This window comes from Catharus ustulatus, chromosome 10 (genome assembly GCF_009819885.2).
Source record: "Catharus ustulatus isolate bCatUst1 chromosome 10, bCatUst1.pri.v2, whole genome shotgun sequence".
Taxonomy (NCBI): Eukaryota; Metazoa; Chordata; class Aves; order Passeriformes; family Turdidae; genus Catharus; species Catharus ustulatus.
The window spans coordinates 1556638-1627660 of NC_046230.1; the positions used below are offsets into that span (position 1 = coordinate 1556638).

At 44.0% G+C, this 71023-nt stretch overlaps 3 protein-coding genes across 4 annotated transcripts; 1 reads left to right on the top strand and 2 right to left on the bottom strand.

Annotated features, from left to right (window-relative positions):
- The first annotated feature begins 2051 nt into the window (after positions 1–2051).
- ADIPOQ (adiponectin, C1Q and collagen domain containing) lies at positions 2052–8017 on the top strand. The gene is given in 4 exon segments (XM_033068952.1): positions 2052–2082; positions 2085–2167; positions 5667–5886; positions 6304–8017. Coding segments are annotated over 4 exon segments (861 nt in total). The 3' UTR covers positions 6831–8017.
- A 7029-nt stretch (positions 8018–15046) lies between these two features.
- On the bottom strand, positions 15047–16898 carry COPS9 (COP9 signalosome subunit 9). The gene is made up of 3 exons (XM_033069261.2): positions 16792–16898; positions 16649–16721; positions 15047–15346 (listed from the first exon to the last, which is right to left on the bottom strand). Exons 1-3 carry the CDS (start codon positions 16852–16854, stop codon positions 15309–15311), a joined length of 174 nt encoding a protein of 57 aa, XP_032925152.1. The 5' UTR covers positions 16855–16898; the 3' UTR covers positions 15047–15308.
- A 390-nt stretch (positions 16899–17288) lies between these two features.
- Positions 17289–42078, bottom strand: OTOS (otospiralin). Of its 2 annotated transcripts, none has more exons than XM_033068822.1 (4): positions 41739–42078; positions 20642–20732; positions 20267–20293; positions 17289–17693 (listed from the first exon to the last, which is right to left on the bottom strand). In XM_033068822.1, the coding sequence occupies exons 1-4, from the start codon at positions 41826–41828 to the stop codon at positions 17509–17511; spliced, it is 393 nt and encodes a 130-aa protein (XP_032924713.1). In that variant the 5' UTR covers positions 41829–42078; the 3' UTR covers positions 17289–17508. The 2 variants fall into 2 exon arrangements, with proteins under 2 accessions (XP_032924713.1, XP_032924714.1); XM_033068823.1 differs by lacking the exon at positions 41739–42078 and adding an exon at positions 21036–21067.
- Between the last annotated feature and the right edge of the window lie 28945 nt (positions 42079–71023).

Genomic DNA, 71023 nt, shown 5'->3' on the forward strand with positions numbered 1-71023 from the left:
TATAACCTTGTGCTTATATTTCATTCTTACTGAAAGCTGTGAGGACAATCCATCAAGCCAGTTTTGTGTTCCTCATATTGGCTGGCTTGCATCAGGTCCAAGAGAGGAAACATCCAGGCTCAGCACAAGGCCTGCAGCCAAGTGAGGTTGTGGCAGCATGTCCTACACAGGAGGGCTGGTGACTACGGAGCAAAGCAGAGAAAGCATTGCAGGACTTGTGAGCAGCAGCTTCCTCTGTGCCAAAACACCCCCAGTCCATCCAGAGCTGCTGTCCCTGAGCACTGCAGCTGCCAGGACAGCCTACATTTGGTGGCAGGTTTTGCTTGTCACCAGGCAGAGCTGAAGGCATTTGATTTGTTTTCCTATCACAAAGCCAGAAGCAGCTCCCTGGATTGTACAAGATCTCCCTCTGCAGCAGGAACAGGAGCCAGCACCAACCTGCAAACCAAGTGTACAACAACACAACTGCAAGCGAGTGTGCCAGGAGTTGTATCAGCTGCTTGTACCCCCAGAGATAAACTTCCACCTCTCTTCTGGGAGGCAGGGATAATGTTTCGGAAGATGTTTGATGGACCACTGAAAAATTTATCACTGTGGTATTTCCCTGAGAACTGAATTGAAAGACCATGAGGTAATTGCAGTACTACCCATTAAACACTTCAGGTCCAAATCCTCAGCTCCTGGCAGCCTAAGAAATATTCTAGTTATATATTTTGGGGTTCAAGCCAAAAGTTGGAGGGGAACCAGCCTTATTTTGCTCACACCTGGAGCAGAGGCAGCTGAAAACCTCTCACTCCACAGCAAAAGCAGGTCTGATTTCAGTTCCAAGGCCCTGCTCCTCCATTCATTGCTCAGGAGACTTCGACAGAAACATCGGCATTGACAAATGCCATGGCTCTAGAAAATCACAATTATAACAACACAGATCCAATTAGACCACTGTGATATTTTACTGGGGTTGCATAAGAGGTTGTTTTAAGTCTCAACATTGCATGGAAAACCCATCATCCAACAAAACCTAAAAATATTCTTCAAATGCTGGACTAAGGGCTTGATCGAAACAAGGCAGGCACTATGCAGTTGTCATGTGGCTCCTCCCTTCTGTACCTTCTCCTCAGGCTTAAAAATTCACTCTTGCTGACTCTCAGCCCTACATATAAAAAGTTATTTATGTGCTCATTTTTGCATCCTTTTAGTCCCTCCCGATAGCCAGGTCTTGAAAACAACTCAGCAGTTGGGAATACTGCCATGCTGGCATTCACTGGGATGAGTTTCCCTTCTCACAAGCACACCAGCTCACCATGCCCAGTTGCAACATCACACATCACACTATTTTTTCCTGGTATGATTTTGGGAATTCAGGTTTGCCAAAGTTCCACCTAGCTGACTTTGAATTGCCCCAGAGCAGCTGCTAAGGAAAGCTAATCTTTCTGCTAGCTAAGGTTCAACCTCTGCTTTGGGAAGGAGAAAGATGCAGGGAGAAAGAGACTTGTTTTGACCTAAAGCCAAAAAGCTTGATACGTGGAAAGCCATCCTAGGGCTGGAATTACTCCAGTCATTTACAATAGTGATGGCACATGCTTGGGTGCCTTAAAAAGGAATTTTCCCCCAGTGCTGCCCTCCCCCTAGGGCAGCTTTGCCCTTCTTTGGTGTGGCAGCAGCCTCCAGGCAGGAATGGTTCTTGCAGTCAAAAGGAGAAGCCCAAACTTATTCCACAATAATTCATTTACTAACACGCTTACTCACCCATGTGCTTGCATTGCTGCAAGCTAGACACACTTTCTCCACCAGCCACTAACAACATTTCCCAATTTGCAGAGAGCAGCAGCCTGTGCTGGACAAGCACAGCCCAGGTTGAGCAGGCTCTCACACAGGCTCTCCAGCAAACCACTCTCTTCCAGTTCCTGTCCAATTCCCAAACCCATCTTTTCCCTGTAAGGCCATCTTCACAAGCTATCCCAGTGGATTATATATCTGTTCCAAAACTTCAGTTTTGTCCAGGAAAAATTAATGGGAAAACCCAACTTTTAGGTCAGCATGCGCAATAGCAAATGGAAAGTGCAGTGTTTGAGCTGACAGCTCCCATGCCCTTAGGGATAGCGATGCAATAGCCAGACTTCATTCTCTAAACAGACTGCAGCAAGCCAACCAGGACTCAAAGCAGCTGGTAAGCATGATTTTTTTTTTCTCCCCTCTCCTTACTAAGTTCAGGAGTTTCTCTTCTTTTGGGCTGAATTGGACAGACTTTGTTTGCAAGAAGTTGTCTTTCTCAGAGTTATTCTCATAATAGCCAGAGAGTATTTTAAACCAAGAATAGCTGGTCTCTATTAGATTCATACTCCCCTTTTTGGAAACACTATTTAGAGAACAGAACTCCTAAATCAAAAAATAGTCAGGAACAACAGTGAGAAACTGCAAGGCTGTAACAGTAAATACTGCACTTGCACCTTTCGATTCACCTCTTTCCTCAAAGACTCCAGGGAGGATTGGGTTTGCCAAATCTCCCTGAGTCACATCAGCTCCTCACCAGAAACCTGCACCACTCACATTTAAGGTGTGAGCCCTCTGGAGCAAGCCACTGCTGGAACATCAGCAAAAACTACAGTACAAGAATTACAAAAGAAAAGCCTTTGGTATAAGCCAAAGCCCTTTGGGCTTTGAGGGAGATTCTCCAGTGGGAAAACAGATGGATTTTTCAGTCTGTTTTGCACAGAATGAGGGGGGCTTAGAGTATATAATTTTAATATAGTGCTATCTGAAATTTAAATTCTGAATCATTACGTAGCCCTTAGGAATGGCATTGTTCTCACAAGATGCTGCAGTGGTTTGTGCTAATAAATGAATAAGCTTCATACAATACATAGGTGCTTTTAATACAGCAGCTGCCCAGGCAATCACTGAAAGCCACCAGCAGTACAAAGTTCATCTATTTCTTGTAAATAAATTTCTTGTCCAAAAGGTATGACTGAAATTCAAATATAGCAGATTATTTCATGTTAATCTGATGCTAAGCATCAGATGGAAAAACAAAAGGAAATAGAAATGACCAAGTAAAGGGATGTCAGTTCTAAACCAGAGTTTAAGCTCAGATCTGGTAGACACAGCTTAAAACTTCCCCTTTGTAAGACATGCCAGAGAACTGCTTGGCTTCTCAAGCACCTGTGCTTGAGTTAAACTGTGGGGACAGAAGATGTTATCTCCTTGGATCTCACAGCACTTTTGTCCTGAGAAAGGAGAGCACTGAGAGCACACTGATGCTGGGGATGGCTCCGAGCCCTCTGGAGTCAACTGGCCAGGCAGCCCCCAGAAAAGCTTCCCTGCAGCCCTGCCTGGGCTCCTCACACCTGCACTGCTTGTGACCTTACAGGAAGAGGTTATTTTGCACCAGTAGAAAACCTGGATGTGGGGCACACCACTAAAATTGAGATGATATTTGAGCTCTAGGCAGCACGCCAGAAAGCAGAACTAACCCCAACCAAATCACCGAAACACGGCTCAAGAAACACAATTTTGAGCCAGATTTTTATGGTTCACCACCACAGTTAGGTGTCCCCAGACAGCCTGTGCTGATTTTGGAGGGGTACGTGCATGTGCCTGTGCTTGAGGGGACCCAGGCGGGGGGGACAAGGGTCCCACTGGGGCATGGCAAGGTGTGAGCACTTGTGCACTCCTTTCTCAGCAAACAAAGCCACTTCCAGATTGACAGACATCAGTTTCATGTGCCCATGCTGGTTCATGGTTCACTACATCCCTTGCTATAAAGGGACATTCCTCTTCCCAAAGTGCAAGGACACAGGAACACTGCCTAAGGCTCAGGTTGTGCCCACTGCACCACACAGCACCCTCAGCCCCAAAACTGCTCCAGGTCAGGGTACTGGCCCCATCTCAGAGTGCTGGATTGCTGGAGCCTGGCTGGGTGGGCATGGACTGGGGAGTTTCCTGATTTGAGGCATTAGCCACTGCCCACCAAAGCCATTAAACAGAGCTTTTTTTTTTTTTTTTTTTTTTTTTTTCCCAAAGCCCCTTCAATATCCTCAATAGCAATATCTTTTTTTGCAGCAAAAACTGAAATCATGGCAACCTCTTTATTATTGTTGTGGTTTAACTCCAGTTTGCAACTGTTACTCACCCCTGCTACAGCAGAATGGGAGACAGAGAATTACACTGGTAAAAGTGAGAACATTCATGGCTAGAGATAAGAACAGCATAATAATTGAAATAAAATAGTAATACTAATAGTAAGACATAGCAATGGAAAGGAAAATAACGAAGAGAGAGAAATAAACCCCAAGAAAGACAAGTGATGCAAATGAAAACAGCTGCTCAGCACCAAGTGACTGATGTCCAACCAGTCCCTGAGCAGCAGCCTGGGGCCAGCCTTACCCCTAGTTTATAGCTGAGCATGGTGCCATGGCTTGGGATATCCCCTGGGTCAGTTGGGCTCAGCTGTCCTGGCTGTGTCCCCTCCCAACTCCTTGTGCACTCCCAGCCTCCTCACTGGTGGGGAGAGGAGCACTGCTCAGCAATAACAAAAACACCCCTGTGTTATTAACCCTGTGTTCAGCACAAATCCAAAACACAACACATGCTACCCACAACAAAGAAAATTAACTCTGCCCCAGCTAAAACCAGTACATTTGTTTAGCTTCCTTTGAAGCAATTAAACCAGGGCTAATAAGATATTATTTAAAATACGACATTTGAATAGCTTGCCTAGGAAAATCAACCCTGCAAAGAAACTCCTCCAAAATACTATTTTTCTTGAAAATTACAGAGCTAAGGGACTCTAACTGCCATGCTGTTGCTCACTTTTTATTGCCTGTTATGCCACTTAAAATGCTCCTAACAGGATACCTTTGCTGTTTCAGAGTATAAACCTTGCCCAAGGAGCAGTATCACACAACAATGGTAATTTTGAAATATCTTGTGTTCTAAAAACCTCACCCAAAGCCCACCAGGGGCTAGGAGCACAGGACAAATCCAGGCTGACTGCAGGGTGTCACCACCAACCTGGTTTTGGGCAGCTGCACTAATTGCTCTGACCAGCAAAGCAGCCAGATCAAAGAGAAATACAATTCTACAAGCCTAAACACTTCACTTTGTCTTCCCATAACCAAAGAACAATTGGGGTGGAAAAAACTCCATTATCCTAATTTCATGTTGTGGCTCAGGGAAGCTGGGAAGCCTGGCTGTGGTTTCTGTTTGTGTTAGATAGACCCAGGTGAGTGGGTAGTGAGAAACCACCCATGCCTGGCTTCAAGACTGGAGAGGGTTTGAGGCAACCTCTGCCAGACCCATGTCTTCCATCAGCTGCTCACTCACCTAGGAGTTAGGGCTTTTTGTGGCTAATTAAGCAGAGCTTTGCAAGGACATCAGCCACAGATATCCTGGCACCTGCTGCGCTGGGTCCTGAAACATCTGTGCCTGTGCACAGAGCCCGAGAGGGCTGGAGGAGTAGCTGCTGTTTGTTCCTCTGTGCACTGGCTGTGCCCAAGGGTCCAGCCTGGCTCATGGAGCTCACACCAGAGATGCCCTTGGGCCTGCTTTCCTTCAGAAGTACTGACTCCAGTTTAGTTTTCTGTGCCTGTAATGTGGGGTGGGGGGAGAGTGTTCACTTTTCTTTCTCTATTAACCTTTAAAGTTAAGAAAGCACTCGGCCTCACCAGGAACCAACGATGAGGGGCCTGGCAGGCTTCCTGCTGTGCTCCTTGCTGCTGCTGGCCCCCCACTCCACAGGGGTGGCTGCCCAGGACACCCAGCCTGACCCCAAAACGCCATGTGCCAATTGGATGGGAGGAGCACCCGGTTACCCTGGCCACAACGGCATCCCTGGCCGGGATGGGAAAGATGGAAGAGATGGACTGAAGGGAGATAAAGGAGATGAAGGTTGGTGAGGAGCGGGTGGTATGTCAGTGCTTGAGTCCTTGGCCAGCCCCAGCCCCAGCCCAGCCCCAGTCCCAACAGGCTTCACGTCTGGTGGGTCCATGCCTGATCCTTATCCAGACGGCTTTTGATTATCTCTTGGGGTGGAGATTCCATAACCCAAGTCAAAGGGTTTGGTGCGGGGTTTGTTTCCCCAGTTAATGATGTTTTTTTGGACATGCTGCTCTCAGCAGCTCTGCACACAGCTGGGGTGGGGGGTGAGCAGGGTTTCCTCTCACTATCTTGGCTCCTGGGGGCTCTTGAGGTCCCTGAGCCCTTCCTTGGCCCCGAGCAGGGCTCACACCACAGTCCCCTCTGCATTCCAGTAGCAGCTCCCAGCACAGTGCAAACACAATTGCCAGTGCCCACTCTGTCCTGCAGGTCCAGCAGGTCCCAAAGGTGAACCAGGCCCAGTAGGAAGCCGAGGCTTTCCCGGACCTCCTGGATCTCCTGGAATTCCTGGAACCCCAGGGCAGAAGGGCAAAGATGCTTTTGTGCAGCGCTCTGCCTTCAGCGTGGGGCTGACAGAGCACAGCCCTGCCCCCAACGTCCCCATCCGCTTCAGCAAGATCTTCTACAACGAGCAGGGCCACTACGACCCCAGCACGGGCAAGTTCCTCTGCAACGTCCCTGGCACCTACTACTTCGCCTACCACCTCACAGTCTACCTGTCAGACGTCAAGGTCAGCCTCTACAGGAAGGACAAGGCCGTGATCTTCACCTACGACCAGTTCCAGAGCAACAACGTCGACCAAGCGAGCGGCTCTGTGTTGCTGCACCTCAGCTCTGGGGATGAGGTCTGGCTTCAGGTGTACGGCGACGGGGACAAAAATGGGGTCTATGCTGACAACCTCAATGATTCCACTTTCATGGGCTTCCTCCTGTACCCTGACCCAGATAACTACTAAAGCAGGGGGTGCTGCATGGAAGAGGGGGAGGTGGCTTAACCCCAGCATGTCCTGGGGCACTGGCGCTATAGCTATAATGTATTTACCAGAAATTGCCTTTTGCAAGGACAACCACTGCCAAGGGGGGACCCTTTCTCCTGTGAAATCAGTGAGATCACACCAGTGCTTCCATGGAACCAAGAATTCACTCCTACACCTGCTCTTGCTTTCCTGTGGAAACCTCGACCCAAAGTCAAGTACCACTCCTGTCATGGCATGAAAAACTCTCAACATGGCTTAACCTTCCTTTAAATTTAAAAGTGAGAAAAGAACAATTGGCTGCATTTAAATATGACATTCTAAATTGTTCTTTTTTAGCCACCTAAATCCATTGAAACCAATTGCAGAAATTTTAGTCAGCATTTTAAATTTTAAGTAGAAGAGGGAAAATACTACTCACAAAAGCAGAGTGCTCTTGTTTTCAGCTGGAATCAATGGCTCAATTTTTTGTAACTCCCACTTATTTGAGCCTTTGACTTCCACTCCTGGTTTGCTGTCTCCCTTTTTTTTAGCCCAGATTTTTGAATATATTCAGATTATTAACTTCCACTGATTTTAATCCTTTGATTTTCTTTTTATGCTTATTCCCTATTGTTATGTCTAATGCAGACAGCAGGCTGGGGGGCAGGGATCTTCTCTTGTGATTTATCTGAGAAGCCTTGTGAGCACCAGTGAAGCCACACAACAAAAACAGCCCATTAACTGTGTGGTTTTGGGGGTTCCCAGGTGACCACAAAGATCCTGTCTCATCCCCCCTCCAAACAGCTCCCAGGTGCACCCAAAAGTTGAGATCTATCAGCAGTGTTTGCACTTTTCCAGGCCCTAGGTGTGTCATGCCCACCAGCTAGGCAGAGCTTCAGGTGGTGTGGGCTTCTGGGATGAGCCCCCCACCCCTGCCCCAGCTTTGGGCAAGGTTACCTGAATGCAGAAGAGTGTTAAGGCTGGAATTAGTCAGTACATCAAACTGCTCTCCAAAGAGCTTGCTTGACTGAGCTAAAAGAGGATTTGATGGTTTCTCAGATAAATTCAAAGAAGACTCCTCCTGCTACTACTAAGCTTCAGAACGAGCAAACACAGATCAGAGCTAATGCAGTATTACAAGCACAAAACAACATTAAGAGCTTCAACTGAAATTACTTGCAGCATCATTTTCCACACTCCAGTCAATTATCACATTGCAAATAAAAAACAATAAAAAGCTCTCTCGATGAGAATGTTTCCACATTTTTTGTGTGTTGTTGGGAAGGACTTGAGAAAGAAAGGGATATACTCCTAGCCTCACCAGGCACGAGGGCCTCTGCTGGCCACGAAGGCTTCAAGCACACTGGATGTAGCAAGGGTGAAACTAATGCTCAATCTGGTAATGCTAAATTCAGAGAGCTGGGAAAAACCTTGCTCTCATCATGGGAATTAATGGGAAGGGAACAAGGCAAAGGTAAAAAAAACCCCATAAATCTGTAAAGAGATTTAAAAATGCAGCATTTGCTGGATCTAATGGCATAAGAGGCTTAAAATGAAAGGAGCAAGTCAGAGCTATTGCACTGTTTTTCTCAAATATTTTCAGATGGATCTTCAGAAGGCAGGGAAAATTGAAAAAGCCAGAGTACTAAAAGGTATTTGGGATAAACATTAGGAGTCTATACAAGTTTAAAGACCAGGTTCCAAGAGGGAGCCAAAACAAATTATTGCTTTCTTTGCTGCCATGGAGTGGGAGCAAACATGCTTACAGCTTTATCTAGTACACCAGCACTCAGGCTCAGACCTTGGGAAAAAAAATTTTAAAAAGTCATTAAGGCACTGCTGCTCCAGGTACTGACTCTTCCCCCTTCTCACAGACACAAATACTGAACTGCAGCTTCCCCACGACACTCCAGGAGAGGTCCTGTACTGCTCATGCACATCCCAGCCACACACCTCAAAACCCAGCAAACAGCAACTCAGGCAAACACCCACTGCATGGAAACAGAGGTCAAAACCCTCCCTTCAGGGACTGGAACTGTTTTAAGGAGCCTTTCACCTCAAATCTCTGTAAGATTCTTGCTCAGCTGAGACAGCACTTTCCCAGCAGGCACCAGATTCCAGTTTAAGCCACCTCTCATCTCTCTTATAAGGCAACTGCTCCGAACAGAGACTCAGTCCATCAACAAAGCAAGCACAGACACAGGGCAGGAAGAGAAGCACCCCTATCTCTGTCCCCCTGCAGCCCCACAGCTGCCCCTTCCCCTCTGTTCCTGACTCCTGAGGCTGCCCAACCCCTGCAGGGTCTGCATGGGGGTCCCAGCTAGCAAAAAAAGTGCTGACAAGCTTTGGGAGCTGCAGCTAAGCATGGCCACCAATCACCCTGGGGAGTCCTTATGGCCCAGCACCTCCAAATTCCTGCATGTGGGATGGATATCACACCTCCATCTTTCCAGCTCTGCCACATCAGGGACACATGGCCTGCCCATGGACAGGAGCTGTGGGGCACCATGCCATCATCAGGGACACATGGCCAGGCTGCCCATGGACAGGAGCTGTGGGGCACCATGCCATCATCAGGGGTACATGGTCAGCATGACCATGGACAGGAGCTGTGGGGCACCATGCCATCATCAGGGACACATGGTCAGGATGCCCATGGACAGGAGCCTTGGGGCACCATGCCATCATCAGGGACACATGGTCAGGCTGCCCATGGACAGGAGCTGTGGGGCACCCTGCTGGCCTTGGATTGCTTTCAATATAGAGCTGCAAACAGGGTTTTGGGGAGATAACGAGGTCCTGGGGGATGGGCTCAGGGGGTTCCTAAGGAATCCAGCCTTTTTCCATTATGGAGTTGCTGTGGTTTTACTACCCATCCATGCTTCATAAACCCACAGGAGGGGAAAACCTGGCCAACACAGGCACATCCCCAAGGCCTGGGCTGGCTCTTGAGGATCACACTGCATCCAACACACAATTATCTTGTAACAAAAGAGCAAGAATGACACCGACATGCTAAGAGGGCACAGAATCACCTGCTCTCCAACCAATTTAGGTGTTTTAATTTGTGGTTTTTAATCAATCCTGACAGTAGGTGCCTTGTACAAAGTTATGTCTCACTATTTACTGCCTCTCTGGCTGTGGCAGGTTCAAATGGATGTTTTTCCCTTTAGAAGCTAATGTACTCTAAGAGGCAGAAAGCAAGAACACTCCCTAATGAAAGACTGAAGTCACTGCACTAACAATTAGGGAGAAATAAAATGAAAAGCTGCAGACAGCTGGAGAGACTGACCAGTCTCATCCAGAAGGGAAACCATCTGTAAAAGCATCCATAGCCCTTTCAAACACAATTATAGACTGATCCTAATTGTACTTCAACCCCATGTAATCACTTGTGCCCTTAATTAATTGGAATACAAATAGCAGCTGCACTAAACCATGAAGAGCTACAAGAAAAAGATAAATTGCCTGAAAGACTTGCATTCCTGAAGTATAAACTCACTAGAGGGTTTTTATCATGGAAACAGGCAGTCTGACATTTGGCTAATCAGCCACTCTTCTTCCATAGAGGAAATGCCATCAGATTTAAAGTCTCTGAAATACTGTGCAGGAAACCAGAGCATGCCCAGGCTGCCACATGTTTTTATGACTGTATTTGTGTTGGGTGTAGAAATGAAGGAAAAGACTTAGTCTCCATGGGACTGTAAGTCAGCAAATCCACAGTCTCCATGGGACTGTAAGTCAGCAAATCCACAGTCTCCATGGGACTGTAAGTCAGCAAATCCACCCTCAGCTCATCCTGGGATGATCAGCCCAACCCACTGCTCTTTGAGAACACTGTGAGACTTCCTCATGTGGAGGTGCAGTTCATTACTCTCCAGCCAATCCAGAGGAAAGAAAAGGTTTATTGCCAATTAAATGGAAGCATTAAATGTTAGTATCTATTTCTTCCTGCAGGGATTCCCCATTCCTCAATCTGTGGAATCCCTCCCATAAAAGCAGGACAGATTTATGGAGAGGCATCAGGGAGGGAGGCAGAGAGATCACACTTGAAGACAATCCCTAATTCACTTCTGGATCAGGCAGGGAAGGACAGGGGGTATAAACCAACACACCCAGCTCCCTCTGAACATCTGGGCATCTGTGAAAGTGGAGCTCTGCCTAAGAGTCAGGACAGCACAGCTTCTCTGCTCCTCGACAGGATCCAGAGCAGCCAGTCTAGTTCTGTACTGTGTTTTGGCAAGCATTGTAAGGTCAAGGTGGATCTGCCATCCTGGATGAGGGACAGCCCAGGGAAGGTGATTCCCACATCACACCTGTACCCCAGCGATGCAGAGGCAGTGGGAGACCAAAACAAAAGGCCACAGCAGGACACAGCTCAGCAAGCTGCACTGGGAGCTGAGGCACACCCTGAACTGGGAGCTCTCTGACAGTACAGAACCACTGTCGTGCGGCAGGAGTCCCCTCTGAAGTGTCCCTGCCAAAGCACCTCCAGCTGGGGCTCCTGTGCTGGGGCAGCTCTTGTCAGTACCAGGGATGCTTTGTCACATTCCCTTGGCAATCCGTATCCCCTTCCCCATCACCACCTCATACACAACAGTCTCAGCTGTGCATCTGTTCATTCACAATATTCAAAAAAAGAGTCCTTTCTTCCAGGAGGCTTTAAATTTTAATGAGTTTGTCCAAGATTATCTAGAACTTTTTTCATAAAAAAACAAGCAGCATTCACAAAATTGTCCTATTTGTGAATTTTAAAAGCTTTGAAAGACACTGCTCCTGTCTGCCTCTGCTCTGAACTCCTTACAGAAGCTAGGGTAAAAGGTTTGCAACAAGATTCTAACCCTGCTGCTTGGCAAAGACCAACTGGAACAAACACAAAAGGTAAACTAAAAAAAAAATAAATAAACCTGAAAGCGGTAACACGGAAGCAAATCTTCATGCTCAAAGCCACCCCCGCTGCGGGGGACTGACTTCCATTGTGCTTTTCCAAAATATCCCTGATGTGACACTGGCATTCCAGCCCCATCACCAGCAGGGACTGGCAGGGAACAGGGCTGCACTGTCATCTGCCCAGCATGTTCTCATGTGCTCAACAACTGCACATTGAGAGCAGGAAGATGCCTGCCAGCTTCTCAACACCCCAGGGAAGCAGGAAGAAGTTCATTTATTCATCTAAATGAATTCCTTCTTTATCAAGAAAAATACCTTCCACTTCAATTATTGAAAATAAATAATAAAAGGAAAAATTTTCATTCCCTGGGAATTAACTCAGCAAAAAGCCACACTAAGTCTGAGCTTGCCTGTCCCTGCACATACAAAGAGCAGTGAACCCTGGATATTAGATTACCTGGAAACCACCTCAGAAACAGCACTGCAGAAATATTATGCACAGATGACAGCCAGCTTCCTTTAACGTGGTAACTTTCTCTCCCTTACAATGAGTGGATTCTTTTTAGCTAAAAACAGATTGCACATTTTTATTTCCAAAGAATGTCCTGGGACAGTTTGCAGTTCCTTGCAAACAGAGCCGTGGCCTGTTCAGAGTATGGAAGGGAATAGGCTGACATTTAAGAGTTTTGAAGGAATTGCTCTTCATCTGTGTTGCACCACTGGCTACACCCTTGTAAGGCATTACAGCACTTGGGACATCATCCTGCCAAATCTCAGGAGGTCAGCTTCATGGAGTGTCAGGTGTCCCACTGCAATCAGTGGGACAATTCACAAAACTATTCAGTCTAGAGCCTTTATTTGGATGTTGAAATACTGAGCAGTACCCAGCAGCTTATAAACTAATATACATCAATCTAAATGTGTGCATATTGCTGTTCAAACAGCAGTTTCCCTAAGAAACACTTATTATGAGAGCTGTCAATCTCCACAAAAGGGACAGGATTCAAGGTTCCATAAATGAATTGGCCAAAGCACTCAAATGCCCTTTACATCAATTTTTATCAGAGATTCTGACATCTTGTGATTATTTCTGACAACAGGCTGATTTGCCACAGACTAATTAGACTGAAAGCCTTGACAAATGAGAACACAGGAACAATAGGAAGCTGAAGGGCATTTTGTTCTTCTAACACCATTCCAGAAGGGACCCCAACAAATCACAGCTCCTGATGGAAGTTGAACACACTGACAGCCCTTTGGAGAGATGATGTGACACACACCCTCAGTCTCACTGTGCAGGAGGGAACTTCCTACTTCAGACAGCTCCAAGATGCAGGTTTGGTAATATCCCATCCCAACTCTGAATGTTCCTTTCATTTCATTCCAGCCAGGAGACCCACACAGGTGTCTGATGGAAGGGCAAGCAGGACTGGGAATACCCAAGAACCCCCAGTACTTCCAGTAGCTACAGCCAGAGCAGCACATCCAGGCAGTTCACGAGATTCCAAAGCTTTCTTCAAAAGGACTTGGATTAACTCAAACACTGTTAAACACTGCACAGATGAAGCTCCCTCCCCCCCGCCTCCCCCCACCAGACACCTCCCAGGTGCCAGCAGTACTATTAATGCTGCTTTTCTACATGAAACCCTGAATTTCTGGAAATCTTCACAAAAAGGTGTGTTAGCTCTACCTACCTTGAGTGGATAGTTATGTCCTACCAGGATGAAAACTGCTGGACTCAGGAGCATCATTTGCCCTGTATCCAGTTCCATAGAGAGAATTCCATTTTGATCAGGTGAGATGTTACAAAACCAGGAGCACTCACCGTTAGCACCTTCAAACCACTGTTCACTGAGGTTTTAGACAGCTTTAGAGAACACCATCCATGCTGACGAGCAGCTGTTCATGGTGGGTTTGTATCACAGAATATACTCCTGCTGCTGTGATCAAACTCAAAGCTCAAGTTTCTTACAACTTAAGGAAGCAAATGAAAAACAAAGTAGAATCTGCAAAACATTAACAAGGATGTATTCCAAAACCAACCATATTGTGCAAAAGTGGATAAAAGAGCAGAGGACAAGAGTTGCTTTTTGAGTTTTATTTCATCTTTTGCACCTGCCCAAAATGCTGTCTCTATTTCCTGGAAGCAACCAATTTCTTAAAACATAGATTGGAGAAAGCACAGCACCAAGGCCAGAGACAGTTCAAGCCCATTTGCCACAACTCAAATTGTTTTACATCAGTCTCAATGAGGAAAACTGGAAACCCCAGGCTGTCAGCAGAGCAAGCATTAAAAGGGAAAGGCCACTCCTGAGCAGGGCTGTTCCTCCAGGGACACAGCACAGTGTCAGGCACCAAGCAGAGGAAATGTCACAATGCTGATTTGGAGCACACTGCATGATGAAACACAGGCTGTTCAGAAATCCAACACAATCAAAAGACATCTCAATCCTACTGGGTTTATTGTGCTTACAATTTTAAGATCACCGGTTGAAACGATTACTGTTAGATTTAAGATTTCCTTTTTTAAGGCAAACTAAAGAAATAAAAATGTGACAGAAGTATGAAAAGGTTTTACTGCAGGTAAAATTTTAGTGTGAATTGTTTAAAGAAAGATCAGTCACAGTATTAAGCCTGTGATCAATTTATGGAATACAGATTGCATTTGAGATTAGACAGGATTATACTCTTGACTCTGAAAAAATATAGTATAAACTCACCTGATTCTTTCATTCTGAGATTCAGTTTGGTCACTGGAGGGTAAGAATGACACATTTTATATTCTGAGAAGTTTATGTCAAAATCTGAACTAGTATTTCAACAGCCTGATTCACATATACCATACCTCTAAGCACAAGTAAGTGCATTAGCTTCTGCAGGAAAAGAAAATAATTTTAGGCTTCTTTTTCTATCAAGTACAATTTCAAGAAAGAAATTATATTTTTAAATCCAAGCATTCCCATAATCTGGTGTCAGTCCATTTCTCTGCTTAACATATCAAGGTGAAATTCCTTTTTGTTTCTGTGTTCCTTAAATTAAAAGTGAAGTACTGATGGTAGCTCTCTGTCTTGAAACAAAAGACAACCCACACTCTTCTCAGTGTGACCAAAACATGAGCTGGACTATTCAGAACAAGCAACCATCTGATCCCAAGACAAACCTTTATTGTGGGACAAACAAAACTTTTCTAGGCAGCCTGTGCCTTACTGCATATCTTTTATGTCATATCCAAAAGCAACAGTGAATTATTTAATACCAAAAGAATCACTCTAAGGGAGTTCAGAAGACAGCAATTTCTGCTTTAAAGTATAAGCCAGAGAGGGGGGGAGGTTCTTCAATATTTTATTCAATAAGCACATCAGCAAATAAAATCTCCAGGAAAAACGACAGACAGGTTCCTAGAAATAACAGTGCACATCTCCCTCCTTAGTTATCTTTAACCATCTGGTTTCCATATTCCTCAAGTAGCTTATCCAGGCTTTTCCCCCACCCCTGTGATTTTTCCATTTTGATTATTTTAATAAATAATGGACTGCACAGGTGATCCTAGAGAAAAATCCACATATCAGCACTGCTGGGCAGCTAAATTCACTGGATGTCATCGTCATCAAAGAGATCTTCAAAATCTAGTCAGGAAAACAAGACAAAAATTAACTTCAGAAGTTTCAATGTTACAAAGGCACATACAAGTACAGTACTCAGTTCCTTGGATTAAGGACAGAAAAAAAGGTGAATTCAGTGAATGAGAGTTACTGAACCATCACTTATTAGAAGTGTAGCATCAGAGTGATAATTTTACAGATTAATGTTAAAAAACCCTTCTTCAAAAACATTCACTTGCTTTAAAGGTGCCAATAATATTTCTGTCTCAGAACACATCTCCCAGTAGTGAAATTGTTCTAGTCACCTTTGGAATTACTCCTAACTCAGTTTTGCATCTTTGTGCACTGAACATAAACTAATCACCTAAGTGAACAGCAGTCTTTATTCTTACAGAAGGCAATTTAAAACTACCATACAATGAACTGAGGACAAATCCTCATTTGGAAGAGCCCTAAACTACCAGTGAAATACAAAACCACAGTGTGATGGTAGAAATATATGGAAATAGCTACTCCTGAATATGCTGGCTCCAGCAGATAGCTGGGTGTCCCCCAGAACTGCTGAAAGAACTGCCCTTCACTCCTGTATTCTAATTCTTGAGCAAACTACTTTATTTTGGAATTAACACCAGTCTGTGATGTTAACACTACTACAACAAGCAGATTTAATAACATCTAAAACTGTTGCAACGCCTTAATGTATTTTTTCAGAGGCATAAAAACCCCTTTGGCAACCAAGTGCAGCACAGTGTTGTGTATTCTACCCCTAAGTAGCCTGGTATGTGCTCCCCTCTCTCAAAGCAGCTGTAAATACATCCATGCAGGCTGAGAGAACTGGGACTGCTCAGCCTGGAAAAGAGAAGCTTCAGGGCAGACCTAAGTGCAGCCTTTTAGTACCTGAGGGAGCCTACAGAGACACCGAGACTGTTCACAGGGGTAGCACGACGGGGAATGGCTCCAAACTGACAGAATGTAGCTTTAGGTATTTGAAAAAAACAATCTTCCCTGTGAGAGGTGGTGAGGCACTGCAACAGATTGTCCAGAGAAGCCCGCATTTTTACATCTATTTGCACTGTTTACCATAAACTGTGTGTTATGTGAACAGACCAAGGCATTGTTCCTTGTAGCGATTAACAGGCTGAAACCCTCAGGAGAGGAAAAGCCCGCATTTTACCGCTCCCACTGCATCACCTGGCACTGAAGCGCCCTCACCCCGCTCCCAGAGATGTGGTGAGCGACGCTTTAGCGACCACCAGGCACCAAAGCCAGGAGACAGAAGCCAGGCGCGGTTTGCTGGGACAACCCCCGGCGCAGGGCGGTCCTTACCGTTGAAGAAGTCAGCGTGCACCGCCTTCTCGTTGGCAGCCAGATCCATCAGCAGCCCCGTGCTTCCCCCTGCCTGCGAAAGCAGCCGCTGAGCGCCTCCGCGCCGTGGCACCAGGGCCCCGGCACCGGAGCACCCGCCTCACCTCATCCAGGTCCACGTAAGGACCAGCTCCCTCAGGGAACATCTCATCCACCGCCGGCTTCATGGCGGCCCCTGCGCTCCGTCACTTCCGCCGCCGGAGCGGGGTCGCGCCCAATGGCCGCCCTCGCGCGGGGAACCGCGCCGTAGCCATGGCGACCAACACTGGAGGCCGCCATCTTGCTCACCCCGCCCCCGTCGCCATGGAAATGGCGGTCTCTGCGGGCCTTCAGGCCTGAGTGAGGCCTCACCTTCCGAAAAGGTGGGTGCTACTGATACTGGTGGCCCTTCCAGCCCCCAGACTGGGTGCACTGGTTGAATAACTCCTATACACACGTAACTCTTCTACACAGAGAGCAATCTCCCGAGATGAAGGTGTAATGAATCTGTAAAAAAAAGGCTCCCAAAGCCATGAAACAGAATGGAGGAGTTTATTGTGTCACACAGAAGCATACATTGTAAAAAAGAGAGTAATTTAAAGTCTGAAAGGCTGCAGGGTCACTTAGGGGCTGAGGCACAGTGCAGGTGTGTTTGCTGGCAGTCAGGTGTTCACTCGAACACCTTTACAAGAAATGGTAAAAAAGAGACTCATTGAAGCAATAACATGCTGGACATGACCATGGTATCACAAAACAGCTGAAGGCAGCCCAGGGGTGTTTCCTGGCAGACAGGTGCTCTCCCAACACCTGGGCAGCAACTCTGGCAAAGCTGAGCAAGGCACTCAGTGCTCGTGGTCACGCACGTGGTAGCCAAGGTGGCTCCCAAAAGGGAACTGGGCAAAGAAGGCTCTGGCCATGTCATTGATCCAGTTGTAAGCTCCCAAGGTCCGGAAATATTCCACATAGGACCAGAAATCATTGGATGAGAAGGGCCAGTACGGCAATGCTGCAGCTTCCCGGTGGAGATCTAAAAAAACCCAACCAAAAGAAAATATTGCAGATTACTATAATATGAAGCACTTTTGTTGAGAGCTTGGAGGCACCATGGTTTGGAGTTGTGAGCCCCCTTTGGGGGCTGGTGTGCTCCTGTAGCAGGAGAGAGGCAAGGAGAGCTACTGACCCCTCTCCATGACCCACTCTGCAGAAAATGGGAGTCAGTATTCCCTTTCCTGACTGAGTGGGACAAGATGGGGAGCAGGAATGAGGGGACATAGACACATTTATGCCAATTCAAGAATCCATCAGGCTGGTTTAATTTCTAAAAGGCTGCTGGTTATTTCAAAGCAAGGAACGACTGCAATCAACAGCCATTTTTCTTTATTCCACATAATTTGCTTTGCCTGATATAAAAAGATAAGGAATAAGGCACCACCCTCTATGGTGTGCCCCTGCAGTTGACCACACTGCCTGCAGAACTTCCAGGGACTGGGGCCATACTTCCCTGATACTGCCTGGAAGTGCAGAGTTGTGCCTCTTCTCAGGGGACTGTAGGAAACGAGCTAAGGGGATGGAGAGTGAGAGGAATGTTGGATTTGTCTTTACAAACAAGCTGTGAGTCTGCTGGTAGATAAGACTAGCACTGAGAGGTAAAAGAAACAATGGGAAGGATTGCACTGATTGATGAATGGAAAAAGATATTTGCCTTTACAAAGTGTAGGTTTGCTGATAAATGAAATTGGATATTGAAAGATGAAAGAAGCAATGAGGAAAACCCATGAATTCTATAAAAATTAAAAATTACAAGGGAGGGTTATACATTAGAGGGGAATGTCAGGTATCAGGCGTTTCACAAGTCTGTACCTCTCAAGTTCCTCAGCCCAAGGGAAAAGAGAGAGGGAAATGCGGCCGGGAAATTAGGATAGAAAGGAGGCTGCATCCTCCAAAATTCGAGAGATCCCAGGAGAATGCCCCTTGGCCTCTCCCTTGATTCAAATTAAGTAAAAGGATTGCTCTGTTTCCTTTTTGGACATAAACCTCTGGTGTTTGTGGATTAATATTCCTGACAAGAGGAAAGGCTTTGCCGCTTGGAAGACAGCTGTTGTATTTGGGCCTGCTCTAGCAGGATCAGAATGTGATACAGTCATCAAAACAAGATTTACAGTTCAGCAGGAAAACAAAATCGGTTCTGGAAATGCAGGAGCCAACCACCCTTGGGCCCAAATGTGGGCAAACAGAGAAGCATATATAAAATGTAAACAGTAGCTGAGACCACAGTCACAAATGTCCCTCTGTGCTGCAAAGCTAAACACAGTATTTTATTTTGATTTGAAGCCCATTTGGATGAATGAAAGTCTTTCCACTCAGCTTGGGGGCAGGGTCTTTAGCAGGAATTAAGAGCCTTCAACAATCCTGTTGTCAGACTTTAATTTTAAGGAGTAAAGTTTGCAGTGTGCAGGCACAGATGGCACGTAAGAAACCAAATGAAGCAGCCAAATGCTGTCTGCAGAGGAGAACTCACAGTTTATACCAGCTGACCTCAGATTCACTTTGCAGGCTGCTGCTTGGCCCAGTGTGAAAGAAAACAATAATTGCTGGTAATGAGAGCAACAGGGCACTGCCTGAACAGGGTTCTAATTCTAGATTCTTGCAGGCTCTCCTGACTGTTGCAAAAGTTTCTACGAAAATATTTGCTGTACACAAACAGAGATGATACATTAAAAATATTTTAGAGATGATATATTAAAAATATTTATTGCTAAAGAAATAGAATGGAGCACAGAGGGAAAAAAAAGGTTTGAATAAGTAATCATATTAGACCTTATTGTGTATTTGTCCTGCTCATATCTGTTATAACTGTCAGCATATTTGTGCACTGGAGATGCTGCTGGCTGTCCTCTGGTTAACTGAGATGTACACCAGCAAGAGCAGTACTTGGTTATTGCAGATACTTCTCTCCAACTCTGTTTTCAGACAGAATTCTGTCTGAAAAGCCAAAAAAAGGTTTAACGATAGAATCATCAGTAAGCCAGTGTAAACATCATTAGGGTGTTGAGGGTTTTTTTAATCAAAGGCAAACACTAATCCAATGGACTAATCACACAAAGTGACATGAACCACAGGGTTACTGTGCTAAGGGATTTATTCCAACATTTCTCTAATTGGATTTGTGGCAATTTGTAAATTTTAAGCTTTTTGTCATGAAAGTCAGTATCTCTTGCCAAATAGCAGATACACATACAGCATTATTGTTCAGGAAAGATGAAATTCTCAGATGTCCTATACATTTATAAATCTGGTGCATTCCAGTTAGGATTTTGTACAACAGAATTAGTGACTTGACTGTAATCCCTTTTCATTTCAAGACTGGATATTAGCTCTATTATTATACATTAATATGTCACCATCTTTTAATAATTTTTAAAGGAATTTTAAAAATTCACTATTATTTTTCCACCAGAACTAATTGAAAGCTTTTCCATAGTCCGTTGAGGTTAATAAGCATTCCTACCAAAGTCACTGCTGGCCACCAAGTCTGGGAGTTACAAATTGCCCTCCTAATTATTAGTGACACCAAGGAAATAAAAACACATTAGGAATTACCATCTCCATCCTGGATGGATCGGGCATCTGTAAATAAAGAGGAAACACATCAGCACCAGCTCTTGCACAGAAAGACTTTCTTTTAACCAAACATTTTCCATGTATAACTAGAAACTCACAAGTTCTTTAATGCCCACACAGCACCCTCTGTGTAGCCAAAGGAGTTTTGTTTCTTGAACAGCAGAGCAAGGAATTCCTCATTTGCAATCAGTCACTGCTATGAACCAACTTAGTCAGGCTGTTAGTCAGAGCTCATAGCCTGAACAGCTGGGATTAATATGTCAGCAATACTAAAGAGAAGATACTATAGTTGTAACAAAATATTTCTGGCAGCTTGAAAAAAATAAACAATAATAAATTCGGTAGTAATCTTACCTGTTAGTATGTTCATCAGCATACAGAAGAAAAATAAGCCAGTAAATGTCATCTTGTCTGCAAGAAACTGCTCGTGTTTCTGAAAAGTAATCTGTAAAATTCAGGATTACAAGAGATTAATAATTACACAAACTTCATTATTTCTTGTTTTAATAGAAAATACATTCCCAAATCGATTCTAGTTACTAATTTAGGCATAACAAAATCCAATCACATTTCTTACAGCTTCTGAAGTGCAACACAGTGTATTAAAAGACCATCAGTCCTGAAACGTGTATTGATATTCTGGTTTTAGATGGCATAAATCTAAAAGGTGCCTCTGAACTGACATGAAATCAAGTGTCTTTGGAAATGTTTGATTTTGTGGTTAATTTAATACCACATTGGAAATTACCTCTCTCTTCTTTTCTTCTTCTTGCAGCTCTGAGTCAGCTACAAAACTCCAAAAGGATTTCTATTGGTGTAAAATAGCAGTGCTTTGTAAGGAAGGGTGGGTTGGGAAACGTCACTGAGTTACTACACCAATCTGATTTTGTCTTCTTCACGTATTTTAACTGCTCACATTTGCATTATATTTCAGCACTGCCCATGGAAGAGGCAGTGGACAGTTTCTGAGAGGAAATCAGAATCAGCTTTGGCAATAACACTTGCTTTTGGAAGATAGAGGGAAAAAATCCAGAAGCAAATTCAGTGATTATTACAGTCACTGCTCTCCTGATTTTCTTTCTGTCCCTTTAGACAAATAGATTTTAAAAAATGTTAACTGAGAAAATTGCTAGAAGGATATTGAGTTCCCTCTCCAGCTCAGTCACAAGCCCCAGAAATACTTGACAGTGCTTAATGTTCTTACTTAGGATCCTTAAAATCTAAACCCTAAAATGTACCCAGGCCTGAGTGCCCACTAAAATCAATTAGGTTACAGTAAGTAAAGAAGGACTGCAGCCATGCTGATGGTGCAGGTGCCTTCAGAGGGTCGATAAGGTGCATTTTCACATTATATCCATTTCCTGGAAAGATTCCTCTCCCACACCAAGCAGGTGCTTTGGGCTCCAGCCTGTGCAGGTTGCTGTATGGATCCAGCATTTGGAGAAACCTGAAGGGGAGACACAGTTTGGAGAATATTCAATTGACATGCACATCTGGATTGATTTTCATCTAGCACACAATCCCTGGTGGCAGCAGGTGTGGCCAGGAATTAAGGTGCAGCAGAAAGTGTTCTGTGACTCATGGGCAGATTGGAGATTTCCATGCTTCTCAGAGATGTGGCAGTTCAGGTCATCTTGCCAAACCTCCAGCTATTTCCAGATGGCTTCTCTCTTGAGAGAAGCTACTGAGGTGCCAGTGCAGAGCTCCCTGTGCATGTTCATGCTGTGAGATCTGACTGTACAGATGCTGATCTGAGCTGTACTCTCTTGCTGGGCATTTTCAGTTTCCTTTATGTTCTACAGAATCAGTGTCAGTTCTAGACATCTGCATTTCCCAACTGTGTGCATGGATCCTGACATTGGTGCCTTTGCTGTATCACATCCACCCATCTGCCACAGAAGCACAGGGGAAATCTGTACTCACAAAGTCCTGCAGCACAGAGAGCCAGGTGAGTGGCCTTGCAGGAGGACCCAGCTTGGCTGGAGTTTGCTCCTGTCTGCACACAGAGTTAGACAGTTTTGCCAAGAATTAATTCAAGATGTTCTGAGGGGAAAAAAGGGTGCTTTGTAGCACACTAGGCTGTGCCAAGTCTTGTGGAGGCTGAAATGAAAGATATTATGAAAGCAGAACCTATTCCATCTTTGAAAGGCTTTAATCCTCCTGCTTAGTATGTATTTCCTAGACTTGTAGGAAGGCTCTCTACATGAGCCACATTCTTGCAGCACTTTGCCCCACTCACCTGGGTTGCAGCAGCTGTGGGTGGGAAAAGGCACTTCCTTGGAGTCCTGTGCTGCATCCATGTACCTGAGTCCACCCACCAGCACTGCCTGCAGAGCCAGGCTTTCCCTTTCACTGCCTAGTCTGCATATTCTGCTCCAATAAAAAACCAGAAGCACTCAGGTGTGCTGATACACAAATCAGTCATCAGCTGTAATTGAGTAATTGCCACAAGGCTACTTTTGTGCACATCCATCAGTAGCTTTTTGTTTTGGCAGTTGATAAACCAGGTGTAGTTCCAAGTGGGAGGTGAGATAAGATGTTTTGGATGATGACATAGGAGAATAATGATGCTCCTGATGCAGCCACATCCTGCTGCTCTCCTCTTGAGATATTAAGAGTGTTGTAGGAAGATAAAAAAGTCCCAGAGATTATCAAACTCAGGGTCAATCTGGTCACAACATGGTCTGCTACAACACTGGATGATCCCATAGCTGTTGGGCTGACACACACCTTTACATCTACCTACCTACCTCCTTTACACCTTCTTATTCTGTCTTTTGAAACTTGGAGTTATGTACTTTCAGAGCCAGGAGGATCACTGACTTGACATTGTGTAACAGTCTTCTACCAATTACATGCTTGCAACTTAATTCAAATCAAAAATTTTCCACTTGCTAGTTCACATACTGGAGATGTGAATAAATTCTCAGGGTTTCCATGCTAAGGCAGACCTAGGAAATTATAAAAAGAGGGTAAGACTTAGCATTGGAAACAACTTACATGACAGGATACAACCTCTTCTATCAACACTTCTGTTGCTGTACATGACTTCTTGTCCCAATTGAGTCTGTTTTAAACACAAGATAAAAACTGGTAAGTTCTCATCAGCTGCTTGAAGGATTCTTGAAGGATTGTGCCTGGTGGGCTCAGTGTGCCAAACAGTGCACAGTGTGCTCTCTGGCTGGTTGTTATTTTGCTTTTGGGGTTGTTTTTTTTGTTGTTGTTGTTGGTTTTGGTTTTGTTTTGTTTTGTTTTGTTTTTTTTTGTTCCTCTTTTAGTTTTCTAGAAGCACTTTCTTTTTTTCAAACTAAGCACAGAGGGCAATTAAAATAACAGCACTGGATGTCCAGCACAAGTTAGCAGAGCCCTCTGCTAATAGCTGCTGCCCTGCAGGCTTCTTCACTGCTGAGCAGTAATTGGAGATGCCATAGTGGCCACAAATGCAAATCTTGCTCAGCAGCAGCCACATTTCAGCAGACACCACAGCACTTAACAGGGCAGCTGCTTAATGAGGTCAGTGTATTAATTTCTACTTATTTTGGAAAGAAATTTACTGTTCTCCTTTTTCAGAACAGCCCATTAGCTCAAAAAGCTGTTATTCCTGCTGACAAGAATGTCTTCGGGTTCTCACTCTAAAATTTGCCTGAAGTTTTTTAGCTAAGGCCATTCACTCAGTAAAAGCTTTGCTACACGATAGAAAGGGCTGTTGTTTTTTCTTACCCACCCACCCCTGGAGGATCCAATCAATATGTACTTTCTGTAGATTGCTCTCAAAGCCAGAAAATCCCACACAGAGCTGTGTCAGAGACAGAAATCAATTGGAGCACAGAGGACATTCCCTTGGGAATAGGGGAATGCAATTTGGGCAGCACAGGTGTTTGTGTGTCTCAGTGGGGAGCAGTCCTGGAGCTGCCAGCCTGCCTTCAGATGGGGCTGTTTTACCCAGAGCCAGCCCCTGTGGAGCAATTCAGCTCTCCTTGTCGATTAACTTGAAACAAAGATAAAGGAATACATAAAAGCAAGTTTATGGATGCCTTTGTTTTCTCAATAGATATGTTAGACCGGTATCACACACACAAAAATCTATAAACCTCCAGGCACTGAAAAAACCTTGTGCATCGTTTTAAAAAGCCAAAATCTTTCCTTTTTAATCAATAGACAAAAGCAAATGCATGCAGAGCTCCATAGGAACTTATTTAAAAGCTAAATAGGACTTAGAGATGCATCTGGAGTGCTCTGCCCTTGAGCTGAGCAGACAAAATGTTCTCCATAGGGCTACAACACTTTTGCACATCAGAAACAACTAATGACAGTGATATATTGACCATCCCTAAAAACAACAAACGTTTGATTATTTCTTCCAGCAATTTAATCTAAATAATACAGGTCAAAAGGAGATTCCTGTGTCTAGAATATGCTTTGCTCAGACAGGTGTAAGGATCTCACAGTACCAACAGGCCAAGTAACAAAGAGACCAATAAATGTAAAATGGGGTACCTGTGAAAATTTCCCCCACTTTCAAGGCACATGGTTTCTGTCTTTTCCCACTCAGACTAGATTTGGACCTACCAAAGATAGTTGTGGTATAATGTTCTTTAATGCTCAGTCATAGACAAAAAGACAAATCAAATAAGAAGGCAGGAAACAAAACCCATAAGACATCACTTTACCCTTGTGCCAGTTAGTCCCATTTTGAATACTGCCTGCATTTTTGGTCTCACATAACAGAAGGCAATGATTGAACAAGACAAGATACAAAGAAGAGTGTGAGGGGAATCAGCAGACAAGGAACAGCTAAAGCAGACTGGGACTCTTCAGGCCAGCAAGAGGATGACAAGACCTTCATTTCTACCAAGAGGTACCAAATTAGTCTGGCAACAGCTTATTCAAAACAAAATGTAGTGGAGTTTGATACAGTTAAGCTGTGGAATGTCCTGGCTGCAGTGTCTGAGCCTGGCCTGGGAGCAGAACTACTCTGCGCTTTTGCTCTGTCTCACTGCTCTGATATTCTCTGCTGCTGGCCCAGGTGAGCTCCCAGGCTGACCCTGTGCTTGATCTTCCAGTCAGTTTTACTGAAATATGACATATCTCCAGCTCTTGTGAACAGACAGCTTTACTGCCAGCAAGTGGTTTGATCATCCTGATAATCGTAGCCCCTGGAAGCAATTGAAGGGAGACAGCAGATGTATTTGGATAGTTACAAAACCATTAACAGAATAACTGCAGTGAGATTAGAGATAGCTGAGTGAGAATGAACAACTTGCAGATGTACTAGAGCTAATTGTGAAGGTCAGAGTTACAAACCATAGAGTTGAGGAGTAGCTCTACACTTAAATCAATCATACTTAAGAGCCAACAAGAAAGTGCATCTGTTCACATTTACTTCAGCTTATCATTTTAACCTCTGTGTGAAGAAAGGTTATATTAGTACATGCAAATAAGCTGCCAGGGGTTCACAGGCAGCAGTGCTGCATGCAGCAGCAGGTACTAAAAGAAAAGGAGGGGAGCAATTTTACTGGGATCAGGACAGGAAGCTGATCCTGCCAAATATCCCAGTGCCACTCCCCAGGAGTATCCTCAGCTCTCCTCCACTGCCCCTTTTCCCTGCCAGGGCAGCATTGCCAGCTCCAAGCACCAGGTTTGGCTTTCTCCAGAGTCCATGCAACATTTCTGGCACAACACAGCAGGCTGGTGCTCCTGCTCACCAGTCAAGCAGATGCTCCTGAGCCAGCAAAGAACAGCTGTAGGCTGACTTCTCCCCTCCTATCACCACTGACACCAACAATTTTTTGTTCTGCCGTCCATCTGCAAATTTTCACATAAATGACAGGAACCTCACACCCAGCCAGGGTTAGGATTTGGGAACATTTCAAACTACTTTTGCTATAGGCAAAATGGAGTATTGGAGTCAACAAGTCCGCTTGGTTTCTTGCATATTGTTTCCTCAGGAGACACAGTTGACAATGCCTGTCAGCACCACAGAAGGTACATGGCAGTGAGGAGCACTGGCTTCCAAACAATTCTGCTGCAGGGAGAATGAGAGGCAGCAGCAACTGTATTTTAACAACAGGGCATCCAGGACTTGTACTCACCCTTCCTGCAACCATATTAAACCTAAGCTCATCCATGACACCTTTTTGGATAAATTGGTCCGTTTTTTGCTTTAGCCTTACTCAGCTATTCAGCACAGCCACAGATGACTGAACTCAGGAGGGAATCTAATAAACTGGTCACAAACTGACAGGTTTATTCAAGAACTCTCGAGAGGATATATTTTTCCCATTGCCATTAAAGTTAGATGTATCATAGCAATAACCTCCACCATTTTGAAATATACTCACAATTTCTTCAGACTGATTGAATGTTCCAGCTACACTTAAGCTATTAAGCCATCAAGCTGTTTATTGTTTTCATTTCACAGAGATGTTTCTTTAAATAAAAGCGTATTAAATATTTCATTACCAAAGTTGAGATTTCAGTAGGATAAATAGAAGTTTCTTTACACCCAGGGTCTTTTCTTCCCTTTGATTCATATGCCGAGGCTACTTCAATATCACCAGTTATACCTGTCCACAAGCAGCTCTGCCCTGGGGACAATAAAATTGATTAACCAGATAGATGAAGAGATGAGCTTGATTACAAAAAATCCATCACAAATGTGAGCAAGTTGCCAGTATATTTGATATCAGCAATCAATGAGACCTGTTAGTGGCTGTATCATTGCAGCAGTTGCCAGACCAAAAGCCACAGAGGCTTTGCTACAAGCAAAGCAGGTTAGCAAACCCAAGGAACATGTAGGTCTGGAAAAAATTACAGTAATTTCACGATTATAAGCCACACCATTTTGACTAAAATTTTGGTCCGAACCTGAAGTGCAGCTTATAATCAGGTGTGGCTTGTATATGGACAAAGAACGAAAAGTTGCTGTTTTAGTTTGGAGGACAGGTGTCTGCTGAGAAAGGCAGGAACTTCTCTTTGAAATGGAGAATGTAAACCCCCTCCCTCCAAATTATTATAATTTTGAAATCAAGGGGCTTACAGGCAAAAACATGGGAATTAGGAATAGCAGTTCTTTACCAGGGAAATTAAAATAGAAATACAGTACTACAAAGAAACAAACCCCAAACCCTGACAAAGTCAGAGCACAACCTGACACCCTGTCAGGCAGGGTGTTGACAGCAGTCCCATTAAATGGTGGCTGCATCCTCCTGCAGTGACAGATGTGATTCAGTTGGAGCAGTGCTCCTGTACAAGGTGCAGTTTCCCTCCGGAGGTCCAGTGGTGATGTGGAGAAATCTCATTTTTTTCCTCTGGAGTCCTGTGGAGAAAGGGGCTCCCTTAGTGTCCCAAAACCTCTGTTTTTATCTTGATAAGAAATGTTGGGCTCTTCCCCCTGGCTGGAGCAACTTCCAATGGGATGCAGTAATTTTATCAGTCCCACAGTGGGACTCAATGGGCCATTAGCAGAAAATGACTTGCTGGAGGAAGGATGGGTTGTGAAAAGATAAAGAACAATGCCCTGCCTGGTTTCAGTGGATGGCCCATTAGCAGAATATCTCCCACAGAGGTAAGGATCACTGCCCCCACCCTCAACAGATGGTGCTAGAATAGATACCTTTTATCACACTCTGTATTGTAACGTGCTGCTTATAATCAGGTGCGGCTTAGGTATGGACAAAGAATGAAAAGTTGTTGGCACCCAGAAGTGCGGTTTATACTCAGTGCGGTTTATAATCGTGAAATGACTGTATTCTGTTTATCCACCTTACATAGTTTTGCTGTTTTAAAGACTGACAAGGTGAAGACTATCAGTCACCATCCCAAAATGAAACAGCACTTTCCTTCTGCCCTAGGTTTTCTGGTTACAGTGATCAGTACTAACACTGCAGTTGAAGAGCAAGCCCTGCTTGTAAATTAAGGTTCCTCAGATTATTGTTTTATGTACTTAAGGCAGAGATTAGCCTCCAGTATATTAGTTAGTGGCCTTACTAAGCAACTTTGCAGAGATTATGTTTGAGGTTCTAGTTTGGACTGCTGTGCTAAACCCCAGTGCAGTTGAACAAGACTGAACCTATTATATCAGGACCAAATAAATTAATCTTTAAAACAGCACTGTTGACACTCAAATTCCTTGACGTATACACTTAAACACAGAGAAAGCAGTTCTTGCCTGCAGCATTTATTGCTATGTAGTTTGTAATTTGATGATCACTGCCCATGTTTGATACATGATTTTACAGTCAGTTTGCACCTGATCTTGCACGGAGCTCCGAGTGTGACCTGCCTCACCATTCAGTTTAATGCCATTTTTGTCACCCTTACTGAAGTTCAGCCATGTGCGTGGGCAGGGCAGCCCTACCAAGGTCCTGGCATGGAGCTCATTTCGTTGATGGGGGAGCACACAGCTGGCCTGAAGCAGGGCCAGCCGCAGTTGTGGCGATGTGGGACCAGCCCAGAGCTCCCCGGTAGGGGCATGCCCGGCCCGGAGCTGCTGCGCGGTGCTGCGGCTCCCTCTGCTGTCCCGGGATCCCCGCTCACACACCGAGGTGCTCTCACGGGCGGGGGGACAGAGCCTGCTCAGCTTTAGCAAGCTTGCAGTGTCAATAAAGTCGGGGTAAAATTTCAGCTGCAGCATGACATAGATAAAAAGCAAGACCAGAGGCACACAGGTGAAAACCCCATTTCAGCAGACTGCTTTTGTGACTGAAGGATATATCATTTCTTCCTGTACAAAAAGGAACTAGGGGCACCTTACATGCTCTGTGCAGACACCACTCACCTTTATAGCATTAAGGGGGAAAATCAACCACTGCCACATTCCCAACCCTCCTGCTCCTCCCAGTTAGGCTCCATCAGCCCTTATAGGCAAGCAGTGCTCATACCAGCCTGCTATGGATTAGGGCCTCAAATACACAAGCAGGAACCATAAAACAGAAACACTCATAACTCTAGCAGAGCCAAAGACTAGTGCTCCCACAAAAGAGTCTAGGATTTGTTGCTCTCAGTATGTTCAGTAATGGCTGAAATGTTAACAATTGCTTTCTCCTATTCCATTACTTCTAAAGAAGGAACAGGAGCTATAATTGCACTATGGAAATTCATGGGAAACTCAACAAGGAGATTATTGGATATTTTCATCCTCCCTACGTAAGTCCTCATCTATCCACTTTGTTCTTTGAGGTGATCCAATATTGCTTGTTTGGAATTACAGCCCCAAGGGTCATTATCAAGCGGCAAAACTTTCCATGCTTCATTTTTACATATCCAATACATCCCGAACCCTGCAGGGGAACCATTCTCCAGGGTGCCTGTGCCAATCCTGCTATGACTTAGGGATTAGGCCTATTTTAGATTCAATGTTGTGACAGTATGGAGGGAGAATGACCTTTCCTGTGACATCAACCACCACAGAGGGAACCTTATAATTTTCTTGATCAGGAACTAAGCTGCTTAGAGTTATAGTAGGTAGTCCTTAGTGACTTGTTCCCAACAATGTCTCATTCATTAAAACACCAATTAATGGCCATTAATTGTTATGTTATCCTGATTAATTCTTGGTATTTGAGTACAAACCCAACAACTGTTTTTATGGAGAGCACTGGATATATTTTGGACTAGAGCTGTGTGCAAATTTTGGTTCCAAAGCTGAATCAATGTCACAGAAGAGAGAGACACAACACTGCAAGGTTCCAGCAGCAATAGGGATCTTTGTTCACAGCTCATATTTACATGGTTCTCAAAAGCAGCGTGTTCAATCCCAATTGGCCACTAACTTGTTGTCACCCAGTTCACTGGCCAGTAGCTGCCTGCGTTCTGCTCGCCAAAGATTGGTCAGCATCTGTTCTCAGTTAAGTCCTTCTGTTTTTCACTGCTTTCTTCCTTAAAGATTTTGCTTCCTTTCTTCACAGGTACAGGCTGATCAAGTCAAGGTCAAGGTTACTTGACCATCAGTAACATCATCACAAATCAGTTACCAACTCTGCAGAGCATAAACACAGAAAAAGCAATTCAAACTGCATCGTTTGTACCAGTCTCTGTTTTTCCATTTGTTCCAGGAGCAGAGGCCCTCTGAGCTCTGGAGCAGGGAATCCAGGGTCCTTTGTCAATGACTTTGACTGTGGTGAGGGTGCTCAGCAGGACTTGGAATGGTCCTCTCCACTCAGCTTGCAGTGGTCACTGTCCCAGCATTTAACACAGACCCAGTCTCGAGGCTGGAACAGATGAGCAGGAGTCTCTAGTCCTATGGGTCTGGATAACACGATGAACCTCTGGAGCTTCTGCAAAGTGAAACTTAGAGCCATTAAATACTTTTGTAAGTCAATTTTCCCCCTCATGTGAATTTCTCCCAGAATATGTGGAATTTGCTATGGCCTGCAATACAATATACATCCATCTCATCTCAGAAATGCATCAGTTCGGCTCTGGATAACACCAGTTGGCTGTCTCTGAATTGCACCTTTTGGAATGCCTAATGATAATGCATGGCTATACAGCTCTTCCTAGCACCTCTGTTTTCTGGATGGATGACCTGTAAGTCCTGGTTCCTGGGAATAGTCAATTTGTCTAAAATTATTACTTTTATTTTTAGTTTTACTGGATAAATCACTCCATTCTCTCTCTCAACTGTAATTTATGATGTCACTCATTAGTGTTGCCCAGCTGGGGATTTCTCTGTGTTCTAAAATTGCAGCAACACTCCCAGCCAATTCTGCATTAAAGTCTGTGTCTCTTTAAATTTAATCTCATTTTGAAGCCAGGTAGGGTTTGAGTATGGCAGGGTCTCCCTTCATTAGCAGCTTTAACATTTTATAGTTTACAGGTGCTGTAATGGGAGCATTAATAGTGCATGGACACAGGCAGCTTTTATAACAGCAGTGAGGAGCTCACTCAAAGATTTAATGGGTATGATCAGAGGCTCTCCTCTCTCCCCTCACATCTGTGTCACCAGCCCAGTTTGCCACCCTGCTTGTGATTGAATGGGGATAATTTGGGGGGATAGAGACCAGAAGTTAAAAAGACAGCAGGGCCCCAAAACCCTTTAGCTTTTTCACCATCTAATAAGACTCTGTCTCCTCCAGATAAACAAACTTGCTATAAATTTTCAGTTTCAGCTGGCTTATGGCCATAGAGCTCTTGCAAATTTGCCATCTGAATCTGATCAAACAGAGTTGGGGTTTGATTATGATTTCTCTGTCCACCCTGAAGTCCAGTAATTACCTCTATTTTTATAATAGGTCTAACTTCATGCACAGGGGAATTTGAAGGAGATAAAAGATCATTCTCCCCATGTCTGTTACAGCAAGGATCACCCCACATATTTCCATCCCAATCTTCAGAGTATGCTTTATAATTTGTAGCTTTATAATTTGCACAGTGTTAGGAGGATTTGGAGCCTCCATAAGTATCAGCTCAACTTTTTCCTTCAGCTTTTGTTTTCCTTTCTTTTCTTCTTGTAACTGTCTCTACAGCTGTTCTATTTCCAAGGACAGTAATAGTTCAGTTGTTTTCCTGCCTTCTAGCAGGAAACTTCTAGCAGTTTTCAGCTCTTGTTTCTCTATAACTTGATCTACCGTATAGTAGCAGGCAGCTTCTAGGTGCCTAACATTTTACAAATAATTCCTTTGTTTTTTCCAGCCTTTATATGGCCCCTAACTGCTCCTAGACGTTCCTCCACAGCTCCCCAGTCATGCCAATTACTCTGAGCCCATTCATCTGAGAACTCAGGACTTGGACTTATTCCATGCTTTTGTAAGTAGTCAGTGATTTCATTTCCCATCCTGCTGACTACAACAATTTGTCACAAATGAGCATTTTGGGTTGCTCAAAGAATTGCTGGCAAAGGTACCAGCAAAAGCAGGTTTAATATTAAGGTGAAAATGTGACAAACTTGTTGGCAAGATTCACTCTATTGCTTACTAGATGCTTAAAGCACACACAGAAAAACTGCACTAAAACCCCAAATCAATCAATCTGAAGTTAAAATCAACAACAACAAAAAAATCTATCTGGAGGATGGGAATGGGAAAATGGTAATGATGGGAAAGGGTGAGGAGAAGAAAGAATAAGGAAGACCATCCAGTTGAGTCACAACATTCAGAGTGAACCTCCTTGCCAAACTTAGCCCTGGACTTCATCAATAATTTAGGCCTAAAGGTTTTAATAGCACTTAGATTTAACAACACTTAATTGAGTGCTTATCTGAAACAATTTAATGAAATATTCTTATGGGACTTACAGTAGCACTTCTAATAACTCACTCATAGGCCTAACTTACTTATGACTCTAAAGCATTCAAGAATATAGCAGAGCCACATTCATTGTACACTGGATAAAGCACATTCACCCTGACACAGATCTACAGGAGCATATACAAGGTAAATACCTGTGAAAATTCCCTAGAGTTCAGCCAAGGACTCACATCAGATGTCTTTGCATCCCCTCAGGGCTGAGCCCCAGGAGTGGGGTATTAATCCAGGCTCTGTTGCTGTGGTTTGGTGATGGTCCTGCAGGAACAGCAATGTTGAGAGCTCTTTTGCTCTGAGAGGCTCCACTTGGAGAGAGGTGCTGGTCTCAGCCCACTGCAGTCCAGGAGAGCCCAAAAGGTCTCACTTTGCTCCACTGTTTATATGGTCACGAGACACTGGGCTTTAGTCACAGTAATTTTCCATCCTGGCTGCAATTTAGGTCAGCAAGTTTCTTTGAAAGTTTGATAACAAAAATATTGTTCCACTTGAGTTGGTATTCAGCAAGCAAACTAAGTTTTAAATGCTGTCAGTTACAGCACTTTTAATGCCAGCCACAGGTTTATGCACAGAAGCATGAACAGGACAGGTCTGCTGTGGAATGCGTCTCGAGCTGCTTTATTATTATTTTTTCCTCCCAAGCATCAGTCTCATTACATGGTTAGGACAATGGGAAGATGCCAGCAGCTCACATCCTCAGCAACAGCCACAGAACCTGATGTTACAATGCACTTTGAAAGTGTTTTGACCAATCACAAAAAGCAAAAGCATATTGAAAGTAGTTCTATCCAACCACTACAAGTACATGTACCTTTGGTTAAAACAATGCTTGCTTATTTTGAATACAATACCTACTTGTAAGCCTTACAATACAATGCACAGACCTCCTTTATTAAGTTTAGACCTTCCGAATATCTTGCTAGATATACTTTTCTGCAGTTTAGGGAGTTATTCTAGCCAGGTGTTCATACACAGACCATTGTTTTATTTGTCCTTGTTTTCTACATCTCATATAACTTTTCTGCTGACAAATCTTATAGCTACCGCTTAGCTCTAATTGCAGTTCTGCTGTTTCTGAGGCCTGCTTTTTGCAGCTTTCTCAAAACCCTCTCATTTTAAGGATTCCCACAACTTTGAATACTGACAGCTGAGACATTTCATAGCTTAAGCCAGTGTGTGTAAAGCCAGTGAGCCACACTGACACAGCTCCCCTCTGAGCAGGGCTGTACCTGCACATGGTGTCACCTGTCTCCACATGTCACTGTGCCCTCCCAGCAGCTGCTCAGTGGCCTGCCTGTGCTGGGGTGCCCATCCATAACCCCCCTGTGCCCAGCCTTGGCCTCACATAGGGCAGCAGGCATGCACTGACACTCCTGTGCTCCCCTCAGCAGCACCCCAAAATGAGGACTGCTAACAAGTGGTGATTCATGGTTTTGTAGGCTGTCTGTGGTCAAGATCAAGTAGAAAGAGGGTCTTTAGTGAAAATGAAGAAGGGATATTGGGTACCCATTTCCAACCATACTTAATAAAAGGGGGCATTTGTCACATATGCATTGGTCAGGCTTGTTTCCTGACTGCTAGCACAGGGCCTGGGCTGCTCTGTAAACTGTGTGCTTCCCAGTGTTTGTACATCCCTGCTGGTGTCTCTGCTCCTTTCACCACTTCCATCCTGTCCATTAGAAGGTGTGGAAAAAATTACCTTACACCACAAACTTCTCTTATTTAGCACAACCGGCCTGCTGTGTTACTTTCTGACTTCTGCTGAACAAGGTGCCAGAATACCCCTCACCCTTTGTAGAAAATGTCCCTGCTCATTATGCAGCTTTCCTTTTGCTTAGCCTAAGGGCAGAGACTTTTCACTTTCCTCTCCAGACCTCAGTGTCCTTCCTTCCCTCATTAGCAAAAATTCATGTATGGGAGATAACAAAGTCTCATCACCTTCTCACTGCCTGAGCCAGCACAATTCCTAATCCCTCTCAAACTGCCAGGGAAGCCAGAGCCTGACACACTTAATCCACTCCTGACCTTGCCAAAACACTGCAGACATGATTAACTATTCCCACCACCTCCCTCCCCCAGCCTTCCACTCAGCCAGAACGGCCAAAACTGCTCCACAATCTGCTTCCACCCCTGTCCCTTTGCCAGCAGCTTGGAAATGTGAGCTCACCCTCACATCAGTGCTTTTTGCTTTGAGTCAGGCTCACCTCTCTTCCTTTTTCTTGTTCTCACATGCTTTTTAATGCTTTTATCATCATTAGATGCCCATTTTCATCTGCATGAAACAGGAGGACCCAGCAATACATACTATAAATCCTTCAACATTGTGTATTTTTCACTCTGTGTGTGTGTATGTGTGTGAGCTTGTTTGCATGGGGTTTTTTCTTCTCATCTGGAAGAGACACAGCCATTATTTTTGTATCAACTCTGAGGCAGATAATATTTTACATGTTGTTTATGAAAAAAAAAAGGCAAGTGCAGGTACATCATTCTGGAGGCTCACAGGGTTACGTTTTAAAGTTTACAGACATCTCCATGTGTAAACTTTGGCGTCATTGATACAGCAAGGGCTTTCTTCTGAAGCCTTCAAGATGCTGTAGAGATACAAAGAGCTCACTGTCCATGGGCCGCCTCTGACCTTGCTCCAGCACAGCACATGCTTATCTTTGAAGACAGGTAGAGGGACTTGCTGAAACACAGGCAAGAAACTGCTCAAAGTGCTCTGCTGGACTGGGGCCAGAGCCCGGAGCATGTGAGGATGGAGCCAAAATTAACTCAGGCTTATTGCTGTGAGAGCTGCCTGAAACAGGGAAATACCCTTCTGTGGGAGATTCTGTTGTTTTGAATTTTTTTTGGCTAAGGGTATTGTGAATGCATGAGTGCAGGCTTTAAATAAAATGCAGCCTTTTTTTAAGCTTTAAAATTGAAATTATTTAAATGTGCTCCCCCTCCTTCCCATTACCTACAGCCTTCTCGTCATCCTTTACAAAAGATTAAAAAGAAACAACAGGAGTTGTTACAAAAGAAATAACAGGTTTAATGTAAAACCCTTTACCATCCTTTTTTTGTTCTGAAGTTATAAAAGTGAGTTAAGATTTTGCCAACATATCATCCCTTTCAGGCCCTGTGTTTACATCACAAGGAACTTAGGAGATGATTTATGGAAAATAAAGAGGACTAGAAGACAGCCTTGTTGAGAGCAGGGGTGACCTTTCTGAGGGTACATGAGTGTGTAAGGCCATGGCAGCAAGGAGGAAATGCCCAGGCTTACAGACACAGGAGTGAGGTGGGCACAGCTGCCAGAGCCAGCACAGGGTACCCAAGAGCCTTCCCAATTGCAGTGTGGCCATAAATCCTCATTAATTCTGCAAACAGCTCCACAGTGATCCAAAGCCAGGCAGAAAAAGTGCAGAGTACTTAGCTCTGGGTAACAAGGCAAGCAACAGCTATTCCTGACAAGCCCTAAACACATTCACATGCCTGATTGCCCAGGGATGGGACAGTGGGAGGTTTTAATTAGGTACATGCTTTAATGTCTACTGAATCATGGCTTCTGCCAGGATTTAAGCCAAAACCTTAGATCTCCAATGTCTTCACCCTGTGTGACATCAGGTAACTTATCCAGATGATTGGTTTTAAGCTTTCCAACAACTCCATTCATTTCAGTTGGATTGCTCCTGCCTGCCAGCCCCTTGCAGTCAGCTGTGCCAAGCTGCAGCTAGGGAGGCTGCTGAAGATGGCACTAAGAAGGAAAAAAACAAAATCCAAATGACACTCAAGAGAGCCAGGCTCTATATTGAGTTCTATCACAGCTTTTCTGGGTAACCACAGGCAGCTCATGCTATTGCTCCTGGCATTCAATTTGCATCAGTGTATGTGCTGCAAGATGAGGAACATGGCAGAGGAGTCATAAATTGTTGTTAATAATGTAAGGCAAGGGCAGAGGCAGCAGGAACCCAGAATGGGGGGGATTACTCAAGACCTCATTCTGATGTGGAGCTCTGTGCTAGCCTGCAGGAAGCACACAAGATTATTTTAAAGGCACTTTTGTTTTGCTTTGGGTCAAGGGTTGATGGTGTACTGAGAGGAATTGCTCTCAAGTTCTGCAAGGGCAAGGGAAAGCAACCATGAACGTGATAAAAGGCCAGACAAGGACTAAGCCCCTTGCTGGCTTCAAACATAAACGCATTCTTATTAAAATAAAGCCATTTCCTTGTAACTGGAGCATGCAGGAAGTTTGTTTTTATAAGTAGAAAACAGAACCTGTTCTTAATGAGGAACACTCGTCCATGGCCAAACATCTTGTCAACAATGGTAATTCTTTCAAGTTCCTCTGTGCTTGTGACATCCCAAAAGAATTATCTTCCAAGAAATATGATCAAAAAAGCCCATAAAACCCAAACAAGGAATTTACAGGACAAGATTCTAAGAGCAGGAAATAGGAAAAAAATGAAAGCATAGTTAAAAAAGAAACCTACCATAAATGCTACTGAGCCATAGCAGCAAAAAGTGCTGTGTTGATGCTGACATTAATTACTTAGGGAAGGCTGGGAAACCCTTCCCAACAGGAATACAGATGTCTTCCATTATCTGGTTCAGCCATTGAGGAAAACTGAACACCCCAGTGACTGCTTGTGTCCTCCTGATGATGATGTGACCAAATTTGGGAAGTGTGCAAAACCAGTCTGAACGCGTGTCTAGTGCCAAAGGCAGAGAGGAGCAGCTTCTGGGCAGGCTTAGGAGCTATAGCTTTTCATCCTAGAAAGTTGCAGACTGAGAGTTCCAAGTAAAAGCAGGAACTCAAGGCCAAGAAGGGGTGCAGGTCTGTGCTGTCATCCCTTCCATCTTCATCCCCGTGAGGAATGTTGCAGCTGTTTTGCTGTGCCATGCAGGTACCCCACATCTGTGGGGCCCAGAACATTCATAGCTCACTGTCTGTGGTAGTGAGGTAAATCAAAGGGCTTTTACTAAAATCTGTGACTTATGGGTGCAGGCTATAGACCAAAAGAAGAATGTTGTCATCACGTGTGTGGGTGAAATTGGTAATGGGCAGGGTGCTTTCAAAAATAATTTATATTATTGATTCTCAAGATTCAACACACTGCTCTTCCATTCTCTTAGAAACTCCTTTTCAGACCTTAAATCTGTGTAAGACCTGCAGAAATAGGGTAATCTCTAATGCCAAACAAGTGGCTGTGTAGAGGTTTCTAGTTTGCTGCCACAGTTACATTTGGTGACCGTGCACTCAGGATTTATCACCTTCTTATTTTTGTTTCTCCCTCCTATCACATTCCCTGCAAGGAAGGACAGACAGAAGGCCTGTTTATACTGAAGCCAAAACATTTACCATTAACTTTGCCAAGGCTGGGATTTTGCCTGCTGTATGGCTCCAGTGCTGAATTCTGTGTGTGTGCGACCTGGCCAGTGCTCCAAGGCACACTTTTATCAACAGAAACACCACCAGTGCCATGGTTGTTGGCTGAAGTGATTTAAATTAACTCCATCATGCAATTCAGGGAGGGAAAGATAAGGTTGCAGCAACTTGATTCAGTTCAGCTACAAAAATGACAGATAGCCCCATCTGACTTGGAACTCTATGGAAAGTGCTGTTCTTTGTGTATTACACTGAAATAGGCTCATTATTATTTCATGGGCTAGCTGGCCTCCGTGTCACCATGGATAAACAAACATGGGAAAATCACTCTGACCACTTCTCAGAATCTTATGCTGCAAACCATTTGTGAATGTAAATATTAAGGGTGGGAAAACCTCAAAATCTCTGACCCTATTTCCAAGATCTGGCATCTCCTGAGACTTGGTTACATAGTAAGAAATCTGAAACCTTTACAACTTGGCTTCAAAAGTATTTTTTTTTAATATACATAATTTTTCTGTCACTGAGTAGGAGAGAGAGAAACTTCTTCTCCAAAGCACAGTTCAGAATAAAAACCTCTGTAACCACGAGGAACTGTGGACCAAAATGCTGCTTTTATTTAAATAGCAATAAGTGTAATATTAAAATATAGAATAAGCATTTCTATCTTCAGTCATCTCCCTGGATCTAGGCTGGGACTTATTCCTGTCAATGTATTTATGCAGAACTTAGACTAATTTCTCTGGTTTCACCTAAATTGCTATGTTCTGCTCCTTTTTCTTTAAAACTTTATGCTTCACTTCATTATTCAGCTGCTTTGGGGTGTAAAAAGTATATATACCTGAATAAAAATCAAATATTTTGTAGCTTTGGTTCTTCTTTAATAAACTGAGACCAACAGAGAGTTCCACATTTCATCAGCAGCTGGCAATTTGCTCCAGACCTCGCTCAACCTGGAGCACGGGTCTATAGTGGCATCCTCTGTGTATCTGCCTTCTTGGGAAAGGCACTTTTTTTAGTCTGATCTGTCACCATAACATGTGCCACAGACACAGATCCAGTCTTGAAACACATTTTGAAAGTTGCCAAACTTTGCTGTATTTCCTTGCTTTCCACTGACAGACCTAGTTGTGCCCTGCCTATTGGGACACTTGAAGGCCTTACCTGTAGGAAAGAATTTCCTATCATCATTTGTGATCTGATCTTGAGAAGGAAGGAAAGAGAGGGAGAAAGGGAAAGAAAGAGAGAGAGAAAAAGACAAAGACAGAAAGAAAGAGGGAAGGAGAGAATGAGAGAGGAAGAAAGACATAGAGAGAGAGAAGGAGAGAAAAAGAAAGAGAGAAAAAGAAAAGAGAAAAAAGAAAGAAAGAAAGAGAAAGAAAGAGAAAGAAAGAAAGAAAGAAAGAAAGAAAGAAAGAAAGAAAGAAAGAAAGAAAGAAAGAAAGAAAGAAAGAAAGAAAGAAAGAAAGAAAGAAAGAAAGAGAAAAAAGAAAGGGTTTTTTTATCAAAAACTGATGCATAGAACCATTCATGATTAATAAGTCTTTGCAGGATGGAGACCACTGGGGGAGATGCCATGTAAATTATAACTCTAGTCCTTTCCAGCCTCTGGATCTACCACACTCACATGGGATGAGCTGAGGAGAAAAGGGGCTGCTCTGCAGCAAGAAAATGCTGAACAGCTGGCACTAGAGAAAATGGACCTGTATTGGCTGTCACCTGTTCCCCTGCTCAGGAATATTTCGTAGATGACACTATTCAGGACTAAACTGAGCCCATACAGGAGCATAGCCATGCACATGCTTTTGTTTTTTAGTCAATCTGGTTTTCAGTCAGTCTGTACCGTTGAGTACAAATGAGTGTCCAATAGCACAGGAAAGGGCAGGAAAGGGCAGATGCTGTTTCATCTGGCTTCAGCATTATACAATGTGTTATCTTAATTGTGTCATGCACAGCAATCCATGGAGGCAGCATGGTTTAAATACAAGCGGAGGCATGAAGCTTGAGTTTCCTCTCACATATGTTGGTTCCATGCCAGCATTGCTTCATCATTTTCAGTGCAAATTCACACTGGTTTAGATCAGCAGCAATGAGATCAAAGAACAATATATTCACCAGGTGCATACAGAGCCCTTTCTCCTGGATGGATGTCAAGCAGTCAGCATTTGACCTGAGCCTCTGAAAATTCCCATTTCCCAAAGTGGGATATGGTGGTCAAGGCAGGTGCAGAGCAGAGGGCCAAAGCAGACATTTGGGGAGATCCATTCTCCTTCAGAGAGGCAGACATGAGGACAAATGGAATTACAGTAATTTCACTATTATAAGCCGCACCATTTTGACTAAAATTTTGCTTCCACCCTGGAAATGCGGCTTACACTCAGGAGCGGCTAATATGTGAATAATTTTCTGACATTTACAACCCCGGAAGTGCCAGCCAGGGTGCCGAGCCGAGCATCTGCAAGTAAAACCCGGCTTTATGCGATTGTTACAAATTGGTTACTGTGTTGTGCGGCAGGTGCAGGTGGGCTTAGTGCCGGCAGTGTGGGGCAGGGGAAGGAGGCGGGGGCTCCGTGCTGCCATCCCCGCAGCTCAGGCCAGAGGCGGGGGGCTCTGTGCTGCCATCCTCGCAGCCTGGGGAGGAAGCGGGGGGCTCCCGCCCCTGCGTGCCGCCGCCACAGGAGCAGGGGGGCTCCTTCCCCTCCTCCCACCACCGCCACGGGTGCCAGTGGGCTCTGTGCCCCTCCTGCCACCGCGGGGCAGCGCCGGGCCGGGGTGAGTGAGCCCGGCAGCAGCAGCGGCCGGCCCCGAGCAGCAGTGCCGAGCAGCAGCACCGAGCTGGGCCACCTGGCCCCGTCGGCAGCCCCTAGCCCTCACGGCCCGAGCCGAGCCAGTAAACCCCACCATGCCGCGGTTCTGTTACTATTTGGCAACTTTGTTGCACGCGGGTCCTCGCTGCAAATGACAGAGCGGCTTATGCTCAGGTGCGGCTTGTGTATGGACAAAGAACGAAATGTTTGCCAACACCCGGAGATGTGGCTTATACTCAGTGTGGCTTGTAATCGTGAAATTACTGTAAACTTACTGCTCCACGATGGCAAAGAAGGAGTCCTGCACAATAAAGCCCCTTGTGAGCTACTGTCTGTGACCATCAGCCCCATGAAAGAGCTGCATTTTTACCCTCTGCAAGACTCCACCTTGTGTTGCTGCAGACACTCTGTGGCAACTGAGGACACTTCTAAAAGGTGACAGCCAGGCCCTTCTCTTCATCTGCCTTTCCAGAATGTGGTGTGTCCGAAACATCCTTACTGGGCTCACCACACCCAACATTTGCTCCTGCTGAACTCAAGCTGGTGGTGAAATATCTTCCCCTTCCACTTTTAGGCAGAAGGCTGGCTGTGACCCAGTTCCCTGTCTGAGAAATGGGAAGCATTCTGTTTGTTGGTATGGAGAAAAAATAGCCTTTGAAGCAGAAGCTGTGTTTTAAAGTCTTTCTGGCTGTAATTGACACAACAGAGTGCAGGCCTTTGTTGTAGTAATTCTCCCCAGTTAAATTCAGAGGTAGGATAAATGCAGTTAAATAAAAAAGCTATGATTTTGGCTCCATTGACACAGCAAGAAAATCGAGATGCCCAACAGATTGCTTGAAACCTGTTGATTATGCATAATCTCAAAGTAGCACATTTTCTGTACAAGTATTTCAGCAATGTTATGAACAAGTTCATAAGTTTTTAGCTTTTCATGTTAAGCTTTTCCCTGTTCTAGTTGTTAACTGATGTTATTTGTTAAATGTTAAATTGTTGCCCCCCCCCATTTTGCCTCAGCCCCCACCCTGTCTCACCTCTGTGTTTCTTTTTCCCTCCGTTGAGTGCTGCTGCTGCTGCTTCCCTGAAAATGGCGCCTGGAGGAGGGTGACATCAGGGACCCACATGCAAATGAGGGGAGTGCAAGGGGACACAGGGACATTTTCCAAACTTAACACCCCTTAGGACAACGAGCCCAAATGACATCTGGAGCTAAAACCAGTGACCCCAGGCTGGAAAAGTGATGTGGACCATCCCGAGCTGCTCGGATTTACCACCATGATGTAAGAAGTGCCCCACCAACATGACACCCCTGGACCACGAGCAGACTTTGTCTTCCCAGGGATTCCCGACGAGGACAGAAAACCCAGCTCTGCCTGCGAGGACACAGCTGCACTCCTCCTCCTCCGAGTCGTCATTGGGAGCAGCGGCGGCGTGTGCATCCCCGCGGACCCCCCCCCCCCGAGCTGATCTCACTAATACAGGCCTTTTTAAAGGAGAAGGTCTCCTGGCCCATTTACTTCAAGCAATACATGTTTTTGCAAGAACATGGCTCAGCATTTCTGTCCCCTGCTATGTTAATCACAACCAACTGATATCTGAATAATAAAGCAAATCCCACACAGGATAAAGCTGATGTATGAGAATTTGAATCTGGCTGACCTGGAAATATCTCAGTCATGGATTTCACAAGCTGCATTGTCAGAATAGGGCAGAGAAAATTGTGGCATGAGATGGTGAGGATGAAAATCAACAGCCCTCTGTCACAAAAATAGCCACAGTGCCCTCACTGATTTTGAACAGGAGAAAGAAATCACTCTGGGAGGACCCTGGTTATGTATCAGCTCTCCTCCTGACCCTCAGAGCTGCTCTCTGGGAAGCCTCCTGCTCCCTGGCCCCCCAGCCACCTCCAGCTGGGGTTGGAGAACCCCAAGGGCAGCTCATAATATCACAGAATCCCAGAATCACCAGGTTGGAAGAGACCTTGAAGATCATTGAGTCCAAGCCATGCCTGAACACCTCAACTAAACCATGGCACCGAGTGCTACAGGCAGGTTTTTTTTAAACACATCCAGGGATGGTGACTCTACCACCTCCCTGGGCAGATGATTCCAGTGCTTGATCACTCTTTGCTGCCCTGAGCAGAACAGCTCCCCTGGCACATCCCTGCAGGTCTGCCTGTGGCACTGGAGCACACACAGCTGGGCAGCACTGGAGCTGTAGGGTCTGTCCAGCTCCCCTGCACCGGAGTCCCAGGACCCTGACACCCCTGCTCCTCCACAGCACAATACAAATGACAATTGAGTTTATTTTGGTGATCCTGACTTGCCCGCTTCTCCCACACCGGTCTGAGAACTGAGGCTGTTACCCCTGAATTACGCTGAGCCACGGGCCTGCTCGAAACTGTGGACACCCAACCAAACCTCCCTAGCCCTTGCTTTGGGACTGTTAATATCTTTTTTTTTTACAGTTGTTAAATCCTCATTCAGATACTAACTAAGAGCAGGTGTGGCTTCAGGTACAGCTGCTTAAGGTGTCTCCACTCCCACTGATTGCCTCCCCAGGGCTGCTGGGAACACAAGTGCTTAAAACCAAGGGCAGGACAGAAAATCAGTCTTTGTTCTTGCTCTCTGCTTCTGGGGCCTTCAGTGTGCTGGGTGAATATTGAGGAGGGGGTTTCCTGGAAGAGAAAGCCTTTGATCCCTGAAGGCCTAGAAGCTTCAACTCTTCCTGTCTTATGGCTTTGATCCATGTCTGTCTGGAATAGAAACAGGTATTTTCCCCATGCTGATTTTAGTGCAATGAGCAGAATGAAAGGAGGAATCTATTTGTTATGTGGCAGTGTTTTAAGGAAGGAATGTTTCTGGGTGTTTCAGAGTTTTTTGTTGAATCTTTTTTTTAAAGACCAACCAAACAAGAAACAAGATAAATGAATGTTGCTGCTATTTGTGGTAACTTCTGCCTCCACTTTGGAGGAGATACACTGAGAAACTAGTGAGACTATTTATTAATCATGGTATGATTAACCCAGAGGTGATTCCCTTCAAGGCTTTTGGGGCAGCTGACTTTAGTTCCTGCTGGAGAAAGCTGCCTGAGAGGAGCTGGGGCCAGGGAGGTTAGGAGAGGCTGAAATGGGCACTTAGCATAGGTGTGCATGTAAGCCTGCATGGGGCTTTAGCCAGGTGGTTGTAGTAGACTGTTCCCCAGAGTTAACTGATTGACATTTCAAATTTAAAATTCTGTGGTTAGAGTAATGCAGTTAAGCTTTTGATTGTGGAAATTTATTTCTTCTATGAGATGGACAAAGTAGTCATTGTAAGGTCATTTGCCTTTGATTAGAGGCAAAACAGAAGTATAAAGGAAGATTTGCAGATGGGGAAGGGAAGATGAGAATGCAGAGACTTTAACTAGGCACTAGACCTTTCTAGAGAAAACTGCTTTTGTGGGGAAGTTATGTTCATTGGGAACAGTGTCCTAAAATAATTTCAGTGTGTTTTGTAGCTGTAAGTACCAGTACATGCATATTTACTGCTCCTTACAGAACTAAGTCCTGTTAGCCCAGTGGCCACTGGAATGTAGAGGGAGACATCTGTGTGACTGTGGGCTGCACCGTGGGGATACTCTTTGGGAGGGCCAGAAACTCCTCTAAGGACCCATCTGAGCAAAGACACTGCTGAGTTAATCATCTCTGATGGAAGACAAGGGGTGTGTTTGCAATTAAATTGCAGAACTTTTTGCAGTTGATGACTTTCAGTGCTTGACACCTTTTTGTTTAGACATATGAGACTTAATCTAAACCTCATGTACCACCTACTTGCATTCCAGCCTGGTTTGATTTCCAGGGTGTGAAAGGGTTCCCTTAGAAGTTGTTAAGCTAAGGGACCTAAGCATGGAGGCAAACATTTTTTGGTGGGGACTAAGGGAGTGCCTCTTACTGCAGAGGCCTGCAATAAAAATATGGGAGGTCTGGCATTTTGTGTTCCTAGGATTTGGCAGGCACTCTCCTTCCAATATTTTAACCCTTCATGGAGGTGTGGCCTCTGCAGCTCTCCCTGTTTAATGGATGTTCTCTAATAAGTGTCTCTGGCGGCACTCATCAAGGTGGGTGGCCCAGAAGCACATGGTGAGGGCTGGTCTCTGAGAAGGACCAAATCTCTGCTGGGCTCTCTGAGATGGCACCCCCTGCCAAGGGAGGGCCACAGCACTGCTCTCCACCCCTCAGCAAGGATGTTCTGTTTCCCCCTGCACCACAAGGTCACAGGGTGTGGCTTTCCTATTTTTTTTCATTTTTATTTTTCCCTTGATTTCTCTTGGACAGTGATACGGTGTGCTGAAGGGAGGGAAGGCCGGACTAGAGGCCAGCTGACTTCAGCTGGATTATTCACTTGAAGACAGTTCAGAGGTTTAAGTTTTCTCAAGTTCTGCCTTGACAGTAATTCCTCCTTGAGGAGCACCTGGCTGTGCTGGTGGAAACCTGGGGCTGCCATGATCCCCTCAGTCCCTTGGACTTTCTCAGGCCTGGGGCTTGGAGGGAGCTCCTCAGGCTGAGCTCTGTGTTGGAATGCACTGGGACTTTATCGAATTTTTTTGGTGTTATTTCCTATATTCTGACCTAGAGGGGAGGCACATTGAGGATGCTTTTTTTAAACACTGTGTTTCAAATCTGTGAAAGCCTTCCGAGCATGAGGCTCCTGCTCCCACAGAGCCCAGTGCAGCTCAGCTGAGGTGCCCAGCCATGCTGCTACTTTGTAGCACACTGTATTCCCAAACTGGCATTTCTCAGGGAAACTGGGATGTGAGGAAAGGGAAGGTGCTGGAGTGATGACTGGGGGACCAAGGGCTGAGAATTGGCTGTTTGCCCTGTTCCATTCCAGCTGATAAAGTACATTGGTCTCAGGAAAGAAAAAAGGACCTGGCAAGGGGCTAGTTAATGTAAAAATCACCAAGGAATAAACCTGGAATATAAAACACAAGTTAGAAATGGAAAACTCCCCAAAAGCTTGTCCTGTGTACAGCTCCCCATTGCGTCATTCCTTCTGTCATCTCTGGCACAGACTCCTTGGGAGCAGGGCTGTTTTCCCTGGAGCACACTGGCAGGGCAAGGTGGTCTTGAGGGCCAAGGTTGTAATGGCTGGGCCTGAGAGTAAAGTGGGTTTGGAAAGAGAAATGCTGCTAAAGCAATTGAGTGAGTTCTTGATGAGGTGGCTGTAAGGTTTTAAGCCTCTGTGTTTGCTGTTTACCATCTCCTATTTGTACAGCACTTCCCCAGAGGAAGTGAATTCTCCAGGCTGAGCCCCTGGAGGTGATGGTGTTGCTTGGAATCCCAGTCCAGCGTGGAAAAACGTGAGCATTTGCCTTGGACAGAGAGATCCTGGCCTGTGTCCTGTGTGCTCACAGGGGGTGCTTTGGAGGAGGAGGTACAGATGAACACTGCCATAAACAGGTGCTGGAGTGTGTTCTCCAAGTTTGACTGGAAACTGATTCAGTTATGGAACAAGACCTTCTCTTTCAAAACGTGATTTGCAGCTTCCAAATAGCTCTGTGTACCCTGAGGCTGCAGTGGCCTTCTGTGACTATTACTATCTTATTATATTATTGTCAGCACTTCAGCTCAGAGCAGCTTTGATTGTGACAGCAAGCTCAATTAGTTCATGGATTCCTTGATAACCATGAATTCTGTGTCTCCTCGAGACTTTTTTTATTCATAAGCACAGTTGAAGGCTATTTTGTGCTAGTCATCTGGAATAAGAGTCCTTTTCTCAACAGCTATGTGAGAGGTCTCTTGAAAATTCTGACTTGTATTATTGCTTATGTTAGTTGTGGATATAATACAAAATGTGGAGTTGGGGAGCTAATGAGTAATTAATACTGGAAGGACTAGTAAGTAGGCCAGTTATAAAATTGTTAGTTTAAAAGTAAAGAATTGGAGATACATGTTTTTGTGTTAAATTGACTTCTATTTATAGACAGGAGGCAATGCACTTTGGTTTAAACATTCAAGTTATGTCTCTGTAAGCTGCTCCTGATGTCTTCACCAGGATTTTGCAGGATACCAATCCTGCACAAATATTCAGTGAAACTGCAATGCTCTTTACAGTAATCTTCTGTAAAGACTTTCAACCAGAAAATGATTCTCTCTGAGGGAACATGTGCATTATCTCTGGCTTTAAATCTATCACTTACAGCAACATGTCCTAGAAATAGTTAGCTGGTTCAGGGGCTTAACTCCCAACATCCAGCTCTCTTGAAGTAAATGCAGAGAAAAAATTCTAGATATTTGCATTATTTGTTGGTTGAGAAGTTCTGAAATAATTGAAGGGCTTTTTACTAATCAGAAGTGTTTCTGAAAAGTGTTTCAATTTCCTTTTTATAAAGTTAGGAAATTTGTAATCAAAATTAAACTGGTCCTCTGGGATGTAGAAAGCTTGTTTCCCTAAACACGTTCCTCTAAGGAAATCTATATTTATTCTGTCAGTACCTCCTGCTCATCTGCTATAAAATTACATATTCAAGTGTAAGATTTAACTGATCTCCACGCAACCCTGAAAATGCATTCTGAAATATTCTGATCTAGGCAGGATTTACCAGGTCCTGTAGCTGTTGGTGCCAGGAGAGGGCACCAGACATCAGTGCCAGCGTCCTGCTCTGTCACTCCAGAGACAGCCACCCGTCCTGGGTACCTGCAGGCTGGGATAACCTCCCTGGGATGGCAGAGACTGCCTCTGCCCAGAGCCTGTGCTTTGTTAAAGCTACCACACCTGGGGTTTGGGAATGGGTGTTCGTATAAGAAGGAATAATCCAAGTCTGAGACTTTGGAGGGAGTGTAAGGAAATCAGGAGCTGGACTCTGCCTGCTCAGGGGATCTATGTCCTGTAAACAACCATAGAAATGCCAGGCTGGGACACAGCTGAGCATGAATGGTGCTGTGCAGCTGAATCCTCCTCCCTGGGCAGGAATGCAGAGAAAGGTGACCCAGGATGTGTCCCCAGAGCTGGCCTGGGGTGACATCCCTGCCAGTGGCAGTGCTCTCCCATCTTCCTCTCCCCCCTCTCTCCTGAGGTTGTTCTTTGCTGTTGCTTTGCCTTATTAAAGTGGATGGGAGCTTGGTGGACTTTTCCTGTAATCCAATCAATGACTTTTTGAATAAAATAGAGTATCTCTTTAGAACCCTATGAATAATTAAACTGTAATTCTGATCCTCTCTTAATGGAAAATAAATGTCTGCAGAGACATGTCACAGTGGAGCCTTAATTATTGTACCTAGAGAATACTTACAGCTGACTTTTTTCCCCCACCTATATAGAAAGAAATTAATAATATTTAGGCTGAAAAACAGAATTTGACTGCCCCTAGTTTCCTCCATTTTTTTGGAATGAATTGTTAGCTCCTATTATTGGCTGCACTTCCACTCTTCAGAAGCTTTAACTAACTGAATGTATCAGGATTTCATAACACTGTAATCATCCACATTCTCATTTGCTCTGATCCTGAGCCTTTATGGATTCTTTGACTCTCTTGACTTCCCTGGGAATTGAGGATAGCCAGCTCTTCAAAGAGTTGGCCTCACAGTTAATTTGCATGCTGAAATTGGCATTTATATTAAATTACAAAAAAGGCTGTCTTGGTGAGACCTGTAAAAGTTCCTGCATGATGGGTAAACTCTGGTTCAGCTGCAGGACTGAGATCTGATTTTTAGGAGCTGATGTAAAAACAATTTATGTAGACACTCTTATTCAGAGCTTTCAAATTGTAAAGCTGATTGACAGCTGCCATAATTTCCTATTGGACATGTTTCTTTTTTTCTAAATATTTAGATTGAAATTGTTTTAACCAATATTTTACGTTCATGATTTTGAGTGTGACCTGTGTCTAAGCTGCTTGATTTGCTTCCTGGATAGCACCTTTCAGACAAGTGTCACAGTGGGGTCTGGGTATTCCAGAAACTTCCAGAAACTGGTTAGTTATTCCCCTGGGGATGGACAAGGTCCTTGACTGCCTGAATAAAACTTCCACCATATTAAACCAAGTCTAAGGAACAGCCCAGTAGAGGTTGGTGAAAACATTCTTTTGCTCTCTGGTCTTGAGCAGGTGTGGAAATGTGAGTGTACAGGTGCTGGGAGAAACCTGTATTGAGCACCTGAAGCTGAGCTGAGACCAGCCCCTGGCCAAGCAGGACCTTTCTGTGCCTGCAAAGCTTCACTTTCCCGTCCTCAGAGTAAGGCTGACTTTTGTTGGTTTTTTTTTACTGCTTCAAGAAGTGGCACAACATCTATTAATGTATTTCTGTAAAGGTTTTTGTACCAGCAGGATTATTTTGATAGTCTTTGCTTTTGTCCAATTTAGGTTAAGGGGTTTCAAGCTGTTGGATAATTATTCTCAAAACTAACTGTATGTATCAGGCTTAATTCTTATTCTCGAAAGCACCAAGCAACTAAAAGAAAAACTCCACCCCACAAACTCTATTTTTGCTTGCTTGGGAGCCAAAAGCAATGGTACCATTGCCCCAACCCTCACTGTGAGCATCCTTTTCAGTCTAAAACAAGATTGTGCACGTACCCTTCCATCCTGATATATTAAACTTGTTTCTGTTTTCTGTCCTTAAATTAGCAGATACTTCCTGACAGCTTCCCTGTCTTGTCCCCTCCCCAGCCTCTTCTATGATCTGGAATTTGTGCAGCAACTTCAGCTAGCAAAGGCTGAGCAACAGCACTAAGGTCTTGTATGGAACTAATAAAGTATTCCTGGCCACAAGTTGTTTGAAATACTGCAGTGCACCTGCAGAAGGGAATTAAGTTACCCCTCTTGAATTGTGGTTCTTCAATTAATCTTTATACTGGGCACATATATCAATAGCATCTAGTTCATACAGGGTGACAACAATGCTAAGAAATTACACGAAAATTAGGACTGAAGCTGGACTGAATTTTTATAAAGAGGCATAAAGCCAGGCATGAATATTTATTTGGGGTTTTTTTTGTATTGTGCCTGACCTTGGCCCAAGTTCTGAAAGTCTCAATGAGACCTGAAATTGTCTTGTCAAACCCAAACCTCAGCTTTTGCTGAAAAGTTTGAGAAGGATTTTTGTTCCCTGTCACCTGTCTCAAATTTCTGAAACAACTCCTGGTTTCTTTTGTAATATTTTCCTGGCTTTTATTAGCTATAGGATCCTGAAGGTATCAAATGGAAATGCTGACTCTGGTTCCAGCCTTCATCTGCAGGGCTAAAGCACCACAGGAGGTGCAAATGTGTGGTACTGCAGGCTCTGGGGGTCTTGACTGAGTGTGAAACCAGTAGTCAGGGAAGAACTGTGGCATTTAATGTTGGTAGATACAAGACTGAAAAGGATGTGTGTGTTCAAAAAAGGCTTTGCACCCCCTGCTTAGAGTGCCAAAAGCAAGGCTTTTTCATTCACCTGTTTTCCTTACTGCAGATGTTAGGCAAGAGCCCTTCCTATCCACTAAGGGTAAGGATGACAGCTGGTCCTGCTGCTGCAGAGAGGACAGTCACCCCTGAGGTGACACCCTGAGCACTCCTGCCAGAAACAGCTTTACTCATTAGTGTAAGGGCTCTCGATTTTGCTGCCCAGCCCCGAGACTGGTGCACAGCTTTAGCTGTGCTAAATAAGCTCTGTCTTGACTTCTGGGTAGGTTTTAATGTGAAATACTCCAAGTGATTGCCTTATGCAAGCTGCCACTTCAGGGTGATAATGAGATTATGCTGACTAGTTGGGAGGAAGGTAAATCTTTGGGAGTGCCTTCCTTGTTTGTGTTTGCAGATTAGGATCACCTCACCTGCTTATCTCTATTGCTGTTTTAGAGGGTACAGGCTTAGAAGGAGTTCACTACCCACCCCTTAACCTTCTTGCACCAGTGGAACCTGGTGTGATGAGGAAAGAGCTTGGCACTTTCCTGCAGGTGAACAGCCAGGCACAAGAGCAGCAAATCAAAATATATGCAGCCTGAACTGTGAGGGCTGATGTTCCAGTCCCAGTGCAGCTGGCTGCAGCCTTACTGTGAAATCGCATTGTGCCTTCTGCATGTTGGTTTTTGAAGAATATGTATAACTCATTGGGCTTTGTCTAGCATTTTAAATAAACTTTTTGTGCTTTCAGGCTTTGTGGCAGAATTCATTGCTCATTGACTTCATGAAAGTCTCACTGTTCAAATGGCCATATGTTGTCTGATTACCCAGACTACCTATGTAACTCCCACATGTTTTCTTCCTGCCTGGTTGCTTATTACTCTTCCCTCTGCTGGGCTAATAATGCCACCTTTATGCCCATATAAATATTTTTTTCCTCTGCAAGTGTCCCTGGTCCTATTCTCACTTTTTTTTTTTTTTTTTAATGTGAAATGCTCCATTAAGTCCTTCCTTTCACCATCAAAACCCTTCTCAAACACTTGTTTTTTGCCAGTAAATGCTGAATCCACGTTCCCCCTTCATGCACAGGTGGAGGTGGGATGGGTCAAACCATGGCAGTGTCATTGAGAAGCACCACATCTGCCTCTCCTGTTCTTGGCTGTTCCTAGGGCTGCACTCCCACTAGAGGCTTCCTCTCAAGAGTGCCTGTTTCACACGCAGCAAAACCTCTGTTGCATTGTCTGATGTGCTGTGGCACTGCTGCTGATCTCTCTGGAGTAGCACAGCCCTGAGGGGAGAGAGGGCCACTGATAGCAGTGGGTTGTGGCACTGGGGTGCAAAGGAACTGCAGAGCAAGAGCCCTTCTGCTGCATGGTTTGGTATCAAAGCCTCTTGTTTGGCCATCAGGAGCTTGTTTGAAACTGGAGGTTTTGACAGAGTGAGGGAAAGGTGGGGAATGGCTGGTAAAAAGAGGAAGTTATAAAGTCAGTGGTTGATGTATCTCATGATGCTTCATTGGCACCTGAGTGTTATCTTTATTGCAAGCTCCCTGGGGGAAGCTGTGGCTGAGCTGTCAGCATGCCTGAACACTGTCCTGCTTAACCAGTGCCCGGGGTTTGTGCCTTGTCTGCATGTGACTGCCACTGACCTAGTGCTGCTCTGTGCCAGGAGAGCTCTTTCCCCTCTCTTAGTGCAGGGTGAGTTACTGGGCAGCCACAACCCAGGGACAGCTGCCTGAGGGCAGGCTTGTGGTGGGGGTAACTGGGGCTATTTTCAGATAAATATTGTCTGCACTGTCACTTTTGTCCTTGAGAGCCTGACTGAGAAGCCAGTTTTTCTACAGTTGGTTGAAAATCACATTGCATCAAACAAATAAATGTTCTGGCTGTGCTTATTGCTATCCTGGGGGGAGAGAAGTCAATTAGGCAGCACTAAAATAAATGCGGAATGCTTTGACCAATCTGGCATGAAACAAGAGCTACCCAAGGTATGTCTGAGTGTGTCTCCCCAGCAATGTCACACACATAGCACTGGATGGAGGCATTGGCATTCGAGGTGGGGATGGACAGGCTAATGCTGAAGTCTGTGCTCATCCAAAGGCAGATTCCAGGTCCAGCCCAGGGCAGGCAGCTCTGCCAGTTCAGTTCAGAAGGCAGGCCTGCAGTGTGCATGCAGGCTGTCTGCAGGCTTGCTGTAACAGTATTTTAAGTATGTTGCCCTTGGTTTTAGTTTCATGGATAATTTTAGAAAGCATATGCCTCAGTCTCTAATTTCCAAATTACTGCTGCTGTTCCATGTGTCAGATGGTATCTGTTCTTTCGTGACAAAATTTTCTCATCATCACCAGTGACACTCAATACTTTTGCTCCAATGCTGCTACTTTTAGTTCCTTGGAAAGCTGCAGAGCTTGCTGTGCTGACTGATGTGCCCGTGGTGGGGAAGGAGGCAGTGGGACCAGAGGCACTCCTGTGTCACTTTTTGCCTCTTTTGTTATGGAATGGCAACATCCATACTTCAGTACAGGATACTAAAGGAGTGGTGGAAACATCAAAAGTGTTGCGTTCAAGTTTAAAAGTCTGCAAGTGGTGGACAAGTGCAACCTGACATATTGTGTCCTTTAGTTGCTCACCATCTGTGTGCAGATGTTAATTTGAGTCCATGTGTCTCCTCTTCAGCCCCACTTGCACCTTAGTGCCACCACCTCTGTTCCCATAGCAACTGGAACATGTGTGTGTGGACAGCCCAGCTGCAGCCAGGTGACAGTTTGGGCCCCGGGGATGCCCTGTCAGGCAGCCTGGGCCTGCTGGGAAGCACTGCTTCCACTTGTTTGTGCTGCAGGGGTTTAAAGGAGATTATTTGCACAGTCAGAGATGGAGCTGCACCTTCAGGTAAGGTGGTCTATTGCCCCTTCCTGTAAACCTCATCAGACTGTAAGTACTGTGCACTAAAACTTTCCAGTTTGCATATCTGCATCCAGCCAGATTTTTTTGGGAAGCTTCAGCAGCAATGGCACCTGTATTTATATACTGTTTATTTTATAAACTTTTCTTTGTATAGGTGTAAGACTCCTGGGCTGGGGACTAAAGCTTTCCAGTACAGAATGTTTTGGTTTAATGGGATGGCTCTTCTGTGGGAAGAACCATCTAAACCTGACCAAGTGAGAGGCCTTACCATGTTTTCCAGTCTTGCACACTGAAATTGTTTGGTTTGGTAGCTGCCTCCGAGTTCATCCTGGCTATGCCTGAGCTTGGCTCCTGGGGTATGTTCCCCTTTCCCCAGAAATGTGCTTTTCCACATCCTCTTCTGTGGCTGTATGACACCCAGGATATTAAAGGATGACGTGGCTGGTCTGCAGAAAGGATAAAAGCTAAATGGCGAGATGGGAAAAGAAAACTTGGAGTGAAGAGTCTCAAGAGCTGGACAAGGAAGAGTAGGTAACATTAAGACAGGCAGGCCTGTGAAACCACACAAGGGCAGGTGAAATGGGGAGGTCTCAGAGGAGGAGGCAGGGTGTGGTGGGATAAAGGTTGCCTTGTGAGCCTTTGTTGCCCCCTGAGTGCAGGATTAGGGAGTGCCATTTCCAGTTGAGTGTTCACCCCTTCCCTGCACTGGCTGTGCTCAGGGAGTGACAGCTCCTGCTACAAGAATCACTTCACCCCTTCCCTGAGTGTGTATGAGGTAAGGGAAGTGCTGGAGAAGCTGAGAACTGTGGGGAGAAGAGGTAAGAGGTGTGGAAGGGGAGCTTCAGCCTTGCCTTTTATCTGTGCCCACCCTGTGTGCCTGTGGAAGTGAGTCAGCACCATCTGCTAGTTCTATGTCCATTATTTTTCACTCAGTCCTGCTCAGTGCCCAGAGTCCTGGACTTCCCCTTAAGCCAGTTTTGACTACAAATTGTTCTGCATCAAGAACCAAATATCATGAGTATCTTGATATCAAATATCAAGAGCTGTGAAAGTTGCTGTTGGCTGGCTGAGATGAAGTCTGGAGTGCATTATCTTAGGTGTAGAGTCTGTTTCGTATACACAGTAAAAGCACCTCATCTCCCTGTTTTACTGTGAGAATAATTTGTTTGAAGTGCTTGGATACAAGAGCTGAGCCCTGGAAGAAGCCATAAAGAAAGATTTTTTTTTCTTTAGTACAGTGCTTTGGGCAGTGTGCAGTAAAGAGGAGCAGAAGGGTAAGTACTGGTCACAGGAGATGAAATGTAATATTGTCATTTTTTTTCTGTGTCTTGAATTAGATGGGGAACTTCTGGGGAAAAATAAGATGTGAGCATGTAATTAGACTCTATCCTCATACAGGCTTTTCAGGAAGCAACACAAAAGCTCAGCAGACCTCTGAGCTATTGAACACCTGGCTTTGCAACCTTACTAAAGTGGTTTTAATATAGATAGGTATGGTATAATAACTCAGACTGAAACAGTTCTAGTTGCTAGGATTGACCTTTTCATTACTTCTTCAGCATCCCAGCACCAGTTAAATGTGTTACTTCTAAAAAAAGATTAAAATAGAGTAAAAAAGAATTTCCAGAAGGATTTTAAGTACTTGTTGATAGGGACTTCAGTGCTTCTGAAAAATACTTTTCTCCTTTTTGCAAATACATGGCATGAGCTTTTGGCATTATATGATTTTGATTATGTGATTAGGGCAGTTAATTGCAGTAACCCACGCTGCACTCATTTAGGAACCTGCTTAAAGCCCATACTCGTACCCAAGTTTGCTGGAAACTTCTTTTGTTCAATGTCTTGTGGTCAGATATGTGAAAAAAGCTGTGGAATGAGGGATGTCCCAGCATAAGCTGTGCTGATTAGAAGAAGGTTTATAAATGTTTTGTTGCTGAACACTCTACCTGTGGACCAACCATGGATGCTGGAGGAATTTTCTGAGATGGAGCACAAGAGTCATAGGAAGGTCTGATGCACAATTCCTAGCAATGGGTCCCTTCTTGGGGGAGAAAAGACTTGGAAGTTGGTGGCTGCATCTCTAGCAACAGTCCTAATGGAAGGAAATGTTGGATTCATTGGGTCCTTCCTTGAACAGTCACTATGGCCTGGGGTTGTAAAAACCCTAAAGCTTAAAAGAAGATTGTTGCAAGATGAAGTTTCCACTTTCATTTTTTAAAGTATATTGAAAGGCTGTAAAAATGTCTGGTGCCTACATATGTGTAGTATGATCCTCCTCATCATTACAAGGGAAAGCTTGTAGTTTTTCAAAGAAATAATGTGAGATGATAATTTAGTGGCAGGAAGCTTATTATTTTCATTGTTTTTCCCTCATTCCCTTTGAAATTCTATGTTGCAGTCTGACACAGGTCTCACCACCATTTTCAGAGACCCCCACTCTTCCCATACCTTCGCATCTCGCTGCTGTTCTTGAGCCAGAATTAGCATCCTGTAATACCCAGGAATGGGATGAGTCACATCACCTACTCTTTAGTGCTCAATGACACCATCCTTCAGGATTGTTTCCAGTTTGCTGTGTTCTCAAAGCTCTCCAAACTGCTGCTGTGCTGCCTTGAAATAATTGTCTGATTGTAGATGAGGTTACACTGATGTAGGTCAGTGTGAATTTTTGTGAAAGGCTGGAATGCAAAATTATGACAAGTAGAGAGGCCTGGTGGTGCTTGTACGGTCTCAGAGTGTTTTATACCTGCAAGAGGTATGGGCAGAGGAGTTTAGTCTGTGCCTTAGGCTTGGCAGTGCTTGGTTAACAGTTGGACTTGATGGCCTTAAAGGTCTTTTCCAACTTAAATAATTCTATGATTCTGCCTGAGTGAGTGTGGACAACAGGACTCAGCTGATGAACTTCTCTGTTGTTTTGCAGGCTTGCAGTTCTCTAGGTCCTAGATCTGTGATAACAGATTTACTACACAAAGAAGTTGATCTGTTTGCAATTCCTTCTTAATTTGGGTTTGCTAAGACAGTCTTGTATAAGCTCATTCTGGCTTTATGTGGCTATAAATAATGCTTGGCATTGTAGCTGGCATAGGAAGGACATTGCAGCAGGAAAGATGTAACATTGGGTTTTCTGCCAAGACGTGATTTTTAGGAAAAGCAGCAGGAACAGAACATTCAGCAGCCCTTAATTGTGACTTTTAAAAGTGCAGATGTTAGGAAGAGCTTTTGGAGGAATGTTTTTGTAATAGTTCTGCACAGTATGAGCTGCAGATGAGCTGCATCTCAACTACTGGAAAGTTTGAGTTTACTTTGTAATCTAGACTCAGTTCTTCATCTTTTACTGCCACCAGTTAGATTTTTATGTTATTCTGGCACATTTGAAAGCCTTTCAGACCTCCATTTGGTCTGACCTCCAAACCTGAGTGCTGTGTGCACAGACAAGCCCCAAACATCTCACAAGGCTGGGTTGTCCTCCTCTGTCCACCAGCTGGGAAACCTGGCAATGGGAGGAGGACTGGGGAGCCCTTACCCACCCTGGTTTCTTTTCCCAGGGTGAAAATGCTGGAAAAGGCTTCCTGGAGCTTTGCATTTGGCTCAGAGGTTTCTCCCAGCTGAGGCTCTGCACACTCACAGTCTGAGGTTCCTCTGGGAATCCTGGGTTTGCAGTGGGAGCAGGGCTGTTGGCAGAGCAGCTATCACATCCTTCCTCCTGAAGTGCACAAGTGAGGCTGCTGTGGCCAGCAGGGTCACCTTGGCCACCTGTGGAGCTTTGTGGCAGGCAGGACCTGGAAGGGTGCTCAGGTGACAAACCAGCACAGACCCCTGAGAACTCAGTGTCCCCTCCTCAGGTCCCAGTGCAGCATCTCTCTAGCAAGACTGACATGAGCAGGAGAAGGTGAGTTTTTAAAGCCTAGCAGGAATGCAAGATACAACAGCCTTACAGGCTTCAGCATTTACTGTCTAAGAATATTACTGGCTGTTTGAGGGAAAATATGTAGGTCACTGAGAACACCATTTTTTTGGTGCTCGTTTGCTTTGCTGCTACTAATATTTGAAGTTCTGGAATTCAAAACAAAATTTTTCCTAGGTTTGAAATTCTGTGTGCGGTGTGAAGCTGACCACCTGGAGAGCAGAAATTCAATGCATCAACAGAAAGAGGGGTTGCTTTTTTTCACTGTAATGAATATTTACCAGTCAGCATGTCTGACAGGCTTTTAGCAGTAAATATCACTTGAAACCAACTGCTGGAATCCCTGGCTGTAATAACAGAAGGGAATGAAGGGAAAAGGGAATTCACATTCGAAATCCTTCCAGAGTAACTTATTAAAAATAACAAATCTGGAGTAGGACTAGGAACAGGCTTATCAGCACCTGGAGAATGATGAATTTCATGATTGCTAAAAGCTGTTTGTGCTGTTTTAAGTAATATTAGTGTCTGGCACATGCTGACCTTGGAAGTGGTCAGTGATCCAAATAAATATTGGGAGGAAGCTGACTCAGTTCTTTGGGTGTAAAAACCTGGGAATGTCAGCCCTGAACAATTTTGACAGCTATCACATGCTACCTTCTCTGACTTTACTCCCCACTGTCTTTTTTTTCTTCCTTCTGTTAGCCTCATGTGGAAATTTATGTGCAGAAATGGTAACAGATAACTTTATGGTTTTTCAATGGAGTATCTACAGATCCTATTAGAGAGAAGAAAAGCCTGTCTGGAGGAATGGCTGGGAGGCAGTTCTTCAGCTCAGCCCTGGGCTCAGCTCAGGAGTTTTTGAGTAATCTGGAAGCCAAGTGTTTAATCTGTCTATTCCCCACCTATAAGATCAGGCTAATAATGCTTCCTGTAGACACACAGCATGAGGGATCTGGAGGCCTTGATTTTAGCTTGGAAAGCCACTGCAGGAAAAGCAGCAAAACAAGATTAACAGATGGATCACATTGTTTCTCAAACAGACTTTGACAGGGCAAAGCTTTAGCCCATTTTGGGGGACAGGAGGAATGAAGGCAAAAGCAAATGCACTCACATAATCTCCTTTTTTAGCTCTAGTCAATTGTGGCATCAACTGCATCTGCTTCGTCTTTGCAGCTGGGGGCTCCTGCTTGAGCTGAGCCAAGTCCCACTGGTTCATCACAGAGGAGTTCTTTGAAGCTGCTCCTGTGTCAGGGTGATTACACTGCAGTGCATCCAGCTGAGACAGACTGCAGGGACCAGAAATGTGGGGGAATAACCACATTAATGCCTGCATCTGGTCTTGACCAGTACATGCTCTGGTTACTGTTCAGCATCCTGCAGCTACAGCATTTCATTAAGTTGGAGCCAAGCTGGCCCATGCCTCAGAATGTCAGATGTGCAATTTCAGGTTGGGGAATTATGTACCTAAAAATCTTCATTTTAGGCTGTGGCTTCCTGTACTACCTGGAAGTGCAGCAGAATGGGAAGAGTCCTGCCCTAGGGCTCTTGCATGCTATACCAGCTCTGTTTCCTGTAGGACAGAGATGCAGAATATGAATATGCATTTATATTTTGGCAGTGGAAAAGACCCACATGTTTAATGTTTTTTTGTATTTGGTGCTGTATAAATGTATTGAAAACTATGATCCTTGCATAATGAGCTCTTGATCTCAAGACAAGTCAAAATGAGAATAAAACAGGCAAGAAAACAAAAATTAAGTGATAGAGAAAAAATTAAGGAAGCACTCTTACTTTGAGATCAATAACTGCAATATATTTGAAAATGACACAGGTTTCCAACCTCCTCCCCTTAAAAACAGACTGCTTTCCACAGCAAAACAATAACAAGTGTTTGATGTATAATCTCATGGTGGCGTGGATTAGGCATGTCTGCCCAGCAATCAATTTCTACTTACCCAAGCCAGCTTTAAATGAAATCCTTTGGAGGCCATGACCAAGCAGGTGAGGACACACAGATGGCTCTGGGCTTCTGGGGAGATGTGTGGGGTTTGTGGGCTGAGCCTGGTGCTGCTGGGACCAGCACAGCACACACAGAGCCAGCACTGGCCATTCCTCCTGGCCCAAAGGGCTGATAAAAGCACCTGGCCCAACACAGATGGCCTGAAGTGGTGCTTCTGAGATAGCCAAGAAGGCAGAGACATTCAGAGAGAAAATGTCAAAAGCTGAAGGAGTTGAAAGGCACTGGGGATGAACTGGGGAGCTGTAAAAGCTGCCTTGAGCTTTCCTTGATGCTGTGTGGGGGGGGGTCACTGCCAGTGTTTGAAAAGGGACACAACAGCTCTGTGGCTTTCCTGAGGGGGACCAGACCCTCTGAATGCTTCCTTGCACTGGAGAATGTGGCAGGTCACACACTGCTACCAACTGGGTTTTTCTGAGTGATGCTTGCTTGTGAAATTTAATAGCAAGACTACTCCTAGTTAAAAGTGTGTGAGAATCACTTCAATCCTCACGTCCCTTAGTTCTCAGATTGTCTGTGCTTCCTTTGTAGCAATTGACACTCATTATGCCACAAGTGCAAATTGCCACAGCATGTTTTCTGAAGTTTGATGTAATGAGGAAAGAATTCAGATAGCATCGATACCTCATCATTTTGCACTGATTGTTAGTGGGAACCAACAAAATCAGATACAGCTTTTCTGTATTAAGTGTACAAACAATCCGTGGGATCAAAACCACTGACTGCAGTTGGGTCAGATTACATGATTAAGTCCATGTTTTTAGGACAAAAATCGAACACGGTTAAGAATTTTGGAGAGCCCTCTGTTCTAAGGAGACATTCTAAGGGGAACTGAGACTTTGTGGGAATCTGTTCTGTGGTGATCTCCTGCTCCTGCGGAAAAGATACTGGGAAGGGAAAGCTTTCCCAGTACAAGATCCTGCTTAGTTCCAAAGAGCTGCCGCAGCAACAAAGCTTTTATGTCGGTGGCGGTGCTGTGTAATACTAACAGGAGTCACGAGATGGGGCTCTTTTAGCCCAATCGGCCCCAATTCCGCTCCCTGGCTGTGGGGCAGCGGGATAAGGATGCGCTTGGCTGGGAGGTGATCCCGCAGCTGCAGGATGTGTGTGCAGTGCCTTGTCCCTCCATGGCTCATTTGTGCAGTTCACACAGAGGCTTTCCCCCATGCAGAACCCAAAAACAGCATGTCTAAACTCGAGACAGAGATTTTTCTTGTCTCTCACTGCCCCTTTGCACAGCGAGCCTGTGGGCACAGATTTCACCCTGTGTAGGGCAGGTGAGTTTTCCTAGGGGAAGTCTTCTAGTTCATTTGGCAGATTTCTGTCCACACAGCCAGGAAAAGGTTAAAAGCACCTTCAGCTGGTGTTGAACATCTTTAAACTGTCATGTCTTCTCTTTGAAATGTATAAAATGCAGCTTTAAATAAATCCTCATTCTTCTATACTGTGTGTTCTTAGATGCAAACAAGCTGAACTTTCTCCCCAGGTACTGTGTGCCTCTAAAAAAAGGCTGAAATAAGAGATTCCTGTGACCTGAAACACCTAATTTAGGCTCTGTGGGACTCTGCCATCCAATAATCTCATTGCTCCAGAGCTCAGAAATAATTTTTTAAAATTGCATTAAAATAGCAGATGTTAAAAATATGCAGTCTGTGAGAAGGAAAGCTCCCTTTCTCAAAGGCACAGAACAATAGATAACATTAATACGACATCTGAGTCTGTGCCTTTGTGCAGCTGAACATCTCATGGTATCTGGACTAAGTGATGATAAAGAGACCAAATTGAATGTGGCTTGGAAGATTTTGTCTGCATCTGTAATTCATCTCCTGATTTCTTTTTTGCTATGAGGGGAGAGGCACTGTGAGTGCTGTAACAAGCACCAGGCACTGCAGGTTGGATTTAGCCCTAGCAGGGATCCTCTGTGGGCAGAGGAGTTACACACTGAGAATGTCCCTGGTCCCTGTTATATGTAGATTAACAGATAATTATGCTAATTGCATTCCCAGTCAAAGTTCAGCATCAGTCAGTGCTGTTTGTTACTAAATATCAGCTCATTGAAACAAAAAAGTGTGATATCTGTGAGGCATGTGCAGAGCTTTTTAGAGGATACTCTTAAATTGCTTACACTTGTGGGATCATGTTCTTTGCTTTGCACAATTCCTTGCACAAGGAGTGAGCTAACACAGAATTTACTGCAGGATCTTTAGATGTCCAGATACTAGCAGTGCTGCTGGGCACTGTGTGTGTGTGTAAAAAAAAAAAGTCCTCCAAATTACAGTGCCTCCAAAATAACTTGGGGTGACCTTGTAGCTTTGGGTTGTTTTGAAGTATGGTCATTAATCCCTATGAGTTGGGCAGTCACAACTTGTCTTCTGTGTATAAAAAACAGAAGAGGAGCACAAGGCTGTCTCTAAAACTCTTGGAGTGCAAAATACCGCATAGAAGGGAGGCTTGGGCAAGAGGAAATGCTGGATTGAAAACAGGAGGAGACTGTGGAAACTGGATAACTTGCTGTCTTGGCTTATAGCTTGGGACATGGGAATTCCAGGCTTCTGCCATGGGCATGAGTCATGCTGAAGTATGTGTGGTTACAGCAGAAAAAAGATGCAGACTGCTGCAGAAAATAATGTTTATACAATGCTCACTTAGAAATGTGGTTTTTTCAGTTGTTACATTGTTCGAAGCATTAGGGCTGAGAAACCTGAATGTTCTTCAGGGCTTCTTAGCAAATGTGTATTGATGGCTCCAGATGAACCCAGGGGTTGTGGGGTTTGTGCAGTTGGCTGCTCTTACAAGAAGCTGGATCACTGCACTTCTGAGGGAGAGAGCACAGGGAAGATTCCTGTTGTGCCAGCACAGCCATGCCAGTGTAAATGAAGGTAGAACCCAGCCTGTGGTTCTTGGTAGTGCACCAGGGGACACAGGATGTGGCAAAAAGATGGATGTTCTGCCTGGATGCAAGGGAGCCACCTGTGTCCAGTATCCAGAGCACTTCTGCTTCTGTGCTCTAGAACCCAGAAGCTTCTTGAAAACAAGTTACTTAGCATGTTTGGGATAGTGGTTAGGGTTACCCCAATAACTCAGAAGTACAGCATTTTCACTGCACTAATCTACTTCTTAAATATTAATAAATGAAATGTGTTTTTATAACTTGAAGCACTAGATGTTTTCTGAAGTTCCACTCTGACTTAATTGCACTGTCAAGGGTAAAATTTCTATGTCCTAGAAATCTTCCTAAGAAACCTATTTTAATCATTCTTTGCCAAGTACAAGCACATTTATCCACTGCTGTTATGATAACTCCTAAATGAAAGTAAAACTGACACATTTGTGCTGGAAATCTGGGCTGCTCTTGTTAGATGCATGCTAAGGCTCAGATGTGTAACAGCTGCTTGGTTTATGGGTTTTTCTAGAGGTGGCTTTTCAGTGGAGTAATGCACAGTTCATCTTTTAGTGTAACTCTGTCATTACAAAGCTGAGTGACCGCTGCAGGAAGAGATTCCATCTCTGAGCTGAGGGAGGGGCAAGGCAGGCACAAAGGCAGTGATCCAAGTGCAGGCTGTTCCTAGAAGCTAGATTCAGGTTGAATTAGGAAGTGATTAATTTTCAAATGTGATCGATTTTCCCTCTCTAAAGAAGAGTAGGGTATTGTTGGTGAGGTGTGGTCATACTCACTGAAATCCAGAACCTGAACAGCACAAAGCCTATCTCCCATGAGCGAAACCTGCTTGGGCAGATGTTTTGGTGCAATGAATGTGAAATGAAAATGAGGTGCTTTATAGATTGCCCCTCTGCAGTAGGGTTCAGTCCTGATGGACTGGCACTGGTAAAATCACAGGACAGCTAATTCTGAGCTTAACCAAACCTGTCTTTTAGTATTCTATGAAGAGTGGTAGTGACCTCCAAATTCCCTTTTGGGATGCTGCTGTAGATCTACTCTGATCTTAGAATCATGTAAACCTGAGAAAGATAAATATTGTGTTGCTTTACTCTTTAAAGCAAAGATGAAGACAATTCATGTTCATGTGCTCAAAAAATGGTTGTCAAAAAATGCTCACTAAAACATGAGCTATGTTACCAGTTGCTGCCTTTTGGTATGGTAACCATTGGAATTATTCACAGACACCTAACTCAACCTGGCACAAAATACTGCATCTTTTCACAGAGAAAAATTCTCCTACTTGTTCCTGTAGAGTGTAAAGGATTTAAAATTGCACTTCCTTATAGTGTTATATTTAGACTGTAGGGCGAGAAGTTATTTCAGTCCTTTAGACTTCTGGTTGTAGAGAAAGCTATAGTTATAAAGTGAATTACATGCAAAAAAGATCTCATGAATGTGACAGGTAAATGGCAGTTCTTGAGTACTTGGGTCAAGAAATGAAAATATTCTGGTTTTCATGGTAGCAGTTCTTTGCATGGTGGTTTATAGATCAAGGCTGCCCTGAGATGGCTTTGCTGTGCTGTAATTAGGGCTGCTCAATAAATAAGGTAATTTAGGTAGCTCATACAAAAGGTGGGAGGAAAGAAGCAAAACAACCTTGTTTTACAAATAAGCTTTCTGAAATTCAGCAAGGACTCCCAAGCATAACAGGGATCAGAGCCATGTTCCCTCCTCACTGAGGTAGCAGCACTGCAGCCACATTTCCAGTGCTCATCTCTTAGGGATGTTTTCAGGTGAATCCCTTGAGGGAAGGTCCCTCTGTGACTTTAGCCAGAAATAATAATAGATTTAGTGAATGATATGGAGCTGACTTTATTTTTTTTTTTTTTTACCTGCACTAAGCAACTTGGTTTTTGCTTCTGCAAGCTCTTCCCTGATATATTGTAGGGAATGATTTAGAAACTGGACCATCACTTTTGTAGCAATTGCAATAAATCTCATATGTAGCTTCCAAAATATACCTTCAAGGGCAATAAACCCCCCCCGATGCTAACCCAGTGCAGGTTACAGGCCAGGAATTAATTGTTTAAAATCACTGAAAATTTGTCCAGGCTAAAGTCCTTTTCTGAAGCTTCCTGCTGAGTGGTGAGGGCATATAGCACATGTTCCTCCAGCTGTTTAGGTGACTAGGAAATCACCACAGGGGTTTGAACATACATGTCAGGCTTGATACCTGTGAGATTTTGATACCTACGTCTGAGCATTTAATTTTTTTTTCTAATCCCAAAGTGTGTTTTAATAATGGTCAGTGAGACTGAAGTGCCTCAATCTGTTCAGCTTTGGCTGCCTTAGGCTCCATGTGTGTAATGCAAAATATAGCACTGAGGATACTCCAACTGCTGTTTGTAATGCCACATGTAAAGAATTAGTAACAAGACTTAATCATGAAAGATAATCCAAACAAATAAGGAAGTTTCAATCTTGTATCTGTTACCTATAAATGTTTCTTTGGTTTTATCATGTACTTGCTATCAGGCAATGGAATGAGAAAGCCAATGCCTGATATCCTCCCTATGTGAGGTTTCCAGAAATAATAAGATGACTAAAGTAAATATTTTTGCACTCAAATGTTATCAAAATATCTTCCAATTAGCAGTTTGTGCAGACTAAATTTTTAGTAGTTTTTATTCCCAATTATTTATGAAGTAGGACAAAATGTTCTTAGGAACTCTCATCTCTATCTTCTCTGTAGGCTTGAATTCTTGCCTCTGCTTTTTTTCCTTCTTGCTCCTGGTAACTGGAAGCATTTTCTGAGATATCCAGCACAAGTTTGAAAAACTGAAACCAGGCTCCCCTAAGGAAAATTGCCACTCAGAGTTAGTCCATCTGCACTTGCTTTAGAAACCCATTGGGACACTGCTTTTCTCAGGAAGGCAGGACAGCATTGGCAAGGATATTTTCAATCCTTAAAAAGAGTAAGCAAACACGTGGTTACAGCATGATTACATTTGTCTCCAGGTAAATTGAAGTAAAGGGGACACTGCAAGTATAAAACTGAGAAATCGAAAACCTGTTTCTGAAAAGGAGTGGTAAAGTGAGAAGGAGTAACTTACAAATTACCAGACAAAGCATAGCTTACAAATTCCAAAGAATCTGAAATGAAGTGAAAGCTAAATAAATATAAGTGCAGAAGTTATTGTGTTTTATACCAGGTGAGGAATTGGTCTTGACATCAAATTATTGTGTACTTCATACGAAAGTAACCAAATGACATAAACCTTTAGGATATTAATAATTTCCTTGGGTCTATGAGAGTTTTAAGCTATCAGGAATGTGTTCCTTAAGAGAAGTTTACCATTTCCAGGTAGATTGGCCACCCGAGAAGAATAATAAAATATAATTTTGGAAACACTTCTATTTTTGTTGTGTTATCAGTGCTGTCAGAGCACCAAAAGAGCTTGCAGCACAACCAGCTATGAAATTACCATTGATGTTTTAGTTCAGAGAGCTGCTTCCAGTTCCGAGTTTGCATGCAGGTATCTGTTAGCTCCAGCACCTGAGAACCTGCTGCTGCCTTGTGGTGAGCAAATGCATGTGAGCCTGGAGCTTAAAGCAAGATTGTGCTCTGACTCCTGGATTCCCTTTGGCTCTAAACCCTCAAAATCCAGGGGAGTTCTCTGCAGAGGCATCTATAACCACACACTAGGGCACAAATCCACTGAAGAAAGTAGATGTAGAGTAAGTGAATAGACTTGTCCTTTGTGTGATTTGATGAATTCCACATCAGTTCCTGCATTACAGTGGAGTCTTTAACAGACAGAAGCAATCTGGAATAGCTGTGAAGCTCTCTGTGAGAGGATGCTCCTAAGGTGTTGACACAGCAGGCAAACCTCAAAGTGCTCTGCAAGCTGAGAGCTTTATGGAGAACAGGTTTATCAAGGAAGGCACTGCAACTGTCTCCATTTTTGACTCTGAGCTCCTCACTATAGTTTTCATCTTTATTCTGGTGGAGGTGTTTTCTTAGTCTGATGCCTTTCTCCCACCCTTACCTTACCATCTGTTCCCATGCCACTGCTGATATTTATGTTAAAGGCCTGATATGGCACCAGGGGAATCTAAGGGTTTTGATATGTCAGAGAAAAATATTTTCTGTCCTGAAATGATAAATAGGTGTGTTGTAGTTTCTTGGCTGAAAGATCTGACTCACAGGCTTGGCTCTCTTCCAGGATTACAGCATCCTAAATTGGGATCCCACTGAGTCAGGTGGTCTCTGCAAGCCAAATCTGTTTCAGCCCTTCTGATTCCTTTAAAACAGCAACAGGCTCTCAAGTGTCTGAGAGGGCTTTCAAGATGTGACTCAAACATGCTCCTCTGGGTTTTTTAATAGTATGGCTTTTACTGGCCAGTCTCTTGAGAAGAAAATACTGAAGGGCTTTCCCTTTAGTTTATGGAAAGAAAAGTGTGCAAAAGTAAGTGAGTGATTTGCTCTTGACACACCTTTGAAACCATGTTATCTATCAGAAGTAGTGTTAAGCACTTATCTGATAATGACAGTATCTACTTGAATGTGTGGAAAGTATCTTAGACCTTTTGCAAGACCAGGCTTAGGCCTTCATTTTTAGATAAATTATCATTATTAAAACCCTAAGAAGGGCAGGAGGGTGTGAGGTGGAACCTTGTTCTTCATTAACTGTATGTAAGTTCAATTATGCTTCAGAATGAATTGAAAATTACTGTGAGGTGTTTCTTGTGGGAAACATGACGGATTTTGAGTGTCCTAAAGAGAACACCATTTGCTTCCAGTAGGATACCTGTAATTTGAACCCACCAGATGATGCCAGGAAACAGAACCTGCAGGCATGTACACCTTAACAAGTGAGCCCTTCTGGAAGCGGGGGGAGAAATGAGATGCTTTGTGCACATGCTGAGAAGTGAGACCATAACAAAACCAGACCCTTGGAAGCCTTCCAGCTCTAGCAGTGACCCTGAGTTCTGATCTCAGCTTTGTGTTGTTTTGTGCTGTGTCCAGTGCCCTCCTGCCAAGTCTCTCCTTTTCCCCATGGTGACCTGGTTCATGGCTCTGGCCATGCCCCTTGGAACGAGCCCTGGTGTTACTCTGGGCAATCCCAGTGCTCATCTGCCACATGCTTAGGAAAATGCATTCCCAGAAGTTGCTCTGGTGAAATTTGAAAGGGGAATTGTGACTAGAAATAAGCTTTGTTTTTAAAGAGATGAGGATTTTTGTAATTTAGTTCTATGGTTCCTAGTCTTTAAGAACTTGGTATAGACCTAGAGGACTCTGGATTTTGCTTCAGAGTTGTTTTTAAGTGTTTGGAACAAGCTGCCTAATGTACATAGCAATCTCTTGTTGCAGTTTCTGTGAGTGAATAAATTGTATGAAGGAGATTCTGACACAACATTCAGTTGCAAGCTGAGGTACTGCTTAATGCATCTGCTCTGATTTTGGGGTTATTACTGGGCTTTCTCTGTGTGCTCAAAAAACCAACAAATTCTGCTGACAAAGCACTGTTGTTCCCTGTCCAACATCATAGGAGAAGCTGCCAAATAAACCTTGTGCCAACCTATTTGATGCAACCAATTGGGGAGTCGTGTTTATTGAGCAAAAGTTATAAGCAAAATTGGGTTCTCCATAATTTTTTCCTTCTATTTAATTTCCAAGTTTAGCAGATGCATTTCCTTTAAATGTGGAAGGTACCAGATGATAAAATCCTAGTTAAATTCTGGGGAGGTTTTTTATTTTTAGCATTAGCTTCCTCTAGATTGAGGGTAACAGCACAAATGAGAACGGATGAACAAAATATTCCAACACGTTCATCATCCTTATTCTCCCTCAATGTGAGTTGCTTCCTGTCACTTTATATAACAGCTCCTCACACTATTCCTTTTAATAATGAGTAGCCAAATTGTTGCAGGCAGTAGGCATGCTGCAGTTTCACTCACTGTGAATATTCCCCATCTTGCCACTTTGGCCTTTTATATTTTTTCATTAATCAGCTAAATAAAAATATCTTTGGCTGTTCAAATGGATTTGCTTACATGTTAGGTCAGACACTAGAACTAAATATTTTTCTTTCAACTTGTTGCTGGCAGTGGACAGAGGAGCTTCAGTAAAGATCCGGGGATCTGAGTGCCTGATTGCCCACCTACAGTCACCTATTTCCTTTCAACTGATGGCATTCCTATAATGAGCACAAAGCTGGGTTTCTGTTTCTGTATTGTAGTGATTTTCTGTATGGCTTGTAACTGTTGCTTCATCTGCAATGGTAATTATTTGGGGTTTTTCCTTTTTTTAAGGTCTTCTTTTTTAGTAAGGGAGCATATGCAAAGTAGAGAAGCCAACATAATACAAATGCTTCAGAAGCCATAACCATGATTTAGTTTTCTAGTTACCTGTAACCTTTCCTTGATAGGCTTCTGTTCTATTTGGTCACTGACACTGAGATTTGAAAATTAAATTTTTAAGATAGAGTTGTATTTTGGTTTTCTACCTGCTTGCCTTAGGATGAATCTGGATTCCTAACAGGGGAACTGGGTGTCTGCAGATGGGACTCCAACATGAGATCAGTCAAGGCTGTCGTATCTCTGATAACTCCACCTGAAAAACGAGTGAATGATGAAAACTTGAAGCTGTTTTTAGAGCAGATCAGCAGCCTAGAAGCATGAGTCAGCTCTGCCATGTCATGATGTTAGGAGGGAAATTTCCTTAAAGCAGGTTTTAGGGGGGAAAGGTCACTGTAGAAAATGGGTGGGAACTAGTGATAAGTTTAATATCAGTGTTATGAAGAGGATGGAGCAGGCAGAATGTGAGCAGGTACTTCATCATTCCATGGTATGAATGTGTGAAGAGGCCATGGGACACAAAATTAGCTTTGCCAATTTTAAATCTTGACTTTTTCTGTAATAAAATGGTTACCTGCTCCTCTGTCCTTGTGCTGATGATGTTTCTAACCATTTGTTCATTGTGTACTTATTCAGTCTGCACTTATTTGGGTTTTCTTCAGATAATCTCCTTCTTCATCCATTAGCAAGTTGTTCTCCCCATTTATATTTTGAATGGTGTTTCACTCAGATCTGTCCCATTAGTTAGCTGATGGCTTTGAGCCAACACAGGTAATGGGGGAAAATAAGGAAACAGATTCATAAAGTCATTGGAGCAGCTAAATGTGAGTAAATTCCTACCAGGGATTTGCACAGTTTAACAAAGGAGGCTGTTTTTCAATGAGGCAAATACTGGCATGTTCAGTAGCTTTTGTAAAGTTCATTCAGCATTTATCTGTGTATTTAAGTCTTTTAAATACTCTTGCAAATCTGGGCCTGATCCTTCTAATTCCTAGAGAGATGTGTTTTACTTCCAGGTCAGGAGGGAATCTATATATATAGATATATATAGATAAGTGTATATATAGATAAAGAGTCCAGACCTTAGTAATTTCTACCCATACACAATTTCATGGCTCTGAGCTGTTCATCCTTCTTGTGTCCATACATGCAGATTGCAGATTTCAGTTTTTATATATAAACACCTCAGTGTCAAAATTCAAATAGTTTTGGATTATATCTGTGACAAGCTGAGTTTGACCATGACACAGGGCAAGAAAGAGATTCTGAAAGTTTTATTGATAGCACATAAACATTACTGTTTCCTTGATCTATGTGAAATAGAGATGTTGACATGTACATTTTAAATTGTGGCATGTGCACTGTATTATGTGTTTTTGTTTTTTGTCAAATGTAGAGTTTCATTTTTGTCTTGGTAGAAATAGGCAATTTTCATCTCTGTAGTAACCCTAGTCATGTCTGAGAGAAAAGAATTTGTTGGCTTTTTCGACCTTGTGACTCATTGATTGTACTGGAATTGCACCCAAGATTATCGTCTAAAGTTTGGGATAGTTGTCTTCTTAAAGTGGACTGCTGAACTTGGGGGAAATTTAAACTACTCTGTATGGGAGACAGCAAAATAATTAAACCATTTGGTAGCATTCAGATTGAGATCACTGACATGATCTCATCCTGCATGTAACTTTGGATGTTTGGATGTCAGCAAGAAGGCTGAAGAGTAGAAGAATAGATTTAGCATTAGAAAAAAGTTTGTTTTCCTCTTGCTGAGGGTTCTGCAGTGTAAAGAACTCTTCACCTCCTTTCTTTGCCAGTACAAGTCATGTCACAAAAGCCAGATGTGAATAACACCTGTTCAGAAGCCATCAGCTCATCCTGATATCAGCTGGCACAATTTGTGCTTGATAATCTGTCTGACTCATCATCAGCGACATCCTGCTCCAGGAGTGCTTGTTCTGTCTGATTAGTGACATGAAAGGGAATTTGTCAGGACACTACAAAGAGCAATAGGAGTACATTGTTCTTTTGTTTATTCTCAGTCTTAGAGGTCTGATCATGGCTACTTTGAAGATCTCAGCTTGGTGGTGTGCTGGGCATCCAGAGATGAGCCTAGCTTCTTGGAAATTATAAATAAGCCAGGATTGGCAGACAAGCAGAACAACTCTTGCTAACTGAATGGCATTTTAGTGCTTCCCATACCTACCTTCCCATATCTCACACCTCTAGTGCTGCTTAGCCTCTTCTTTCATTCTTCAGCCACTTGTCTCAACTCTTCTTGTGGTTGTGGTAGTCCCAGGTGGTTTTTCCTGTTAGACACTTTGTGAATTTATGTCATGATTCCTGCCCAAAGCATGTGTAGGTACCTTAGAGTTTGGTTTCTGTGTTAGATATTCACTCCTGCAGTTGCAATCTAAGCAGTCATCTATGCTGCTTGTTTGGTTTTAATTCTATTTTTTGTTTCATGGACTTCAGAAATGTAAGGATGAGGTATATTTGTGTCTGACTCTCCATGCTTGTCACAAGCACAGGACACTTTCCTTGTCCATGAGGAAACCAGACTTGAGGCTGTGCTCGTGTCAGAGCCCTGTGCCATCCAGGAGTTAAGGGTTGTTTAATGACTTTGGGGCACTCTGGCTTCTCCTGAGTGTGTGGTATCCACCACCAGTGGAAAGATGAAATGACAGGCCCTGTCCTCATGTGTGATCCTGCCAGAGCTGTGCTATGTCCATGTTGTGTGCTTGGAGATCTTCACCTGGCACTCAGTACAGCTCCACTTGCTCACACTGAGCATGTAACCCTTGCTTTTATCATATGCCAAAGTGCTAGAGCCTAGCTGGGAGTTGTTAGAGAATCCCTTTCACTTTTTTCTTTGGTTGTTAAATTTTATTTATGTTAGTCCT

Bases quoted from the DNA above. Each gene is read 5' to 3' on its own strand.
- OTOS (XM_033068822.1), bottom strand. From the start codon at position 41,828: ATGTGGGTCCCTGATGTCACCCTCCTCCAGGCGCCATTTTCAGGGAAG. The intron at 20,294-20,641 runs GTAAGATTACTA...CTTTATTTACAG, and splicing joins GCTGATGAACATACTAACAG to ATGCCCGATCCATCCAGGAT. The intron at 17,694-20,266 runs GTAATTCCTAAT...GGGTTTTTTTAG, and splicing joins ATCCATCCAGGATGGAGATG to ATCTCCACCGGGAAGCTGCA.
- COPS9 (XM_033069261.2), bottom strand. From the start codon at position 16,854: ATGAAGCCGGCGGTGGATGAGATGTTCCCTGAGGGAGCTGGTCCTTAC. The intron at 16,722-16,791 runs GTGAGGCGGGTG...CTGCTTTCGCAG, and splicing joins CTTACGTGGACCTGGATGAG to GCAGGGGGAAGCACGGGGCT. The intron at 15,347-16,648 runs GTAAGGACCGCC...TTTCCTGACTAG, and splicing joins GCACGCTGACTTCTTCAACG to ATTTTGAAGATCTCTTTGAT.